Below are 70,996 nucleotides of genomic sequence, written 5' to 3' on the forward strand. Positions count from 1 at the left end.
TCAAGATTAAATTGTTGAGATTACAAAAATGACTCATGCTTTTGCAAAAACTTTAAAAAATTCCAAGGGATGTAAAAAATGTAAGTTCCTTCCCCACCTTCTCCTACTCCCTAGTAATAATCATTGCTAATGCTTTGGTGTACACTTATTTTTTTTTAAATGCTTATTGTTCGACAGGGTTTATGCTCACTGTTGATAGGGTTTCCAAAGTTTGAGGATTTTTTTTTTTTTTTTTGCCTATGGAGAGAACCCTCCTATATGTGTATTTTACTTAATCTCAACTTTATTCAACATAATCTATAAACAAAACACTGAAATATAAATGCTAAATCTGAATGTTGGTTACAAACCTAAATTTCCTTAAGCAATGTAAACTGCAGTGACAGATTTAACAATGAAAAGAAGTGATTGAAGACTTATTGTCATTACCTTTACCTCTGTTTTAAATACACCAACATCACAGATTTACTTCATTACTTCATTGCCTCCTACTCATTCTTGTTTTTCTCTGGGAATAAGATACATTCTTAAAGTTGATAAAATACTTCTTTTGATGTTTTCTTGATGATTCTGTATTACTGGAATCTTGTTAGATACTACCCCCACCCCAGTCCTGCCCCCTCACCCCCTACAAAAGGATATTGTCTCAGACCCTCATGTGCACTGAGGGTCTCAGCAGATTGAGCTGGGGCTCTGAGGCTTATCTTCCCCGTAAATGTTAGCTTATTTGATCTATCTTTCCTCCCTGAAATGATGTATGCCTTTAGTTTCATTTGGCCAGACTTACAGAACCCTTGTTCTACCATTACGATGATCCACTGACTTGCTTTGTTAGTATGATTTATAAAAATACGCATGCACTATCAATGTCTTGCAGTGGTTGAGGGGGTACCTAGTGGATTCACCTTCTAGGAGAGGGGAGGGTTGTGTTTGCACATTAAGGCTCCTCTTTGGGACTTTAGCTAATTCAGCATCTCAGGACTCCGTTTCTTCCTGGCCGTGGAGCATGAGCGTCAGAGCTGGTTGAATAGTTGGACCTCCTTCTGCGGGGTTGTCATGGGTAGTCACACGTGCCGATCAGTCCTTTCTGTTCTTGGAATGGCTCCTATTTTTTCCCAAGACTATTTGGCTCACGCACAGTTGTCTGTTTTTATCCTCTTCAATGTACCAGTGGGATGAACATATATCTCTATTCACTATAAACAGAAGTATATGTAGGAGAAGCACATTCATATATAGTGACATTCCCTTTCTTATTAAAACCTATAAAAATGTCAAAAAATCCCAATGTAAGCCCTCTCCTCTGTATTATACTGTTTGGCAACAGTTCATGGTGACTTTTCTCTTTTTAATGTCATTATGCATTTAGGTGTTTCCCAAACTAATTGCAGCAGACCCCCTTGGGTCCCTACTCCCTAATCCATTATCTCTGTTTATTTGCTGGTGGGGCCTACATATATTTGTGTGTCCACCCATCCCTGTGTGGCACAGGGAAATCCTGATAAGGCTGAGGGGATCACGTGGTTCCATCTCCCCTGCCAGCTTGAAGGATTTGGGTTTGGTGCCCAGTTTTGGCCAAAATAGATAAGGAGAGGCTGATGGATGGTTTCTGGGAAAGCCTCTCCCCTACTTTGCTTTTTTTTTTTTTAACTTGGCATTTTAATTATGTGTATAAATAACAACATGAGAACGAGGAGGTCTAAGGGTGGACATTATCTCTAGGGGAAAGGGTTTCTCATCAGTCCACTTGTAGTATAGCATCACCCGGGATTACAAAGCAGTCTAATACAGTTTTTCCTGAAGAAAAAAGCCAATTTACTACATTCAGTACGGACTTCTCTAAATGGATAAATGTGGTGTCTCTAGATTGGATGGGGGCTCCCAAATGTGGAGTGGAAGCCAGTATGTGGGGGAGGGAATGAATTCATCGGAGGCAGAAGAAAGGAGATAGGAGTTTACTGAATACACCTCGAGGGAGCAGGTGCAGGACAGCAGATGAGAGGCTGCCTGCCAGGAGGTGGCGGGAGGGGGCTGGTTTGAAGGGGAGAAGGTGAAGAGGTCTGAGGACGGGTGGAATTCTCCCCCTTTTTGGTAACTGTGCCTGGTTGTAAGGAGCTCACTGGTCAGTTAGGGCTTATGGCTCTTTTGAGGTGGGTCCCCTGATGGAGGTGACTGTGTTCAGCCAGGGGGTTGCTCGGGCCCCTGTTTGTGTCCATCATGCAAGCCTGTTTGCATAAAAGTGGCCTTGACACTCTGCCATTTTTCTGTAGAATTACTGGTTTACTGCATGGAGTTTCCAATATTTACCTGTAACTGATTCAAATGAGCAGAGCATGGAGCATTTTATTTATTTCCAGGTGATTTCCTCACATTTCCTGGCTCCTGAAAGTTCTCCTTCCACAAATCTTCTATGACTGTGGATCCTCGTAAACCCCATTCAAACAATTTCTCCCCCACTGACCTGGACCAATACAACGGCTTATTGAGGATGATGAAAAGAGACAGCTCATCCCATGACCCCAGCTGGATACACCAGCTTCTTCATTTCTGAACCTCTAGCCAAAAGAAGTCCAACAATTTCTCTTGGTGTTACCAAGTCTCAGAGAAAAATCCAGGAGGTACATTTTGGAGATATTCATAGTGGTCTACCCCACACTGAATCAAGCTCTTGGGCTTAGTTTGTGAGTATATTCTCTGACGCCAACCTGTAGATGGCTCACAATAATGTCGGAGATGTGAGATGCTCTCTTCAAACTGGGTCCTTGGCTCCTCTACACATTTAGATTGACCCCTGGGGATAGAGGAGAGTGAAAGCTCATTAACCTTCACAGAAGTTTTGTGAGGTGAGTCCTTTTCAGGTGATGCACAGTAGGGAATGAGCCCCAGAGTTTGGCACAGGGAAGGCTGGCAAGTGTTCCAAGCGATTGACTTAATTCAGTGGCCTTGATGTACCTCACTCACAAGCTCCTGAGGAGCAGCTCTCCTTTACCTCTTCACCCTCCCCTGCAACCCTAAGCATGACCCTTGCAGGGGTGAGCCACTTGGTGTGGCCAGGGCACCAGCGCTTGTGTTTGGTTGGAGAGGCCTTCCCAGCCGCCTGCTGACATCCATCTGCTCCAGTCCTGCAGGTGGAGACCTGTTCTGCAGGTTTTCTGCCCCAACCCTCATCTGCTTCCCCTTTCCTCCTTCTCCATCCGCCGGGACACGGGGCGCATCCCCGGTCCCCGCCAGGCCCGCCTTCTTGGGCTTGGGCTGAGCTCTGGGGTGCGCGGGGGTTGGTCGGAGACCCGGGAACCACCACACCCTGGACCGCTAGGCTTCAGAGGGGCGGGGTCCTGGGCTCTTTATTGGCGTGTCCAGTCCTCTTCCTCCGCAGACGGCGCGTTCGTCTTCAGGCAGGATGGGTCTCTACCGCATCCGCGTGTCCACCGGCTCCTCGCTGTGCGCGGGCTCCCAAAACCAGGTGCAGCTGTGGCTCGTGGGCCAGCACGGGGAAGCGGAGATCCGGAAGCGCCTGCGGCCGGCGCGGGGCCAGGTGAGCCGCGCGCGGGGCCAGGGGAGCCTCCAGCCGGGACGCAGCGCACAGGGCGCGCTCAGGACGTGTTCCCGCGCCCGGCCTTTCCTTGGACCTGCCGTCCGTCCTCCGGTGCCTTCTATTCTCAAAAGCTGCCGTTTCAAGCCTCCTCCGCTGTTGCTGGGGGTCCGACCTGCGGGCTTTCTCGGCCGCATGGGGTGGAGATGGGGGCGCCGGCGGAGATGAGAACACCGAATGTCCGACCCGCGTCCCCGGTCCCATCACATCCACCTGAGACTCGCCTCGGCCCCGACACCCCAATTCTCATCGCCTGTCCCGCTCTCTCCAAGCCCCCAGATCCGGCTGCCCCATGGACGCTTCTCGGCCCTCCGCCCGCCCCTAGCGCCCCCCACCCCCGGCGGTAGCTCGCGCCTCCCCCTCTCCGCCTCTAACCCGGAATCCGGCGCGGTCTGCTGGGTCTCCTGGCCCCTCGGGTCTCCGCAGCCCGAGCTCCGCCTCTCACCCCCACGCCCGCCAGGGCGCCCTTGAACGCGGTCACCTCCACCCACCCTCTCCACCGCCTCGCCGCTTCTGCGCCGCCCTTCCCAGCCCTTCTGCAGCCGAGCGCTTTGTCGCAAACATTCCACCTTGCAACGGGCCCCGGCGTGGAACCTGTGAGCGGCTTCCGCGTGTTCCCAGGACCCATCCAAGACCCTGGACACGCCAATAAAGAGCCTAGCCTGGGGATCCCTGGGTGGCGCAGCGGTTTGGCGCCTGCCTTTGGCCCAGGGCGCGATCCTGGAGACCCGGGATCGAGTCGGGCTCCCGGTGCATGGAGCCTGCTTCTCCCTCTGCCTGTGTCTCTGCCCTCCCCCCGCCCCCACCATGTGACTATCATTAAAAAAAAAAAAAAAAGAGCCCAGCCTGGGGGACGCGGGGGAGCAGCCGCCTCAGCCCAGCGTCTCACGCGCACAGGTGCGCTCCTTCCGGGCTCGGGGCTTGGCGCAGGCGAAGTCCACAGGGAGGAAATAGAGAAGGAAGGAGTGCACCTCCCCACGTTCCCCCTGCGTCTCCCCGACCCACCTGCCCCGTGCGCGCCCCCTTCTCTTTCTGGCTCCCTCCGCGCGCCGTTCCCGAAGCTCACGGAAGGGCGTCCAGCCCGAGCCAGGCTCAGTCCAAGGGCCCCTTCCCGCGCGCCCCGCGGACGCTGAGCCCCTTCTGCCGTCGCAGGAGACGGAATTCAAGGTGGACGTGGAGGAGCACCTGGGGCCGTTGCTGTTCGTGAAACTGCAGAAATGGCACTTCCTTCAGGACGACGCCTGGTTCTGCAACTGGATCTCCGTGCAGGGCCCCGGGGACAGCGGGGAAGAGTTCACGTTCCCGTGCTACCGCTGGGTGGAAGGCAGTGGCATCTTGAGCCTCCCCGAGGGCACCGGTGAGCGTGGGGCTGGAGTGTGAGGAGGCCTGCGGGCGGGGGGTGGGTGTGGAGCAGGGCAGGGAGGCAGGACACGGGGAGCTGGGACCTGGGGCGCGGGGTTGGGGAGAGGGCTGCGCGCGCCCCCCACCCGCCTCCAGCGCCTGGAGGTTGGAGGAGGGAGTGATGCTGAAGGCCCAGGGCCAGCGGGAAGGGAGGGCTGACGAGGCGCCCTCGGCGGGACCCGGGACCAGGAGGGTCGCACGGCCCAAGCTCTCCTCCCCATGTCTAGGCCGGACGGTGGTGGACGACCCTCAAGACTTGTTCAAGGACTACAGGGAAAAGGAGCTGGAAAAGAAGAGGAACCTGTACCGGTCAGCGCTACTCCCGCGCCCCACACTCCTCCCGACCCCACCCCGCCCGCGGGGAGCTGTTGACCACCCCCCCCACTACCAACGTCTGCTTTCACTTCTCCATGGCAGGTGGGGTAACTGGAAGGATGGATTAATCCTGAATGTCGTTGGGGCCACGATCTCTGACCTCCCTGCAGATGAACGATTTCTGGAAGATAAGAGAATTGATTTTGAGGCTTCGCTGGCGAAGGGGTGAGAACAGGGGGGCTGGATGCCAGGGAGGCGGAAGGGCTGAGGACTGCACAGGGCTGGGCCAGCCTCAGGTGGGTGCCTGTCCTTATGTGTTTGATCCTGAGCATCACTCTCAAACTCTGCTTCTCTTTCCCTGAAGGCTGGCAGACCTAGCCATCAAAGACTCTTTAAATCTCTTCACTTGCTGGAATGATCTGGATGACTTCAACCGAATTTTCTGGTGTGACCAGAGCAAGTTGGCTAGTTAGTACCTCACCCCAGGGCTTCTCCCAGGGCCCTTATCTCGGACCCAACCCAACCCAGGCACCCAGGGCTGGGAGACCAGAGGCGGGGGCCCCTGTGGTAGGCTGGGGTCAACTGGGGATGGTTTGGTGGGGGCGCTCAGATCCCTATGACTGTCACCCCCAGAGAAGGTGCGGGACTCCTGGAAAGAAGACGCCTTGTTTGGGTACCAGTTTCTCAACGGTGCTAACCCCATGATACTGAGGCGCTCCAGGCAGCTGCCTGCACGCCTGAAGTTCCCTCCGGGGATGGAGGAGCTGCAGATCCAGCTGGAGCAGGAGCTCCAGGTACGCACAGAAGAGCCCTAAAGAGGTCATGCACTGAAATGGCAATGTGGTTAGTGTTTGTGTTTTGGGGTCCACTGTGGGGGCAGCTTCCTACTGGATGGCAAGAAGGGATTTGGCAGGAGAAATCGGGAGTGACCCCTGAGACATGTGACTCTGTGCCTCCTCCCTGAGTGAGAACAGTGATGGAGGGAGGAAGAGTGGTTGGCAGAGACAGTCACAAGGACAGCAGCCCTCGCCCGCTACCCCCACACAGGGAGGCAGGCTGTTCGAGGCGGACTTCGTGCTGCTGGACGGGATCAAGGCCAATGTCATCTTGTGCAGCCAGCAGTACCTGGCCGCCCCTCTGGTCATGCTGAAACTGCAGCCTGATGGGAAACTGTTGCCCATGGTCATCCAGGTGAGAGGACCCAGCAGTGTTGCTCTCCAGTAGTGCTTGTCCTCCCGCTCAGACCCTCATGCAAATTCAGAGTCCCCACTCCCCCCTGCAAAGGCCTAAGGCACAGGAAAGGGCCAGGCTGCCGGAGAGACTGGCTGGGTGAGTCTGAAGAGGCTTCAGGGCTGAGGAAGTCACTGAGGACAGAGCAGTCTGGGGCTGCCCTTTGGAGGTGATGTGAGCCTTGGAGGAGGCTCAGGACTTAGACCCTCAGGCAGGACCCCACCGAGGTGAGGGTCAGGTGACTCCCCAGGGACTCTCAGGGGCCAGCTGGCCTGGGGTGTTGGGGAGCAGTGTGAGGCAGAGGGGCCACACCCTGCGGGCTGTGGGGGCCCAGCTGGGGTGCAGGAGGACAGGAAGCCGAGGCAGGCTGCTGCGGCGGGCGCCTGTGTTCAGGCTGGGGCCCAGGAGGGGGATGCCAGACCCTAGGATTTGGGCAATGGGTTCAGCGACTGTCCAAGGCAGAGGGGTTGGGCTCAGATGTGGGGATCAGCTGTGTGATGCTGAGGATGATCAAACTGGCCTGGGTTCAGGGAGAGAGGAGGAGGAGAAGGAGTTGGGCAAGGTTCCTGCAGAAGTCAAGAGGAAAGGACAAGTCAAGAGGAAAATCAAGAGCCCAACTTTGAGGTAACAGGGGGACATCCAGATTGTAAAGTGTGGCCAGTGACAGTTCAGGACTGCGGGCAGAGCCAGCTGTGTGCAGGCGGTATCCACTCCTACTGCAAGCCGAAGGGGAAGTGAGGTCAGAGGAAGCCAGTGGGAGAGCGGAGAGAGAACCATTTCTGCAGAAGGCAGCCAGCTGGGGGCTGCAGGGCAGGAAGCACAGGCAAGTGTGGGCAGAGCTAAGTGTGGGAGGGAGCCTCAGGGGAGAGGCACGCAGTGTGTGTGTGTGGGGTATCTTACTCCCTGTCCCTGCTCCAGCTCCAGCTGCCACGTGTGGGATGCCCTCCACCACCGCTTTTCCTGCCCACGGATCCCCCGATGGTCTGGCTCCTGGCCAAGTGCTGGGTCCGTAGCTCTGACTTTCAGATCCACGAGCTGCAGTCTCACCTTCTGCGGGGACACTTGATGGCAGAGGTCATCACCGTGGCCACCATGAGGTGCCTTCCGTCCATACACCCCATCTTCAAGGTAGCACCTTACTCGCCTCGCTCTGGCCTGCCCCTTTCTCCAGGCCCCATGGCACCCTCCCTGGGGGGGGCTCTCAGGGTGGGGAGAGCCAACCAAGAAAGACAAGTGAGCCAGGAGCAGGAGCACGGCCTGCTGTGCCTTCTGAATGGGGTGGTACGTCCTCCCGGGGAGGCAAAAAGGAGCCATGGTCGGGGGCGGGGGGCAGAGTGAGCAGTCCTACCCGTTTCATGTATAAACCACAGATATCCATTCACTATTATAGGAAGGGTACACACAAACGACTGAGGAGTCCAACAAGAGAGGATCATACAAATAGCAAAAAGTATTTTTTCAGCCAGTTTTAAAGAATCCTAAAGTAGTAACACATAGGCTATCAAGAGGGACTCAGGACAACACTGGCAGCCAGTTCATTGTGGACAATTAGCACAGACTGTCCACCCATTCACTTGTTTTCTTGGGGGTGCATCTCACGGGGCATGAGCGATTCTGGATGCCAGTGAGAAGCAAGACAGGCAAGGTCCTGAAAATGGGGATTTTCATTTCCATTAAGGGCTAGCAGACAATACAGACTGTATGGGACCCTATGAGCTGTGATAAGTACAATGTGGAGAACCAGAGCAGGGTGGGTAGGCCCGGTGGTCAGGAAAGATTCATTTGATCAAAGGTCTTGTGGCAGGAACAAGGCTGGGATGTTTGAGGGACAGAAAGAAGGTGAGTAGAATGGACAAAGGGAAAAAAGAATAAAATCTTGGGGAAAAAAAGGCAATAAAAAACCCAGTAGATTCAGAATGGACAAAGGGGAGAGGGTAGGAGATGATGTTCCGGAGGCAGGCAGGTTAGGCCATGCATTCTCAAGTGGGGGGCTGTTATGCCCCCCAGATGGGTGAAAGTGCTTCTGGGGAGGCAAAAAACTTACTATTTTTATGTATAAAACACATATATGCATATAGTACATAACAGATACAGTATATCTAGCATTAAAATTTCTTTTTTTAAAAAAGGATTTTATTTATTTATTAATGAGAGACACAGACAGAGAGGCAGAGACACAGGCAGAGGGAGAAGCAGGCTCCCTGCGGGGAGCCCGACGCGGCACTCGATCCCAGGACCCCAGGGTCATGCCCTGAGCTGAAGGCAGGTGCTAAACTGCTGAGCCACCCAGGGATCCCTAGCATGAAAATTTCATAGGGGGAGAAATTTTATGTAATTTTGTCTATGTATGTATCATGTATCCATATAGAAATATTATCTCCATATCATGTATCAATATATAAATATTATATATATATATACACACACACAGCTTCTCATCCCCCATCTGCGCTACACCTTGGAAATTAACGTTCGGGCCAGGACGGGGCTCATCTCTGACAACGGTGTTTTCGACCAGGTAGGAGGAAGGCAGGGGCATTCTGGAGCCCACTCTCCCCTTGGCTCTGGGTTCCACAACCCCCCCCCCCCCCAGGGCTGGCTGATTTGCCTGACGCCACCTGGCCCTTGCTCCTCAGGTGGTGAGCACAGGTGGCGGAGGCCACGTGGAGCTGCTCCAGCGAGCTAGAGCCTTCCTAACCTACCGCTCCTTCTGTCCTCCCACTGACCTGGCCAACCGGGGGCTCCTGGGAGTCGAGTCTTCCTTCTATGCGCAGGATGCTCTGCGGCTTTGGGAAATCCTCTACCGGTGAGGAGGGGTGAGGCAGGGCTGGGTGGGGAGGACTCAGGACAGCCTGTGTCTCGGCTGGGGGGCTGGGGCCCCTGACCCAGGCAGGTGAGGGGGTAGGAGCCCAGGGCCGGAGGCTCCTGGCAAGCTGCAGCCCTCCTGACCCCCACGCTGGGGCGCAGCTATGTGCAGGGCATCGTGTATCTCCACTACAAGACGAACGAGGCTGTGAGAGATGATCTGGAGCTGCAGACTTGGTGTCGAGAGATCACTGAGGTCGGGTTGCGGGGGGCTCAGGACCAAGGTAAGGCTAGCCCCTGCCTGGGACCTCCAATACCACATAGTTCCCTTGGGAATCTCCCTAGAATCCTATTTCTGTGGAATCTTCCAGAAGCATTTCCAGCCCAGTGAAAATGCCCAAAGGCCCTCCCAGATTCCTTTTGTACCAGCTAGAGACAGGTCCCATCGTATGCCCTGGGAATCCCTCTAGGTCCCAGCTGCCTCAAGACCCATGGCTGTTTGTAAATGTTTAACAGCCAGCATCCTGGGTGGGGGGGGGGGGGGGAGGCGCATAGGGGGGCGGTGGGAGAGGGGAGTCCTGATTTGTAGCATTTGCCCATTTTCGTCCTGTGAATATTTCCACTGTGGTTACCAACGTGATGGTAGCCAGCTTGCTAAACACCTGACCGGTAATGGGCCAGCAGGAGCCACACCAGGACCCCACTGGGTGGGACCCTCCCAGCAGATCCCCCCACCCCCATTCCAACCCAGCTTGCCATCAGAGCCCAGGGACCCTGAGAGGACCGAGTGCCCTTCCTCACCCCTGTGGTCTCCCCTCACTGCCCTGTGTCTGAGCTGTGCTTCTGTTCCTCCCCTGAACCCCCTGCAGGGTTCCCCAACTCCTTACAGTCCCGCGACCAGATGTGTCACTTTCTCACCATGTGTATATTCACCTGTACTGGCCAGCACTCGTCCACCCACCTGGGCCAGGTACGGACCATGGTGGGCAGCTGGGAGTTTGCACCTGGAGTGGTGCAGGGGGCTGTGTGCAGGTGGGCTGAGGGCCTTCTGTGCTTAGCAGGCACTGACTCTAGACATCTGCCCCTCCCTCCCTAGCTGGACTGGTACACTTGGGTCCCTAACGCGCCCTGCACCATGCGGCTGCCGCCTCCTACCACCAAGGACGTGACACTGGAGACAGTTATGGCAACACTGCCCAACTGCCATCAGGCCTCGCTGCAGATGTCCATCACCTGGCAGCTGGGCCGCCGCCAGCCTGTGATGGTGCTGGCAGTGGGGCGCCCCTGGGGGCCGGGAGGGGCAGGCAGGTGAGGGAGGCAGCGCACCCTCCACGCTGCGTGTGGGTCCCAGGCTCTCAGCTGCCTTCCTCTCTCCACCAGGTGGCTCTGGGCCAGCACCAGGAGGAGTATTTTTCAGGCCCTGGACCCAAGGACGTGCTGAAGAAGTTCAGGGAGGAGCTGGCTGTTTTGGAGAAGGAAATCGAGACCCGGAATGCAAAGCTGGACATGCCCTACCAGTACCTGCAGCCCAGCCTGGTGGAAAACAGTGTGGCCATCTGAGTGCTGCCTTCTGCGGAGCCGCACCCACCCCCCAGCGCTTCCAATCCCACCCCCGCAGCCCCAGCCCCCCCACCAAGGGTCACCTTTCCATGGTCTGTGCCCTTGGCAGACACTTTTATTCTAGACGGGCCCCCTAAGGGCCTCTTCCCGCTGCCTCCCTCATCCTTTGGGTCTCCCCTGGGGCAGGGAAGAGCCAGGTTCCAAGAGCAGGAGAGGGTGTCCCTACCTATTGCTCCACACCTTTTATGAGCCACATACGATTTTGAACCTAATGTGATTTAATGGCAATCAACAGAGATTTTAGACAACAAAAGGAAAGAAGTTAGAGCAAACTGTTCTAAAGCAAATATTGGCCAGGGGCACCCGGGTGGGTCAGTCTGTTGAGTGTCTGCCTTGGGTTGGGGTCATGATCCCAGGGTCCTAGGATCTATCGAGTCCCACGTTGGGCTTGCTGCTCAGAGGGGGCATCTGCTTCCCCCTCTGCCTCTGCCTGTTGCTCCCCCTGCTTGTGCTCTCTGCGATCTTTCAAATAAAAAAATTTTGAAAATATGTATGAACACCTTTCTAACTGGACAGACTTTATTACAGATCCTGAAGCCAGACACAGTAAAAAGCAAACCATTCACAGCAATTCTCAAGATTTTTGTCTCATGGCTCACTTAGAAGATGATAAATGGGGCAGCCCCAGTGGTGCAGCGGTTTAGTGCCGCCTTCAGCCCAGGGCGTGATCCTGGAGACCCGGGATCTAGTCCCGCGTCGGGCTCCCTGCATGGAGCCTGCTTCTCCCTCTGCTTGTGTCTCTGCCTCTTTCTCTGTGTGTGTTTCTTGTGAATAAATAAATAAAATCTAAAAAAAAAAAAAAAGATGATAAATGGAAGAAAACTGGGGGGGTGGTGTCCATGTCTATAACCATTTGCAGTTCCCCTGTCGGAAAGCTCCAAAGTAAAATAAGAAACTAGAAAAATACTTTAAAAACCCTCATTATCGGGCTGCCCGGGTGGCTCAGTGGTTTGGCACTGCCTTCGGCCCGGGGCCTGATCCTGAAGACCCCGGATCAAGTCCCACGTCGGGCTCCCTGCATGGAGCCTGCTTCTCCCTCTGCCTGTGTCTATGCCTCTCTCTCTCTCTCTGTGTCTCTCATGAATTAATAAATAAAATCTTTAGAAAAACCCCTCATTATTGTAACGAGTGACAACAAAAGAATCAATAAGATCCAGCTTCTGTATCTGATGAAAACTTTGGAAAAATAAGCTTAGACATTTGTTTGTTAATATGACCATCTGTGGGTATTTATTTTTTGTAGATATTTTATTTTTAAAGATTTTTATTTATTCATGAGAGACACGCAGAGAGAGGCACAGAGAGGAGTTCAATGCTGGGATCTGGGGGGAGAGCGTGGCCTGGTCTGGGCATCAGACAAGAACATTGCAGCTGGGGAGGCTGTGCAGTGGGGCAGTGGGAGCAACTGGGGCTAGAAGACAGGTGAAGGTGGTGCCAGGAAATTAGTCTTGACCTTTAGGAAACAGTTATTGAAGGATTTTAGGTAATGATGTGACAGGGTCCTGGTCCTGGGGTCAAACCCAGAGGCACCCCTTCTCTTTGGAGACCATCCCCCCTTTTCTTGGGCATCACCCCCTTTCACTATCATCATTGGTTCCTTGTCAGATACTTTCATTCTGACAGGTTTCCCCCTTACTCCCTTACAGAGAACACTTCAAATCCCATTGCTTTCTGGAAATAACTCTTTTTTTAAAAGTAAGCTAGAGGCCCAATATAGGGCTTGAAATCAGAACCCCAAGATCAAGAATTGCATGGTCTGCCAACCGCACTAGGCAGGAGTCCCTGCCACTGTTTTGTTTTTGTTTTTGTTTTTTTCAAACAGGCTGGTGGAGAGAAAAGCAAGACAGATGGTTTGAATGTTCTCTAAGACACAAAATCATACCCTTTCAGGTCCAGTGAAGTCACAGAATAAAAAGTAAGGTCATAGTGACTTTTAGGTAGATGTCAAATATCCAGTTCATATGGTAATTCCATGTTTAGTGTTCCCCAGAGCTGCCACCTTACTCTCAAAAAGAGGCAGTACTGATGCCAGGGACTTACTCAGTATGGATATAAATAAGATGTCAGAACTAGAGTTCAGAATAATGGTTAAATGATACTAGCAGGGGGGACACCTGGGTGGCTCGGTGGTTGAGCATCTGCCTTTGGCTCAGGTCGTGATCCTGGGGTCCTGGCTTTGAATCCCACATTGGGCTCCCTGCAGGGAGTCTGCTTCTCCCTCTGCCTGTGTCTCTGCCTCTCTCTGTGCCTCTCATGAATAAATAAACACAATCTTTTAAAAAGAGATACTAGCAGGCCTTGAAAAAAGCATAGAAGACACTAGAGAATCCCTTTCTGGAGAAATAAAAGAACTGAAATCTAATCAAGTGGAAATAAAAAGGCTATTAATGAGATGCAAAAATAAATGGAGGCTCTAACTGCTAGTATAAATGAGGCAGAAGAGAGAATTAGTGATCTGGAAGACAATATGATGGAGAATAAAGGAGCTGAGAAAAAGAGAGATAGATAGTGGATCATGAGGGGAGAATTTGAGAGATAAGTCATCCACAAAGCAACACAATATTACCATAGTTGTGATTTCAGAAGAAGAAAAAAGAGAGAAGGGGGCAGAATTGAAGCAAATTATAGCCAAGAACTTCCCTAATCTGGGGAAGGAAATAGGCTTCCAAATCCAGGAGGCATAGAGAACCCTCCTCAAAATTAATTAAAATAGGTCAATACCCCAACAAACAATAGTGAAGCTTACAAATCTCAGAGACAGAGAAAATTCTGAAAGCAGGTTGGGACAAGAGATCCATAACCTATAAGGGTAGACACATCAGCCTGTCAGGAGACCTGTCCACAGAGACCTGGCAGGCCAGAAAAGACTGGCATGATATATTCAGAGTGCTAAGTGAGAAAAATACATAGCCAAGAATACTTTATCCAGCTAGGAGGTCATTCAAAATAGAAAGATAGACAAAAAGCTTCCAGAAGAAACAGAAACTTAAAGAATTTGTGATCACCAAGCCAGCCCTAAAAGAAATATTAAAAGAGACGCTTTAAGTGAAGAGAGAGTCCAAAAAGTAACATAGACCAGAAAGGAACAGAGACAATATACAGAAACAGTGACTTTACTGGTAATACAATGGCACTAAATTCATATCTTTTGATAGTTATTCTTAATGTAGATGGCTAAATGCTCTAATCAAAAGACAAGGGGTATCAGATTGGATGAAAAAGCAAGACCCATTAATATGCTGTCTGCAAGAGGCTCATTTTAGACCCAAAGACACCGCCAGATTGAAGAAGTCAGATGGAAAACCATTTACCATGCTAATGATATCAAGAGAAAGCTGGGGCGGCGATCCTTGTATCAAATTAGATTTTAACCCAAAAACTGTAATAAGAGATGAGGAAGGACACTATATCATAAATAAAAGGGTCTTTCCAACAAGAAGATCTAACAATTGTAAATATCTATGCCTCTAACATGGGAGCAGCCAGTTATATAAGCCAATGAATAATAAAATTAAAGAAACACATCGATAATAATACAACAATGGAAGGGGACTTTAACACCCCACTCACTGCAATGGATAGATTATTTAAGCAGAAGATCAATAAGGAAACAAGGGCTTTGAATGACACACTGCACCAGATGGACTTCATAGATATATTCAGAACATTCCATCCTAAAGTAACAGAATACACATTCCTTTCACGTGGACGTGGAACATTCTCCAGAATAAGATCACATACTGGGTCACAAATCAGGTCTCAGCCAGTACTAAAAGACTGAGGTAATTCCCTGCATAGTTTCAGACCACAATGCTTTGAAACTGGAACTCAATCACAAGAGGAAATTTGGAAAGAACTCAAGTACATGGAGGCTAAAGAGAATCTACTAAAGAATGAACAAGACAACCAGGAAATTAGGGGATCCCTGGGTGGCTCAGTGGTTTAGTGCCTGCCTTCGGCCCAGGGCGTGATCCTGGAATCCCGGGATCGAGTCCCACATCAGGCTCCCTGCATGGAGCCTGCTTCTCCCTCTGCCTGTGTCTCTTCCTCTCTCTCTCTCTCTCAATCTGTGTCTCTCATGAATAAATAACAAAACCTCCAGGAAATTAAAGAAGAATTTAAAAAATTCATGGAAACAAAGAAAATGAAAGCACAACTGGTCTATCTTTCTCTTATCTACATTTCTTACATATAATGGTTTTATCCTATATTTTGATATATTTTTTCAAAGTTTTCTTGGATAATCTTAAATGTCTTGTCTTTCATGTAATCTTTATAATCAGTTTATAGGTAGTCCTTTCAAATCCCCGGACTCCTGGGTGCCTCAGTGGTGGAGCATCTGCCTTTCTCTCAGGTAGTGATCCTGGGGTCCTGGGATCGAGTTCTGCAGTGGGCTTCCCGCAGGGAGCCTGCTTCTCCCTCTGCCCGTGTCTCTGCCTGTGTGTGTGTGTGTGTCTGTGTGTGTGTGTGTGTGTGTGAGATGAATAAATAAATAAAATATTTAAAAAATCCTTCCAAATCTCCTTTACTGTAGCAACTTCATGCCAATTATTGATATGTAGATGTAAAATATTACATGCTTTGTATTTTATTTGCTAATGACCCTATTCTATCTTCTTTTCCTCCCTATTGTAAATTCTGGGCATCTCAGGGCAGATTTCCTAATGGAATTTCACTGCTTGGCCTTGAAACTCTAGGCTCTTTTAACTACCAGTGCAAGAACTCTGCAAGATAAGAGAAAATGTTGCATCTTCCCCTACAACTGCAGAGAAAAGTAGGTGGCATTCTGTCTGGTGAAGCTATTCTTATAGACTCTCCTCAGTTAGTCTTGTAAATCACCAGAACTTAGATATTTTTGCTACCTGTGAAAGTATTCCACAACTTCTAAGAAGGCTGTCATTCTGATTGGCCCATTTTGATTAATAATGTATTGTTCTACAAACATTTTTAATGGACATTTATGTTTTTAAAAAAGTATAAATACTTGTGAACTTCCTTTGTTTATGCAGAAAGGATCTTTGGCACTTCCTCCTCCTCCATGCATAAAACATAAAACACCAATTCTTCTAGATTTTTTTTCAATTCTTCTAGATTAAAAAAAAAGATTTATTTATTTATTTGAGATAGAGAGAGAGAGAGAGCTCACAGAGGGAGAGGGAGAAGCAGACTCCCCGCTGAGCAGGGAGCCCAATTCGGGGCTGGATCCCAGGACCCTGGGATCATGACCTGAGCCTAAGGCAGAGACTTAACCAACTGAGCCATAGAGGTGCCCTTATAATTCTTTTAGGTTTTTTATTTCAGCAAAGATTTAAAAATTTTCATCTTATCTAAATAAACCAATGGTGCTGTGATGCGATTTTGATGAACTGAACACAAAGTGGTGCCCTGGGGACAACGTGAGCCGATACACTAGCCAAGGAAAGCAAGTGAAGTTTAACTGTTGGTAGTCTACTATGGAGTCCCTTGGCTTCTATCCACCGTCTCCAATCAGTGGAAACAATGCTGAAGTGCTATTTTGCTTAGAAAATCAATGGGGACATTGCATATTAGGGTAGATTATAGTTATGATGAAGAGACCCCAAATATGCAGTGGCTAAGATAGGATCGCATTTCTCCTCATTGTACCAATCAGGCTGTCATTCTGAGTGAGTTAGGGAGTCTACTACTCAATTCAAGAGTCCAGTTTTCTTCTTCTTGTTTTTCTTCCATTCCATAGGATATGATACTCCATGTGATTGAGGTTGGGTTGTAACCAGTAGGAATGAGGGAGAGAATATGATAGCATATTCTCTGCCGACGACAGTTAATAAAGCTGTATTACATACTTGAAATTTATTAAGATTTGATCTTAATGGTTCTCCTTTTAAAAGAAGGTAACTGCCTGACTTTGACCGCATCAACATTTTTTCCAGATAAGTCTCCTGAGGCAAGGGAAATAATAGCAAAAATAAATTATTGGGACCACATCAAAATTAAAAGCTTCTGCACAGCAAAGGAAACAATCAACAAAGCTAAAAGGCAACCCATAGAATAGGAGAAGATATTTGCAAATGACATAGCTGATAAAGGGCTAGTCTCTAAAATCTATAAAGAACTGATACAACTCAACATCTCCCAACACAAATAATCCAATTAAAAATGGGCAGAAGACATGAACAGACATTTCTCCAGAGAAGACGTCCACTCGGCCAATGGACACATGAAACGATGCTCAACATCACTCATCATCAGGGAAATGCAAATCAAAGCCACAATGGGATATCACCTCACACTTGTCAGAATGGCTAAAACCAAAACCAGAAGAAACAGCAAGTGTTGGTGAGGATGTGGAGAGAAAGGAACCCTCTTGCACTGTTAGAAGGAATGCAAACTGGTGCAGCCACTGTGGAAAACGTATGGAGGTTCCTCAAAAAGTTAAAAATAGAACTACCCTACTACCTAGCAATTATACTTCTGGGTATCAACCCAAGAAATACAAAAACAGTAATTCAAAGGGATACATGCACCCTATGTTTGCTGCAGCATTATCTACAATAGGTAAATTATGGGAGTAGCCCAAATGTTCATCAATAGATGAATGGATAAAAAAAGAAGTGGTATATAAATATAATGGAATATTATTCAGCCATAAAGAAGTGTAAAATCTTGCCATTTGTAAGACATGGATGGATCTAGAGAGTGTAATACCAAGTGAAATAAGTCGGTCAGGGAAAGACAAACACTATATGAGCAAAGGGGAAAAAAGAGAGAGGGAGGCAAACCAAGAACCAGACTCTTAACGATTGAGAAGAAACTGATGGTCATTAGAATGGGTTAAACAGGGATCCCTGGGTGGCTCAGTGGTTGAGCATCTGCCCTCGGCTCAGGTCATGATTCTGGGGTCCTGGAACGGAGTCCCACATCGGCCTGCGAGGAACCTTCCTCTCTCTGTGTCTATGTCTCTGCCTCTCTCTCTGTGTCTCTCATGAATAAATAAATAAAAGCTTTTAAAAAATAGAATGGATTAAACAGGTGTCGGGGAATAAGGAGGGCACTTGTGATGAGCACCAGGTGTTGTATGGATGTGTTGAATCACCATATTGTATGCCTAAGACTAACATTACACTGCATGTCAACTACCCTGGAATTAATCCATTTCTGGGGATCTCTGGGTGGCTCAGTGGTAGCACCTGCCTTTGGCCCAGGGCATGATCCTGGAGTCCCGGGAATCTAGTCCCACGTCAGGCTCCCTGCATGGAGCCTGCTTCTCCCTCTGCCTGTGTCTCTGCATCTCTCTCTCTCTCTCTCTCTCTCTGAGTCTCTCATGAATAAATAAATAACATCTTTAAAAAAATTAAAAAACCCATTTCTAACGAGAAAAAAATAAAACACAAACAGGTAACTGGGAGACAATGGATATGTTCATTAGCTGGATTGTGGAATCACTTTTACCATGTGTACCTGTATCAAAACACTGCATTGTGCACTTTAAACATATACAATGTTTGTCAGTTATGCCTCAGTAAAGTGGGGAGAAGAAAAAGAAAGAGAATATTGAGGAGATGGGGTCTAATCTTGAGATGTTCCCCCAGGATTAGCTGACATCGCACCTGCTTGCCTTTGGTGAGAGAGAACTAAGTCACATGACCGTACCAAACTGCAGAGGAGGCTGGAAACTTCAGGTAGTTGGCTAGCCAGGAGGTAGGCTGCACTGCGAGTTGGATTGAATAAGGATAGACAGGACACTGCGGACAGGTGGCGACCGACATCGCACCTTGGAAAGGGCAAGAATTAGGTCTGCTGTCTTGCTGTTTTCTGTTGTCGGGGATCATTGTTTCTAATGTTTTTCTTTTGACAGATGGCATTGGGTGTGTGTCCGTGGAATACAGGTGACGTTTGATCCGTGAATCAGTAGCAGAGCTCAGAGGAAGAATTGCCTTTCTTGGAAAGAGTGTTTCTAGATCCAAAAGTTGGGTTTCCTTTGGGAACATTAAGACTCAACTGAGTGAGTTTTCTTGAGATGCTACTGGACCAGGCATAGAGTATGTAGTCTCCAAGACGGAAAGCGGGAACCTGAAAAAATGGCCTTTTCTCAAAATAGCTGCCTTCTAGGAGTATAGATAGAGGTGAAGTTTTGGGTCAGAGCTGTGCTTTCTATTCTGAATGCATGTATTTTCCCCTTTTCTTTCTGTAAAGACATTCCACACAGTCTGCACTTGTTGTTCTCACATTGTTTGAATATGAGATATTATGACTCAAGATATAGCCTCGAGTCAAAATCCATGTGAATTGAGGATTAAGAAGTGAAAATTGCAGGAAAATTCAACGACTCTAGTGGACACTAGATTTTCTGGTGTTAAAACAGTATGTTTGCCAAAGTTGTCAATTCCCCAAGGATTGGTACTATATAGACTCCATGAATAAGAAAAAGATAACTTCCTTCAGGAAGTTATTTCCTTTAAATAGAAGCATTAGAAAATAAATATAATAAAATTCTTAAAATTAAAGAGCTTCTGTTTTGTTTAATTATAAGAAATTAATAAGTGCCTATAAAAACCTAAAATAAGAAATCCCAGAGTGGCCAGGCTGTGAGAAAATAGAAATAAAGCCAAAATTGACAACGTTTTAAATATGACAGTCTTCTAAGAAAGATTCTCTTTAGGCTAGAAGTAAGAGACATACTGTCAGAAAAAAATGACATCTTAAAACTTCTCAGTCCTTGGAAAGAGAGCCAAGTCATTAATCACATTTATTACTTTCCACAAATACATTGACCCTGTTGTTTACGTTAGTCTCAGAGGGATAAAATCTTATGGCTTTTGTGTTGTAAAAGCATATTTTAAGTGAAAAATATTACTCAATCAAATGATAAAATATTTAGTGAAAAGAATAATGTTTCACACTGATGAGAAAAAATAAAATCCACGTTAACTGCGCAGAACAACTGTAATCAATAAAATTTTAATCAGTATTCTTATTTAAACACATTTTTTCTATCTCTCAAGTTTCTGGATGAGTAGAAGGAACACTTTTACTCATCCCTGCTGAGCGGTAAGCCAAAGGAAAAAAAAATGTGTGAGTTTCTATCACACGAACTATTAGCAGTCATAAAAAGCTTTAAAGAACGCTTTATTTTTTTTAAAAAAAGATTGTATTTATTTATTCATGAGAGACACAGAGAGAGGCAGAGACACAGGCAGAGGGAGAAGCAGGGTCTCTGTGGGGACCCCGATGCGAGACTTGATCCCAGGACCCTGGGGTCATGACTTGAGCCGAAGGCAGACGCTCAACCCCTTAGCCCCTCAGGTGTCTTAAGAACACTCTATATTGGAGATTTTTATTTATGTATTTATTTACTCATTAAAAATTTGTAAAAATGTAAGTATAGTTGACACAATGTTACATTACCTGCAGGTGTATATAGCACAGCGATTTGACATCTCTATGTGTTATGCTGTGCTCACTGCAGGGGTAGCTACTGCCTGTCACCACACTGCGCTATGTATGTGGACTAGATTCCATAAGGAATCTTTTTATTCTTATAACTGACTCCGTAACTGGAAGCCTGGACCTCCTGTTCCCCTTCACCCATCTTACCCACTCTTCACCCCACTTTCCTTTTCCTCAGGCCATCATAGATTTGTTCTCTGTATTTATAGGTCTGATTCTACTTTTTGTTTATTCCTTTGTTTTCTTAGATTCCATATATGAGTGGAAGCATATGGTATTTGAGCTTCTCAGTCTGACTCACTTCACTAAGCATTATACTCTTTAGATCCATTCATGTTGTCCCAATGGCAGGAGCTCATCCTTTTTTTTATGCTGAGCAATGTTGATATATGTACGTGTATATATTTATATACACACACATATATCACATCTTCTTTTTTTTAAAAAGATTTTATTTATTTATTTATTCGTGAGAGACCCAGAGAGAGAGGCAGGGACACAGGCAGAGGGAGAAGCAGGCTCCCTGTGCCCAATGCGGAACTCCATCCCAGGACCCCAAGGTCACGCCCTGAGCCAAAGATAGAGGTTCAACCACTGAGCCCCCCAGGCAGTTTAATATGCAAACTTTCTCTTTTGGAACCGGATTTCATGTTTAGACGTCTTGTACACCTAATTGTTTGCTGTATCTGAGCATGCACACCACTGCATGCTGGGATCCCCATTCTCACTCCTGGCTCAGAGGAGGAGTGGGGCTCAAGGGGGGCATTGTTTGCTTTTCTTGCGGGAGGATCTTCCTCCAGTGATGGTGATGTCACCATCACCCAGGTCTAAGCTCGGGGGGTGGGGAGGATGGGGGGGGTAGTTTCTCCAGGATGGTGACTCCCTTTCCTGGATGAACTTTGGAATTTCCCCTGATGGGATAGTCAGAAAATAAAATTCTATGAACCACCACCTCACCCCCCGCTGCCTGTCTCTGCCTCTCTCTCTATGTCTTTCATGAATAAATAAATAAAATATTTTTTAAAAATGAAAGAACTGGGGAGCTGCACTACGCATCCCTTTTTCAGACTTTCCCTCGGTCACCCCGCTGCCTGTGGGGCGAAAGCTCTGCACTTACCCCCTGCTCAGTGTTCACCTGACTGAACCAGTGCCTTGGCTTTGGAGCTGTGGAGCAGTTTGCAGCCTGCACAGAGCCCGCACGGCGTCCGCTCCAGGGAGGGCCAGCGGGAGATGCTTCAGAGGAAGTTTGGGGGGGGTTTCCAAGTTTTATATAATTTTCCCAGATAACCCATCCCAATGCTCGTTTCTTCGTCAATACCCTCAGTCCTCTGTGATGGGACTTGATAATATGCATCCAACTAACTCTGATTCTGCACCCCACAGACTCTCTAGCCTTTTTTTTGAAGGCAACTCAGGAGTTAGAAAAGAAGACAAATTCTTTTAGAAGTGGTCATGAAATGTGTTTTACTCTGTGTTGAAAACCGGGATATAGACCCAGTGAGGTCTTTTTGCCTTCAAAGCCCTGGGAGTAGATTGCAGAGCTGAGGTTTACAACATGACAGAATGTGAAAGCTCAGGGAACACCTTTTTTTTTTTTTAATTTTATTTTCTCTTCTCTGTTTTCCTTTCCTTTTCTCTTCTTTTATTAATTTAATTTTAACTCCAATGAGTTAATGCACAGTGTAACATTAGTTTCAAGTGTACAATACAGTGATCCAAACATTCTATACATCACTCAGTGATCCTCACAAGTGCCCTTCTTCATCCATCACTCCATCCCCTCCCCTTCAGTTTGTTCTCTAGAGTTAAGAGTTGGCTTCTTGATTTGCTTCTCTTCTTTATCCATTGCTTGTTTGTTTTGTTTCTTAAATTCCACATGAGTGAAATCATGTGGTGTTTGTCTTTCTCTGACTGACTTATTTCACTTAGCACTGTGCCCTCTAGCTCCACCCAGATTGTTGCAAATGGCAAGATTTCATTCTTTTTGATGGCTGAGTCATATTCCATTGTATATATACAGCACATCTTCTTTATCCATTCATCAGTCGATGGACACTTGGGCTGTTTCCCTATTTTGGCTGTTGTTGATAATGCTGCAGAAACACCCATATTTTAAAGGATAGGTCAGAAGGGGAAATGAGCAAAGGTGACAAGGGACAGAACAGAAAGAAGACTAAGGAAGGGAGGTGTCTGAAAGCCATGGGTGGGTGTCAGAGTGCAGTAAACCTTGTGCATTATTAAATATTCTATGCAAAAAACATCTACTCAATAGGCAAGAATTAAGCAAAGAAAACCTTTCTGATTTAACTAGTTTGCTGTGCGCGCTTTGAATTGTTTTAACTTAAAAACATCAGATGAGCTCAGAGGGGCTCAGAGGACATGAGCAGAGCTCACACAGTGTTGGCTGCAAGTCACAGACATACCTCCACCCACCCACAGGGCCCCCTCACCGACCCTCCCCTCCCTCGGGGGAGCAGGAGACCCGAGGCTCACTCTCTAGAGAAGGTGGGCTCTGGGCTCACCGACACCTGTGCGTAGCTGAGGATGGGAGGAGATGTAGTCCTAAAAACAAGGGATTGCATGAAAATCTAAAGGATGACTTCTGAGGTCCCCCCATTTCTTTCTCACACCAAATGCTGGTGGCCAACAGCCTCTTCCCCGGAAATTCCTATCAGATGAGTCTGATCGTCTTGAGGCAAGTACGGACAGCTGGGTTCTCCTAAGGACAGAGGAGGCTGGCAGCGGCAGCTGGCAGCGGCAGGGAGGTCTGCCCTAGGGCGGGCCTCCCCCAGGCCCCAGGAGCTTCCCACCCTCTCCTCAGCGGCCCACTTTCTGGAAGGACCTCCCGCAGGAAACCAGTCTCTGCTCTTCTTCCCTCCCTGACCGCTCCGCCTGGGCCTTCTTTGCTAACACCCACTTGTGTCTAACTCGGGCCGGAGTACTGGCGGAGGTCGGTCCGGGAAGCCGGCACAGCAGGGGGCGGCAGGCTGTTGACACCAGCCCCCCAGGGGCGGTGAGGGACCAGGATGGACACACAAGAAGACCCGCGGTGATGCTGATGGCGCAGGGAGGCTGGGGGGGGAGGGCGGGGGGGCTGGTCCTTCAAGCTTCTCTGAATGCGTGCAAAGTTTGCCCTCCCACACTGACCCTGGTCTGATGTGGGTTAGGTCTGCTCCACGTGGGGAGGGTTTCTGGGCAGCGTGTCAGCCCTGCGGGGGCAGGTGGGGGACGCACGGCAGCTCCTCTCCGAGCACCGCAGCTCGAGCGCTGGGTCTCCTGCTCTCACCCCCTCGCGACCTCGTGCACGCAGGTGTGAAATATCACCTGTCTACTGAGACTCCCAGAGTGCGCCTTCAGCGTGGCCCCACCCCTGGGCTCCAAGTCAGAAGCTGTGACTTCCCCTAAAACGTCGCCTGTGACGTCACAGCGTCTCACACCTCCGCTCCCCCGCCCCCGCCTCTGGGGGGAGGGCACCCCGGCCCTGGAGGCTCCCAGGAACGCCCCTCCGCGTCTCCTCCTGTCAGCCAGGCCTGTCTGCTCCCCCTGCGGCCCGGAGCCTCTGGGCCCCTGCTCACGACCGCCTCGCGCAAGCCTGGAGCTCCGCCTGCGCTGTCGGCAGCATCTCAGGAGCCCCGACTTCTGCTCCCATCTCGCTCCCCTCTCCGCAGGCTGTCAACCACCGCCCCCCCGCCCCCCCACTCTGCTCCTGGGGCGCCTCTCCGTCAGCGTCAGCGCCCTGCGCCTTCCACCTGATTCCGAGTGAAAAGTGAGGACCCCGTGGTTCTCCCCACAGCCCGACCCATCCGGCGCCCCATTTCCTCTCTGAACTCATGCTCTGCCTCGCTTTCCCCTGCTCACTCGGCTCTAGCTAGCTACAGGGCTTTTCTCTTCCTCAAACATGCCAGGCACCCTCTCACTTTAGGATTTTTTTTAACCCTTTACTTGCTGTTCTCTCAACAGCAAATGCTTTCCTTCTAGAAGTATCCATGGCTCACACTCCCTTAAGGATTTTCCTTAGAGGTCGCCTTCTTAGCCGGGGCTTCCCTGGACACCTGTAACCCTCCTCCGCCACTGCCAACCTGCTCTTCTATTCCTCCATGGCACTCAGCAGTTTTGGGGGGCATATTATGTGCTTTACTTATTTATTTACCTATTGTTTGTCTTCTTGTACTAAAATCTCTGGGCTCTGTGAGGCTGAAATTTTTCCTTCTTTATGTTTTGTTGACAGATTTATCCTCAGTAGTGGGGTGCCAAGGATGCTGTTCAAAATTGGGGCTCCTGTTGGCGTTTGAAATGTATACATCTAGGGATCCCTGGGTGGTGCAGCGGTTTGGCGCCTGCCTTTGGCCCAGGGCGCGATCCTGGAGATCCGGGATCGAATCCCACATCGGGCTCCCGGTGCATGGAGCCTGCTTCTCCCTCTGCCTGTGTCTCTGCCTCTTCTCTCTCTCTCTCTCTCTGTGACTATCGTAAATAAATTTAAAAAAAATTAAAATGTATACATCTAAAGCACTGTAAGAATGGTGAAATGTGGGTGCCCAGGGGGCTTGGTGGGGGAGCGTCTGCCTTCGGCTAAGGGCGTGACCCTGGGGTCCTAGGATGAGTCCCACATCGGGCTCCCCACAAGGAGCCTGCTTCTCCCTCTGCCTGTGTCTCTGCCTCTCTATGTGTCTCTCGTGAATAAATAAATAAAATCTCTAAAAAACAAAAAAGAATGGTGAAATGCATACCTACATTTTTGGCAAGAAAAAATTTACTACATGTGTGATATATTTGACAGACTTTGAAAACCATCTTTTGTTACGTGCCTTAAAATTTAAACCGCCATAAAAACAATGACTGCCGTTTATGAGTGCATGGCTTTACTGGAAACTTCATCTCATAGAGGAGGGCAGCTGTGAGAAAATAACCCATTCCATGTGTCAGCTTTGCTGAGTATGTCACTTTGCTGAGTTCTCAGAGCTTGGAACAGTGCTTGGCACAGACAGCATGCCCAGTATTTGTTGGGTGGAAGGATGAGTTGGGGAGCAGGAGATCTTTCAGAGGAGAGAGGAAGTGGATTTCCCAGATAGTGAAGAATTCACAAATGATAAGTGTGCAGCTGGTCCAGCGGGATGAGAGCCCGGTGGCAGGAGGAGCACGGAGGGCTCCTATAGAAATGATTCCAATCAGAAAATGAACTGCCAGCTTAACTTGTGTGTCTAGAAGAGTTTGGAGATGAATTAATGATAAGCATATAGGAAACTAAGTCAATGAAAAAAATTGGGCTATTATTAATTCCTAGAAAACATTTTTTTTTTTTTTGTAAGAAAAAAATACAAGAGCACCTGGCTCGGTCGGCTAAGCATCCAGCTCTTGATTTTGGCTCAGGTCATGATTTCAGGGTCGTGAGAGTCCTGTGGAAAATATTCCACACTGTCTCCTGTGAAAATAACCCCAAGCCTCTAAAAAAAATTTTTTTTTCAATGAGGATGATAATAGCGATAATGTTTTTCTCTGACAGGAGTATTCATATTACCACACTTGTTTTCATCCAACTAGAAACATCTACACATTTTATATCTTCATCCAGAAAAGGATCAGTCTGGCTTTCCTTTCTCCCCCATTCATGAAGAAAAATATAACAGGGGTGCCTCAATGGCTCAGTTGGTGAAGCGTCTGCTTTCCGCTCAGGTCATGATCTCAGGATCCTGGGATCGAGTCCCGCATTGGGCTCCCTGCTCAGCAGGGAGTCTACTTCTCCCTCTCCCTCTGCAGCTCCCCTTGCTCATGCTCCCTCTCTCTCAAATAAAAAGTAAAATCTTTGAAAAAGAAAAAAGAATAGGAAAATAATGACTCTTCTTGATTTCTTATTTAAGCAAAGAGCATGGAAGTCTTGCTTCATTAAAATTAAGAAAGAAATGGTGCCATTATGTGGTTTGGCTGAACTGAGCAGAAAGTGGTGGATTGAAGGCTGTACCCACACCACTGCCAACCTGAGACCTCGAAAGAAAAGTAAGATTAGCCTCTGTTCTGCACTGAAAGTTTGTGTCTCCCCCAAATTGGTATGTTGACACCCTCATCGCCAGTGTGATAGTGTTTAGCATGGGGTGTTTTGGAGGTCATTAGGTCATGGGGCTGGAGGCACCATGAATGGGGTTAGTGTCCTTGTAAGAAGAAGCAAGGGAGAGCCTGCTTCCTCTCCTCTGCCCTCTGCCACGTGTAGGAACAATGGCATGATGACCAAGTGACGACCTGGAATAGGGCTCCCACCGGGCACCGGACCTTGGAGGAACGGCCCCTGTTGGGTCCTGGTGAGGCCTGCCCGCTCCACCATCTGTCTAACCAACGGTTAACGATGCTGCTGAAAAGCTACCATGTGAAAACATCTACAGCTATGAGTATTGATCAGGGTGGGTTGAGATCAATAGCTCCAGGAAATAGAACTTTATTTCTCTCTAAAGGAACAGCCCAGGGCAGGTGCTCCAGGTAACCTGGAAGCTCTACTCCATAGGTCAAGGGCCTGGGTTTTTGCAGCCAGGGGGTTTTTATTTCCTGATCAAAGCTGAGTTGTGGTCAGCAGGCAGTGGAACACCATCTGGTCTTAGGGTGTGCCACTGGAGGCATGAGAATGGCCAGGCCACCTGCAGGGTCCAGCTCCCCTATAATTTCATCATTCCTCAGTCTTGAGGGATTGGGTGACCTCCGCTCTCCTACTTCCTTCTGAAAAAGGGTACTGTGTTGGGGATTTGGGGAATGAAACAACCCTGGCACTTGGCTTGACATGTGTAGTCTGTATGACTCAAAACTTAGCTGCCTCTTTGGTTCTTCTGGGGAAGCATGGAAAAGCACATTCTTAAAAAATTACATGTCCAACTAATGAGATGCAGAGTACAAATAACCCAAACCTTAGCATTCCTTGTGACATTGATCTAATCCCTTGAAGAATGCTGGAAAAGAGTCCAGTAAACCAATCAGTTCCTGCAGGCGTCTCTGGGGAAATCTGCCACAGCCAACTGGCTTGCTTTCTGATTTTAACTAAATGAATTTTCACTTCTGCAGAACTGTTGATATAAACATAGTAAATTGTGTTAGCAAGGACAATGCACTCCACCCTGTTCTGCAAGAAAATAGTCCCAAGCAATTAAATCATCAAGCACTACTTCGGCTAATGAACTTCTTTCCTTTTGTGGCACAACAAGGCCAAGAGTAGTTTCTGTGGGCCACAGCTTCATGAGTGGTTTCTGCCACTCCTTGGAAAGGGAGAAAATTATTTTTGCTTTCTGCTAGGTTTTTCTTCTCTTCTGTTTGTTATCTTATATATTTTTGCTGGATGACACAGGATATGTATTCATGAAATACAGATGACATTTATCTATGAGCTGAGGCAAGTGGATTTTTTCTCTTTGAGAAAATTGCAGCCCCTATGAATGAGTTTTATACTCTGCTGCTGGACTGTTGTGGGGTCCTGAATCTCAAAGAAGGAGAATCAGTGACCTAAGAAGTCTTCTTGTTCTCGATGACAGGAGCCTATCATCTTCTGAGTCCAGCTGAAGCTCAGGGCTGAGTTGTGTTTTCTGATTGCATACATTTTCCCCCTTCTTATCCTTGGAAGAAAAGAGATTGTATAAATACCCAAAGTTGCTCATCTCAATTCAGTTGTTTTTTTCCCATTATTCATATAAGGAATGTTTTTCCCTGTATGAAAACCTATATTAATTGAGAGATGAATGGTGGAGTATTGTTGATAATTCTGGGATTCTAATGGACTCTGGTTTTTCTGATGATGAAGAAATACATTTGAGGAAGCTGTATGTTCTTTAGTTTTTAAAAATATTTATTTATTTATTTGAGAGAGAGAGAGAGAGCATGTGCAAGCAAGTGCATGTGAGTCGGGGAAGGACAAAGAGAGAGAGAATCTTAAGCAAACTCTCCACTGAATGTGGAGCCTGACTGGATTGGATGATCCGTCCCAAGACCCTGAGATCATGACCTGAGCTGAACCAAGACTGGGACGATCACCAGACTGAGCAACCCTGGTGTCCCTAAGCTGTATGTTCTTTAAAAAGTATTGGCATAAAAAAAAAAAAGTATTGGCATAGGGACATCTGGGTGGCTCAGTGGTTGGGTGTCTGCCTTCAGTTTGGAGCATGATGCTGCATGCTCTGCTGCAAACACAGAGATTGAGGCCCACATCGGGCTCCCTATGGAGAGCCTACTTCTCCCTCTGCCTATATCTTGGCTCTCTCTCTGTGTCTCTCATTAATAATAATAATAATAATAATAATAATAAAGAACTGGCACAATATTAGCAAACCAAATCTAACAATACATTAAAAAAAATAATTCACTACAGTCAATTGGGATTTATTCCTGGGATGCAGGAGTGGTTCAGTCTTCACAAATCAACCAATGTGATGCATCATATCAACGAGAGAAAAAAATGGGAACTGTAAGAACATTTCAATAGATACAGAAAAAGCATTCAACAAAATATATCACCCCTTCATGATAAAAATGCTCAATAACTGGGCGTTGTATGTAAATGATGAATCACTAGAGTCTACTCCTGAAACTAATATTACACTATATGTTAACTAATTAGAATTTTTTTAACTAATTAGAATTTAAATAAAAATTTGGAGAGAAAAATCCAAATTAAGCAGACTGCAAAGCAAGACGAATGTGAATATCAGCAGAAAGAGCTGGAGAAAGTCTGTAATTCCATCATTACCAATATGTAACAGAGTGCAGGAGGTGTGCCAGGAGGAATGTCTGAGGGCTTCCCTCATGGTGGAGCTCTTCCATCTGGTAGTGCTTCCTCTGGGTCCACCATTGAAGATGTTCATTAAGCCAGCTTGAGCATAGATTGTTCCACAAAACATCAGATGACTCAAATTTGTAGTAAATTCCATGGCATTTTAAAAGTTGAGCTTCTATAGTAAATAACTGGGCATTCTTAATACTTGAATGTGGAATATATGTACAGAGAAAGGAAATAACATTACACTTTATAAGTACTGTAGGTGGAAAATGCAATGTCTTAAATAAAAGTATATTTAAAATTGGCACCAAAACAAACAAAAAAATCCCCCAAAAAACCACAAAAAATGCTCAACCAAGTACACTTAGAAGGAATATACCTTAATGTAATAAAGGCAACATATGAAAACCCCACAGCTAACATCATACTCAATTGTGAAAAACTAAGAGCTTTTCCCCTAAGATCTGGAACAAGACAAGGATGTCCACTCTCATCACTTTTATTCAACATGGTACTAGCAGTCCTATCCACAGCAATCAGACAAGAAAAAAGGAATAAAAGACATCCAAATTGATAAGGAAGAAATAAAACTTTCACTATTTGCAGATAATATGATGCTATACATAGAAAACCCTAAAGACTCCCCCCAAAAGCTACCAGAACTGATAACTGAATTCAGTAAGGCCCCAGGATACAAAATGAATATACAGAAATTTGTGGCATTTCTACACACTAACAATGAAGTATCAGAAAGAGAAATTGAGAAAACAATCCCATTTACAATTTCACCAAAAAAGAATAAGATACCTAGGAATAACCTTGACCAAGGAGGTAAAAGATTGGTACTCTGAAAACTATAAAAACATTGATGAATGAAATTGAAAATGACACAAACAAATGGAAAGACATTTCATGCTCATGGATTGGAAGAACAAATATTGTTAAAATGTCCATACTACAGATTTATTGGAACCTACAGAATTAATGCAATACTTACCAAAATACCAACAGCTTTTTTTCACAAACTATCCTAAATTGTATATGGAACCACAAAAGACCCTAAATAGCCAAAGCAACCTTGAAAATGAAAAACAAAACTGGAGGAGTCACCATCCTAGAGATCAAGTTATACTACAAAGCTGTAGTAATCAAAACACTATGGTACTGGCATAAAAACAGACACATAGATCAACAAAACAGAATAGAAAGCCCAGAACTAAACCCAAACCTATATGGTCAATTAACCTTCAACAAAGGAGGCAAAAATATACAATGGGAAAAAGATGTTCTCTTCAATAAATGGTACTCGAAAACTGGACAGCTACAGGCAAAAGAATGAAAACAGGCCACTTTCTTACACCATACACAAAAATAAAATGGGTTAAAGACCTAAATATGAGGACTGAAACCATAAAAATCCTAGAAAAGAGCACAGGCAGTAAGGTCTCTGACATCAGCCATAACAACTTCTTTCTAGATATGTCTCCTGAGTCATGGAAAAAAATTGGCTATTGGGACCACATCAAAATAAAACGCTTCTGCACAGCAAAGGAAACAATCAACAAAACTACAAGGCAACCTACAGAATAGAAGATACTTGCAAATGACAGATCGAAAAAAGGATGAGTATCCAAAATCTATAAAGAACTTATACAACTCAATACCACCCCTCCAAACATACAATTGAAAAATGGGCAGAAGACATGAAGATATGTCTTCTCCAAAGAAGACATCCAGATGGCCATTATTCATCATCAGGGAAATGCAAATCAAAACCACAGTCTGTCAGAACAACTAATATCAAAAAGATGAGAAATAACAAGTGTTGGCAAGGATGTGGAGAAAAAGGAACCCTCGTGCACTGGGTCAGTGGGAGTGCAAACTGGTGCAGCCACTATGGAAATCAGTAGGGGAATTCCTCAAAATATTAAAAATAGAAATACCATATAATCTAGTAATTCTACTACTGGGTATTTACCCAAAGAACATGAAAACACAACTTTGAAAAGACATGCGGGGATCCCTGGGTGGCGCAGTGGTTTAGCGCCTGCCTTTGGCCCAGGGCGCGATCCTGGAGACCCGGGATCGAATCCCACGTCAGGCTCCCGGTGCATGGAGCCTGCTTCTCCCTCTGCCTGTGTCTCTGCCTCTCTCTCTCTCTCTCTGTGACTATCATAAATAAATAAAAATTAAAAAAAAAATTAAAAAAAAAAAAAAAGAAAAGACATGCGCACCCCTATGTTTATCATGGCATTATTTACAATAGCAAAATTATGGAAGCAGCCCACATGTTCACTGATGGAGTAAAGGACAAAGAAGATGTGGTATGTACACACACACACACACACACACACACACAGGAATATGACTCAGCCATATAAAAGAATGGAATCTTGCCACTTGCAACAATGTGGATGGATTCAGAGGATATCATGCTGAGCCCAAATAAGCCGGTCAGAGAAAGACAAATACCATATGATCTCACTCATGTGTGGAATCTAAGAAACAAAGCAAACAAAGAAAAAAAGAGACAAATCAAGAAACAGACTCTTAACTCTAGAGAAGAAACTGATGGCCACCAGAAGGGAGGTGGGTGGGAGGATGAGGGAGACAGGTGATGGGGACTAAGGAAGGCACTTGTCCTGATGAGTGCCAGGTGATGAGTGGAAGAGTTGAATCACCATAATGTACACCTGAAATGCATACGATGCAGTATGTTAACTATCCTGGAAAGTTTTAAAAAGTACTGACATAAATACTACAGATATGAGGAAGGAAAGTAATTTCCTTTAGAGAGCACTTCATTAATGATATGGGATGACTCATTTCTGAAGGTCGCTTGAAAATAAAGAGTGCAAAGTCAAATTCAGCAGAGCTTCTATTTTATTAGTTATGAGACATCTCCAAGGGTTGATCACCACCTCGGGAACCTCAGACTCCAGTGCTCTGAGAAAGTCTTGGACAAGCCGAGGAGCCACAGGACAGAAATTCCCCAGTGAAGGAGTCTTGCTGCAGACAGAAATGGCCCAGCGGCTCTCCGGGGCTGGGGGGCATCCTGGGGAAAGCCCAGCCCGGGTGGGAGTGCCGCAGTGATTGCTGGGGACGGGTGACAGCTGGAGGCTGTGTCCCCCCCCCCCACACACACACATTCCCTGCAGCAGACTCTCTTGAAGGGATCTCTGAGAGTCTCACCTCCATGGCCACTCTGGGGAGAGAATCTTATCCTTCCTCTTCTAGTTGTGAAAGGGAGTTTTTGAGTGAAAAAATTCACTCGCGTTATGAAATATTTGGTTAGAAGATAAATTTGATATGCTTGTGGGGATATAAGGAAATCCATGGAAGTAATCATGCACAAATATTACTAATAAAAATTAAACTAATGTCTACTGAGTTAGCAGGTAAAGAGGAAATGTGTCAACTCTACTTCAATTTTAAAAATCCTTCTTACACACAAATATCAAAAGAATGAACAGTTGACCATCAAAAAAATACTAGTAGATGTAATCTTAGAATAAAGAGCAGCTGTTTATATTAAATAAATCTAGTCTTATCAAGACTTTTTTTTAAAAAAAAGAAGAACAAATATATAAATTTGTATCAGGCTAACTATTAATTAAAAGACTTTTAAGAAACTTAAAAAAATGATTTTATTTTTAAGTAGTCTCTACACCCAATATGGGGCTCGAACCTACAACTTCTAGATGAAGAGTCCCATACTCCACTAACTGAGCCTAAGAAACTCTTCTATTAATTTTTAAAAAATATTTAATTAATTTATTTATTTGAGGGAGAGAGCGAGAGAGCGAGAGAGCACAGGAGCAGTGAGGAGGGACAGAGGGAGACGAGGAAGCAGGCTCACCGCTGAGCAGGGACCCTGACCTGGGACTCGATCCCAGGACCCTGAGATCATGACTTGAACCCTAGGCAGACGCTTAACCCACTGAACCACCCAGGTGCCCCAGAAACTCATTTCTATTGGGACTTTTAATCATAATATAGATGGTTTTAGTATTACTTAGCAAAAGCAAAATGAGGGAATTATATACATATAATGGAGCCCTATGTGGGCCCCACCTCAGGACCCTGAGGTCATAACCAAGAGTCCGTTGCATAACTGATTGAGCCACTCAGGCATCCCTAGGGAATTACATTTTAATTCAGATTCATCTAATTGTTCTCATCAAGGCAATCCTTTTGCAAAATTAAATGACTGTGTAAATTTTGGAGTTAAGGAATGGCTGTACATCATCTTGTGATTTTTTCCATAGTGGGAAATAAAAATGCCAACTTGCTACTTAAGTTTGCTCAAGACTTTAGATCTTTTTAGAAGATTGTTGTGGCCTTTCCTAAAATCTTTACACTTACTATATAGGTCAGATAAATCCCTATATACACATTAGTACTTAAAAGTATGTGAATAGGTACATGACTTTAATAAAAATTTTTACAATTCAATAATTAATAACTTTATAAACTGCTTCTTATAAATGTCAGATAATATTGCAGTATATGTGGATTGACAGACTCCATTCATTTGGATAGGAATTTTTTTTAAAGACTTATCTATTTATTCATGAGACACACACAGGGAGGCAGAGACACAGGCAGAGGGAGAAACAGGCTTCCTGCGGGGAGCTGGATGTGGGACTCCATCTCAGGACTCCAGGGTCATGCCCTGAGCCGAAGGGAGATGCTCAACTGCTGAGCCTCCCAGGTGCCCTGGATTGGGAATTTTTAAGATGCATCTATCTCTCTGACAAATACTTAAAATCATGAATTGTTGTGTGGTGTTATGATGTCACTTAAATGTACTTTATCGAATCCCTAGTTGGGATGGCTCCCTGGGCTAATGCAAAATTCAGGTAATTACTGAGTGATTTTAATTTATCTAGAAATTTGTCTTGAATTAAAATTCACAGGCACAAACAATCCCCAGTTTGTATGTGTGTGTGTATGTGTGTGAGTGTAAATATACTAGTTGTTTTTATTGAACACTCAGTAAATCTCACTTAGAGGATATTGCCTCTTCAATTCTGGTAAAGAACAATCTTTTAGGTCCTCCCAGGGGATGTAGTGTGAGTTCGGGCGGGTGGGACATTTGTGATGGAACTAACCCAGCATTTTTCTGTCCCAGATCTTTGAAGCCCTTCTGCAACATGTCAAGAGTTTTATAGCATCTGAACTTCCTTTGCGTCATTGGACGGATCTGATGACGTGTCATCCAACAGAACCAAGTGTGAGAATCTCACCCACACGTGCAAATGCAGAATCTCTGTTAAGTCCACACACTGCGGGGGTGCCTGGGGGGCTCAGGGGTTGAGCATCTGCTTTCGGCTCAGGACGTGACCCCGGGGTTCCTGGGATGGAGTCCCGTATCGGAGTCCCCACAGGGAGCCTGCTTCTCCCTCTGCCTGTGTCTCTGCCTCTCTCTGTGTCTCTCAGGAATAAATAAATAAAATCTTAATAAAAAAAAAAAGTCCACATATGCAGATAGATTCAGCCTGACGTCATGTTTCTCTTCCATTGATTGATCATCCTCAAAAATTTCCATAAGCAGTCTGTAGATTATTGCTTATATAAATACACAAATTCTGAATCCCATCAGCAGGTAAGGTTCTCTTTCAGAGTCTGATTTTACACCTTACACCTGGGCCCCTGGGATCCCACCCTAATTCCCAGCTTGTGGTGGATAGGGATTGGATCTGAGGGAAATTGCTATTATTATTATTTTTTGCATGGAGCCTTCCTCTGGCGAGGCAGTGACAGCACCTCTAAGCCAGGGAGGAGCAGCTCCTCAGCATCTCTAACGGATGGATGCCAGGAGCATGACTGTGTTTCTTGGGAATCTGCTTAACTCCGGAATTTCACCTAATGGGGCTAGTCAGAAGATAGTGTTCTATGAACTTTCTTTTTCAGGAAACAGCCCAACTGTCTAAATAAGACATATGCCATGATACTTAACAGTTCTGTGTGGGACCCAGGAAATTTAACAAAAATCCCCTACCCCTGGACAAGCAGAGCAGGACTAACTCCATTTTGTGCTACACCCGCCACCTCCCATATGACCCCCACATGACCTGCTTATTGCTTAAGGCGCTGCCCCCCTCCAGTCAAGCCGCTGGGCACACCCTAATCGGAAATCGGCTCATAACAATGTAACCCTGCCTTGTGCCCGCCAAAACTGCGCGCCAATTCTGACCAAAGTAATAGGCCAGCTCAAGTGGATACTATAGGGTAAGGTGTAATTCAATCGGCCACCTGCGTGCGGACCGATGACTGTGCAACTTTCTGCGTATCCCATGGGCCTCTGGCCCCTATAAAGCTGCTACGCCTCTTAGTTTCGGGGTCCAAGTCCCTGCTCCGCTGTGTCGGGTGCACTTGGACCCAAGCTCGAGCTTGTAAATAAACCCTCGTGTGTTTGCATCGGTGTCAGCTCCTTGGTGGTTTCTCGGATTCGCAATCTTGGGCACAACATTCTGGTACAAATAAAACAATTTATTATGTAAGAGCTTTTAATAACAGAGGGCTGACCAAGAGAAGTCAAGCATTTGGAGCCAGACTAGTGGCTTCTTAAATGCAATACGAGGCTCCGGGCAGCTCCAAAACAGCAGGACGGAGACAGTGCTGGTTCCCTGCACTTGGGGGGACCCCACTTTGTAAGGTCTACTGAGTAAGTTACTGCCAAATGTCTTTGCAAACGTTCCATTGGTGGCTTCCCGACCAACACAGTAGATCTCCAGGTTTCTAACCCTTGAGTAAATGTTGGTTTGACTGAACATCTTTGTCTCTGTGTTTTTGTTTTCAAGCAGGATACACAGCCGTGGTTGGGTCTGGCATAGGGAGGCTAAGTCCGGAGCATGTCAGGGGGGTTTGGGTCTACCTGCAGCCTGCAAATGCTCCCTGATATCCTATTTGAATGAGTTGAGTCCCAGTTGCTCCCAACCTGTGGCTTTCTTCAGTTCACAAAATCACATGGAACCTTCCTTTTTGTGTCCAAGTGGATGCTTTACGAAAGGTAAGGGACTCTGACCCGGCCACAGAAAGTCTCTGAGTTGGGATACCTGAGTGGCTCAGCGGTTGAGCGCCTGCCTTCAGCCCAGGTCGTGATCCCGGAGTCCTGGGATCCAGTCCCACGTCGGGCCCCTGCATGGAGCCTGCTTCTCCCTCTGCCTGTGTCTCTGCCTCTCTCTCTCCATGTCTCTCATGAATAAATAAATAAATTCTTAAAAAAAAAAAGAAAGTCTCTGAGTTGCAGTCACCTTGAAGCAATACATTAAGGATCTGAACTTGACGTCCTTGTTCAGTTTTCCATGGGCATCAGCAACAGTCCTTGTGCTGTCCCCACAGTTCTGGAATTCCTAGTACTTTCCATGTCGCTATGTAGAAGAGGCGACCCTGATGCACACAGTCCTGGCCTTTCTGACATGCCAGCTGCCAGGTGACTGCAGCAAGAACTTCGTCATTCCATCACCAGATCCCAAGAACTCCTAGGGTCCCAGGCATTAGAATATTAACAAGAACTTCATCATCTGCTTCGTCACCACCAGGTCCCTGAATCCAAACACCCCGTATTTCCCTGAGGTTCTGGGGTTTGCCATGTACTCTTTCTTCCCTCTTAATTTCTATCCTAGTCAACATTTTTTTAAATTTGTTTTCAAGCAAAGATATCAGTTCCTGTCAACTCAAGCAAGTCTACAGTATATTCTTGATGCAATACCCAGAGAGGTGCCATTTAACATTTAAACATTAGCCTGGTGGTGTCACTTCTCTGCCCAAGACTTCAACGTCTCCTGCCTCATTCAGTGTAAAGCCAAAGTTCCCACTGGAGCTTCATTAGGTCCTGTACCATGTGGTTCTTATTCCTTCTTCGGCTTCACCCATTGACCCGTTTTCCTCTTCTTCACTCATTGTTACCCAAAACTAGGCCACACGTGCTCCCACCTTGGGACGTTTTTACTTATTTCTTCCTCTACTTTTTTTCCCCTACTCCCCAAGCTATAGGTACGTCTCATGCCTTCCTCCTTCAAGGCCTTGCTGAAATGTCACCTTCTCTCTGAGGTCTCCTCTGAAGACTTTATTTAAAATTATAGGGGCACTTGGGTGGCTCAGTCTGTTAGGTGTCTGCCCTTGGCTCAGGTTATGATCTCAGGGTCCTGGGATTGAGCCCCGAGTTGGGCTCCCTGCTCAACGTGGAGCCTGCTTCTCCCTCTGCCCTTCGCCTGTGCTCATGCTCTGTCTCACTCTCTTGCTCTCAAATAAATAAAATATTTTAAAAATCATAACCCTCCTATGAGTCTTCTTCTCCCCCTCTTTGTCCTTTCTCCATCTCTCTAGCCTGTATCACCATCTGACATATTATATATTTTACTTCATTAGCTCTCGGCTCTATAAGGACGATCTCCCTGCTCCTGTTTTGCTCACTGATGTAACCTTAGCTCCCGGAACAGGGCTGCTGTGCTCAGCATACTAATGCCCTTTGTTTAATGTTTTTGATTCTTTCTCTACTTCTATGTGGCTGTCATCTGTAGAACTGTCTCAGGTTTATTAACCCAGTTTTCTGCTGTATTTTTCTGCTGTCTATCCACTGACTGAAATCATATCTCAGCTACTGCAATGCACAGTGCTACTGTTTCAATTAGACTTATTTCTTTAATCAGATTATGGGTCTGTGGTGAACTTTTTAAACCCTTTTGCTTATTTTCCTAAACTTTCTCTCCACTCCTGCAATAATTTGTTATCTTACAGATTCTGTTTTGTTAACTTTAATCTGTATCATTTGTGATTTTTTTTCCCCTTTGGCTTTTTTTCCTTTGCACTTCTGTCTATAGTCCTGTCTCTTGGCTTGACTAGTGCTTTTTGATCGAATGCTGGAAAAAGTATGTAAAAATTGCAGAAACTCCAGCTGTCTTCCTCTAAAGAATTCTTGCCTTTCCTTCTGCTCGTTAGATCGCTCCAAACTGTATTCTAAACTATGTGATAATCATGTAGTTTGAATTCAGTCAAGTGGCCCTTATCACTACTCTTTCAAGAGTAGCTGTAAGAATCCGTAATGTTGCAGATGCAATTTCTGTAAAAGTCTCTTCATTAGTGTTCATGGCCATTTTAGCTTTTGGGAGGCTTGGATCCTGCCTCGCATGACACCTATCCAGAAATAAATCCTTACATCATGAGAATTTTGACCTGTTTGAAAAGCACTAGATCACCTACTTCATCTTGAGTGGACCGCTTGTCAGTCCTTGAGGAGGAGAGAAATTTGAAAGTTATTATAGTGTGTGTGGTGGGGGAGGAGCCTTTGCCTGTGAGGATGCCTCCCATCTTTAAGCATTTTGTCAACCCTGGTGTTGAATAGCCACCTGCTGGTTATGACTTAGATACTTCCTTTTTTTTTTTTTTTTTTTTTTATAGACTAGCTCCTTTTCTTCTTTTTTTTTTCCAATGACATTGACTTTTTTTTTAATTTTTATTTATTTATGATAGTCACACACAGAGAGAGAGAGAGAGAGGCAGAGACACAGGCAGAGGGAGAAGCAGGCTCCATGCACCGGGAGCCTGATGTGGGTTCGATCCCGGGTCTCCAGGATCGCGCCCTGGGCCAAAGGCAGGCGCTAAACCGCTGTGCCACCCAGGGATCCCCGACTTAGATACTTCTTAGTGGTTTATAGTTTATGTGTGTGTTTGTATTAGTAAGATGATACTTTGTTTAAAAAAAATATCCCAACTTGGGGCTCTTGGGTGGCTCAGCAGTTGAGTGTCTGCCTTTGGCTCAGGTCACGACCCCGTGGTCCTGGGATCGAGTTCTGCATCGGGCTCCCCACAGGGAGCCTGCTTCTCCCTCTGGCTACGTCTCTGCCTCTCTCTGTGTCTCTCATGAATCAATAAATAAAATCTTAAAAAAAAGAAAAAAAGGGAAAAAGAAAAACAGGATCCTCGGTTTCTCAGTCAGTTAAGTGCCTGCCTTTGGTTCAGGTCATGATCTTCAGATCTTGGGATTGAGCTCCTTGTCAGGTTTCCTGCTCAACGAGGAGTCTGCTTCTTCCTCTGCCCCTAACCCCACTTATGCTCTCTCTCTCTCTCCCTCAAATAAATAAATACAATCTTAAAAAAAAGAATGTTGAAAAACTTGTATCTGTCTTCCTAGTAAGATTTTAGATTAAAGGAAAAAATAAATTTCAAAGCTAATATTATTTCTCAGTTCCTCTGTACAAGAAACAGCTGGGCTTTTTTTTTCTTTTAGAAAGAGAGGACTCCCCCCCCCCCCCATATCAAAATAATACCAGTAGAAGTAATATTTTACTCTCCTTTTCATGGACATTAAGGAGCCTCTGGTAGTTATTTCAGATTCACGATGCCTAAAGATGTGTATCAGTAAATATAAAACACCCAACAGTAGGCTTATTCAGCTGTTCTTAAAGGAGCTCTGTTTGTATTCAAATCTTGTAACAGCCCAGTTTGTCTTGAAGATTTAAGATGAACAACTCAAAATTCATCCTCCTCCTTCAGTAGAAATAAAAGTGACTCTGATGGTGCTGAAAGCATAAACACAGTGCATAAGCTTGTTTGCTTAATTAATGACTGTGCCAGAGACACCCTCCACCCCTCCTAACCTTTGCCTTCCCCAATTGGTGCGTCCTTGAGGCTCTTTCTCTCAGTAGATCTCCTTGGGCAGTGCTCAGCAGACCCTCAAAGCTCCCCTGGGGTGGGTGGGCTTCACCTAACTTTAGCATTGCTAAAGAGGCAATACCTGCTGGGGGGTTAGCGCACCTGGATCAGCACACCTAAGGTCCCTGGCTACATGGGGTAGGAGCTTCAATCTGTCCTCCACTGGCAATTAATATGAGGAAACAGAAGGTGACTGGGAGTTCACAGTGCTCCTGTGTGCAGTAGGGTGCTCTGAGATAAAGCTGGACCATTCTGGAGTCCAGCTGGTGCTTCCCTGAGGGCGAGCAGTTGTCAAGGTGTGTGGAGGGAGCTTCAGATATTCCTTCTCCCACCCAGGATCTGGCCGCTTGACCTAAACTGGTTAGAGCCCACGTTGAAGACGCAGGCAAAAATCCACCGGTTATCGTGGTCCAGTTCTACTGGTGGCCCAGGAAGGGTGCTGGCACTCTGGGGACCCACCTGCCTAAGGGTTCCTTAGGAAGGACCTCTTGGTAACTAACAGTGGCAGAGATGCAGCTATCCGGGGACCAAGCTGAGAAGGAAGGTCAGAAGCAGAGGCTAGGAGCCCAAAATGTGTTGCTGCCCCAAGGTGAGGGAGAGAGAGGGAGAGAGAGGGAGAGAGAGGGAGAGAGAGAGAGAGAGAGAGAGGAAGCCACTGGCCTCGTCCAGAGACATACCCGCAAAGTGCACAATGTCAGTCTCTATCCAGGCACTTCCATCCTTAACCAGGGAGCTGAAGAGACGCATATGTGACCTGGAGGGAATAATAAGGTAAGGAAAGGGGGGAAGTCCCCTCTGCCCAATAGATCCTGCTCACCCTGGCCTTGGGCCACAGACACACTCCTGAGGCTTGAGCTTCCATGGTTGCCTGGACCTGCATCTCTTCTCGTGAAGAAGAGGACCCCTGGGGAGCCAGGTCCTCAGGCAGCACCTCTGGACTGTGAGCCTCTTGGGTCGTTCACCTGGCCACTCTTGCATCACCTGTCCTCTCCCACCCTCCCCCTCCAGCAAACAGTTTCCAGGATTCTTGCCTTTGTACCTCTGTTCTCTCTGGGAACAAAAACAGGCTGGGGCTCTTCTGCATGTGCAACATCCCCTGGACTCCACTAAAGGCAGAAGTGACCCAAACCTCCTCCTCTTCCTCTTCCTCCTCTTCCTCTTCTATACCTGGGCCTGGCTTTTGTGAGTGTTTGAAGTGAGTGTTTGAAGCTGCCTTTCTCCCATCCTTGTCAGCACCCCTCCTACTGTGAACTCCATGAGGTCAGAGGTCATATCTTACTCACTTTTTTCTTTGGATATCTCCTCCCCCATTCCTCCACCCCAAACAGGCTTAGCAAAGCCCCCCCCCCCCCCCATACAGTAGGTACTCAGTTAATACTTAGTGAGCCGAAGCAGGAAGGCAAGGACGTTCTTCTCCGAGAGTTTGGATGATGTCCAGCGGCCTCTTTACCCTTGCTCCCCAGGTCTCCAGGTGCAGGTGGCTGTGTGCAGGGCAAGGCCCCTCTGCGTCCCCAAGGAGAAAGCCCCCCTCCCCCAAGGTGAGAGAAGGGGGTGGGATGCAAGGCATGCTCTCAGCTGGGCTGTGGCCGCTGCCCTAGCAGGCTTTGCTCCTAGCCCAGCTGGAGAACTGCCGGTCCGCCTGAACCCGGAGCACCCATAGGGGTGGGGGTGGGGGGAGCACTCTGCTGGCCCCCCGTTGTGGCATTCAGCGGCTGCACCCCAGCATCCTCTCCAGTCGGATCTCAGCCTTGGATTCTGGAGGCTGCCCTGCAGCTCCGTCCACGTTGGCCTCCAGCCTCAGAAGGGGCTCGGGGCGCCCCTGACACCGGGGCAGGCTTCACCCGCTTAAAAATAGCAGAACTTTCTTCAGCCGAAGAGGGTTTGCACTCCAGGATTCCGCCTCCAAGACCTGACCCTCCGGACCTAGTAGTGATGGAGGGGAGGGAGGGAGCTGGAAGCGGGCAGGAGTGGAAAGGACCCCTTTTGTTTTGCCGGGGAGCTCTCAACGCTCCCCCCGCCCCCCCAGCCCCGAAGCCCATTCTGAGCTTTGGGCGCCACCTGCTGGCCGCCGGGCAGGACTGGACGGAGAGGACCTGCCTGTGCCCAGAGAGCGCGGAGAAGAAGGCCCCCGAACCCCCCACCACCCCCGCTGGCCTAGGAGCTGCGGCCACTTCCGCCCAGGGGACCCTGGTGCTGGATGCGCCTTGGGCGCCATCGGGTCCACGTCCTTAGCGGACAGGACAGACAGTCGCTAAGTCCAGCTCATCTTGTGTTTCTCATTTGCAGACCGTCTTCTGTCCCTGTCTAGACCCTCTGCACAGCCATCCTCCGCCTTCAGCAAAGACCTCATGCAGCATCTCCATGAGCTAAGTACTCTCCAGTACGTGATGTCGCTAACATCCTCAAGACACAGTGGCGAGGAAGGTGGTGGGGTTTGTTTCGCAAGTAGGGGCGGGCGGGGAAGGAGGCTGCCCCTTACCTCAAGGCAGGTTTACTCTTTACAAAGCCTGGAGGTCTGCCATCCTCCTTCCTGCAAGGCAAAGTCACAGATCCAGCCCATAAACCGTTAAACGAAATACTTTCTTCTATCTTGACAAATATTTCTTCGCATGGCCGGAATGAAAACCCGAGAAAACCAATGGGAAAGGAGATGGTCTGCAACATACGAGAGGCGCTTGGATTTAACTATGATTGAGACCACAGGACGAGATCCTGACCCTTGGGCTGGCAATGTTTGCATCGGTAATAAAATTAAGACACCCTTAAGAACTAAATTATTAGGGGGGTGGGGCAAGATGGTGGAGGAGTAAGGTCCCCAAGTCACCTGTCCCCACCAACTACCTAGATAACTTTCAGATCATCCTGAAAACCTACGAATTCGACTTGAGTTTTTTTTTTCTTTTTTTTCGACTTGAGATTTAAAGAGAGAACAGCTGGAACGCAACAGAGAGAAGAGTTTGCGCTTCTCACAAGTACAACTCGTTTCTGGCCACTCTGCACTGAGCAAAATGACTAGAAAGAAGAACTCACCACAAAAGAAAGAATCAGAAACAGTACCCTCCGGCACAGAGTTACAGAATTTGGATAACAATTCGATGTGAGAAAACCAATTCAGAAGCACAATTATAAAGCTACTGGTGGCTCTGGAAAAAAGCATAAAGGATTCAAGGGACTTAATAACTGCAGAATTTAGATCTAATCAGGCCAAAATTAAAAATCAATTAAATGAGATGCAATCCAAACTGGAGGTCCTAACGATGAGGGTTAACGAGGTAGAAGAAAGAGTGAGTGACATAGAAGACAAGTTGGTGGCAAGGAAGGAAGCTCAGGAAAAAAGAGAAAAACAATTAAAAGACCATGAAGGAAAGGTTAAGGAAAATAAATGACAGCCTCAGAAGGAAAAACCTGCATTTAATTGGGGTTTTAGAGGGCGCTGAAAGGGACAGAGAACCAGAAGGCATATTTGAACAAATCATAGCTGAGAACTTCCCTAATTTGGGGAGGGAAACAGGTATTCAGATCCAGGAGATAGAGAGATCCTCCCTAAAATCAATAAAAACCATTCAACACCTTGACATTTAGTAGTGAAACTTGCAAATTCCAAAGATTAAGAGAAAATCCTTAAAGCAGCAAGAGACAAGAGATCCCTAACTTATATGGGGAGAACTATTAGATTAACAGCAGACCTGTCCACAGAGACCTGGCCGGCCAGAAAGGGCTGGCAGGATATATTCAGGGTCCTAAATGAGAAGAACATGCAGCCAACAATATTCTATCCAGCAAGGCTCTCGTTCAGAATAGAAGGAGACATAAAGAGCTTCCAAGATAGGCAGAAACTGAAAGAATATGTGACCACCAAACCAGCTCTGCAAGAAATATTAACAGGGACCCTGTAAAAGAAAGAGGAAGCCCAAAGAAATAAGACACAAAAACAGGGACTGTATTATGATACTAAATTCATATCTTTCAATAGTAACTTTGAACATGAATGGGCTTAATGATCCCATCAAAAGACGCAGGGTTTCAGACTGGATAAAAAAGCAAGACCCATCTATTTATTGTCTACAATAGACTCATTTTATTTATTTATTTATTTTAGATCTTATTTATTTATTCATGAGACACACACACACACACACACACAGAGGCAGAGACACAGGCAGAGGGAGAAGCAGACTCCATGCAGGAAGCCTGATGCGGGACCTGATCCCGAGACTCCAGGATCACGCCTGAGCCAAAGATGCCCAACCACTGAGCCACCCAGGCATCCTAAGAGACTCATTTTAGACCTAAGGACACCTGCAGCCTGAAAATGAAAGGTTGGAGAACCATTTACCATTCAAATGGTCCTCAAAAGAAAGCAGGGGTAGCCATCCTCATATCAGATAAATTAAAGTTTATCCCAAAGACTAGTAAGAGATGAAGAGGGACACTATATCATACTTAAAGGGCCTATCCAACAAGAGGACCTAACAATCATGAATATTTATGTCCGTAATGTGGGAGCTGCCAAGTATATCAATCAATTAATAACCAAAATAAACACAAAGTTAGATAATAATACACTAATACTGGGATACGTCAACATGGTGCTTTCTACAAATGACAGATCTTCTAAGCACAACATCTCCAAAGAAACAAGAGCTTTAAATGATACACTGGACCAGATGGATTTCACAGATATTTACAGAACTTTACATCCAAATGCAACTGAATACATGTTCTTCTCAAGTGCATATGGAACTTTCTCCTGAGTAGACCACATACTGGGTCACAAATCAGGTTTTAACCGATACCAAAAGATTGGGATCATCCCCTGCAAGTTTTCAGACCATAATGCTTTGAAACTAGAACTAAATCACAAGAAGAAATTTGGAAGAAATTCAAACACGTGGATGTTAAAGATCATCCTGCTAAAAGATGAAAGGGTCAACCAGGTAATTAGAGAAGAATTAAAAAGATTCTTGGAAACTAATGAAAATGAAGATACAACTGTTCAAAATCTTTGGGATACAGCAAAAGCAGTTCTGAGAGGGAAATACATCGCAATACAAGCATCCCTCAAAAAACTGGAAAAAGCTCAAATACACAAGCTAACCTTGCACCTAAAGGAACTGGAGAAAGAACAGCAAATAAAACCTACACCCAGCAGAAGAAGAGTATAATATAGATTCGAGCAGAACTCAATGAAGTAGAGTCCAGAAGAACTGTGGAACGGATCAACAAAGCCAGGAGTTGGTTCTTTGAAAGAATAAATATGATAGATAAACCATTAGCCAGCCTTATTAAAAACAAAAGAGAAAAGACTCAAATTAATAAAATCACGAATGAAAAAGGAGAGATCACAAGCAATACCAAGGAAATACAAATGATTTTAAAAACATATTATGAGCAGCTATACACCAATAAATTAGGCAATCTAGAAGAAATGGACGCGTTTCTGGAAAATCACGAACTACCAAAACTGGAGCAGGAAGAAATAGAAAACCTGAATAGACCAATAACCAGGGAGGAAATTGAAGCAGTCATCAGAAACCTCCCAAGACACAAAAGTCCAGGGCCAGATGGCTTCCCTGGGGAATTCTATCAAACGTTTAAAGAAGATACCATACCTATTCTACTAAAGCTGTTTGGAAAGATAGAAAGAGATGGAGTACTTCCAAATTCAATCCAAATTCGTTCTATGAGGCCAGCATCACCTTAATTCCAAAACCAGACAAGACCCCACCAAAAAGGAGAATTATAGACCAATATCCCTGATAAACATGGATGCAAAAATTCTCAACAAGATACTAGCTAATAGGATCCAACAGTACATTAAGAAGATTATTCACCATGACAAAGTGGAATTTATCCCTGGGATGCAAGTCTGGTTCAACACTCGTAAAGCAATCAATGTGATAGATCATATCAACAAGAGAAAAAACAAGAATGATATGATCCTCTCAATAGATGCAGAGAAAGCATTTGACAAAATCCAGCATCCATTCCTGATCAAAACTCTTCAGAGTGTAGGGATAGAGGGAACATTCCTCAGCATCTTAAAAGCCATCTCCGAAAAGCCCACACCAAATATCATTCTCAATGGGGAAGCACTGGGAGCCTTTCCCCTAAGATCAGGAACAAGACAGGGATGTCCACTCTCACCACTGCTATTCAACATAGTACTGGAAGTCCTAGCCTCAGCAGTCAGACAACAGAAAGAAATAAAAGGCATTCAAATTGGCAAAGAAGAAGTCAAACTTTCCCTCTTTGCAGATGACATGCTACTGTACATAGAAAACCCAAAAGACACCACCCCAAGATTGCTAGAACTCATACAGCAATTTGGCAGCGTGGCAGGATACAAAATCAATGCCCAGAAGTCAGTGGCATTTCTATACACTAACAATGAGACTGAAGAAAGAGAAATTAAGGAGTCAATCCCATTTATAATTGCACCCCAAAGCATAAGACACCTAGGGAATAAACCTAACCAAACTGGTAAAGGACCTATACCCTAAAAACTACAGAACACTTCTGAAAGAAATTGAGGAAGACACAAAGAGATGGAAAAGTATTCCGTGCTCATGGATTGGGAGAATTAATATTGTGAAATTGTCAATGTTACCCAGGGCAATTTACACATGTAATGCAATCCCTATCAAAATCCATGGACTTTTTTCAGAGAGTTGGATCAAATCATCTTCAGACTTGTGTGGAATCCGAAAAGAACCCCAAATAGCCAGTGGAATATTGAAAAAGAAAACCAGAGCCGGGGTCATCACAATGCCAGATTTCAGGTTGTAGTACTAAGCTGTGGTCATCAAGACAGTGTGGTACTGGCACAAAAACAGACACATAGATCAATGGAACAGAATAGAGAACCCAGAAGTGGACCCTCAACTCTATGGTCAACTAATATTCGACAAAGCAAGAAAGACTATCCACTGGAAGAAAGACAGTCTCTTCAATAAATGGTGCTGGGAAAATTGGACATCCACATGCAGAAGAACGAAACTAGACCATTCTCTTACATCAGACACAAAGATAAACTCAAAATGGATGAAAGATCTAAATGTGAGACAAGATTCCATCAAAATCCTAGAGGAGAACACAGGCAACACCCTTTGTGAACTTGGCCACAGCAACTTCTTGCAAGATACATCCACAAAGGCAAGGGAAACAAAAGCAAAAAGGAATTATTGGGACTTCATCAAAATCAAAAGCACAGCAAAAGAAGCAGTCAACAAAACTGAAAGACAACCTACAGAATGGGGGAAGATATTTGCAAATGACGTATCAGATAAAGGGCTAGTTTCCAAGATCTAAAACGAACTTATTAAACTCAACAGCAAAGAAACAAACAATCCAGTCATGAACTGAGCAAAAGACATGAACAGAAATCTCACAGAGGAAGACACAGACATGGCAACAAACACATGAGAAAATGCTCCACATCACGTGCCATCAGGGAACTACAAATCCAAACCACAATGAGATCCCACCTCACACCAGTGAGAATGGGGAAAATTAACAAGGCAGGAAACCACAAATGTTGGAGAGGATGTGGAGAAAAGGGGAGCCCTCTTACACTGTTGGTGGGAATGTGAACTGGTGCAGCCACTCTGGAAACTGTGTGGAGGTTCTTCAAAGAGTTAAAAATAGACCTGCCCTACGACCCAGCAATTGCACTGCTGGGGATTTACCCCAAAGATTCAGATGCAATGAAACGCCGGGACACCTGCACCCCGATGTTTCTAGCAGCAATGTCCACAATAGCCAAACTGTGGAAGGAGCCTCGGTGTCCATCGAAAGATGAATGGATAAAGAAGCTGTGGTCTATGTATACGATGGAATATTCCTCAGCCATTAGAAATGACAAATACCCACCATTTGCTTCGACGTGGATGGAACTGGAGGGTATTATGCTGAGTGAAGTAAGTCAATCGGAGAAGGACAAACATTATATGGTCTCATTCATTTGGGGAATACAAAAAGTAGTGAAAGGGGCTAAAGGGGAAAGGAGAGAAAATGAGTGGGAAATATCAGAGAGGGAGACAGAACATGAGAGGCTCCTAACTCTGGGAAACGAACAAGAGGTGGTGGAAAGGGAGGTGGGCGGGGGGTTGGGGTGACTGGGTGACGGGAACTGAGGGGGTACTTGATGGGATGAGCACTCGGTGTTGTGCTGTATGTTGGCAAATTGAACTCCAATAAAAAATATACAAAAAAGAACTAAATTATTACAAATTTATGTCATGTAATTTGTTTTTCTTGTTTTCAGAAAAGTGGTCAAATATGGTTTTTATGATCAGGATTTCACGACATTCGTCACCTACTAAGTGGCAGCCCTGCCACATAGACAATCTTTGTTAGTCCAACTGAGTCATTGCAGTTCTTGGGATAATTTTGGAGAAACTTTACTTTGTTGATGCAGTTATAACTGGAAGGATCAATTCTTCAGGGAATAATGAGATTCATGAATAAGCCATGAATCTGACATCTTCACATAATTTCACATATAGCCACGTGAGCTCATCCAAGACCATACTGCTCAAGCCCAGACAGGGGTACAAACCCAGATGCTTCGCCTTCAGATGGAAGCCCTTCATTCCATTTTTCTGGCACCAACGCGTGCTGTCCACACCCCCACCAGAAAGATCGTCCTTAACCAATGTGTTCACCATCCCTGGTCTCTGCCTGGCTTCTCTCGGGAGTAGTTTAGGCTGGCTGTCCACTCCATCTGACCCATCTTGACATCTCAGCTGTGCTAACCTTCTCCCTCCCTCATCTTGAGCTTCCTATCCTTACATTTTCTTCTTCTCAATGTGTTCTTTTACTTTGTCATGGTCGACGAAACTTTCTCAGCAGGCCCGAGTCCTTTTTAGTGTGAGACATGGTGTGAACAAACAGTCTGGGTCTACTCTCAGCTCCATGTAGAAGGCTCTCCACCAACTCAAATCCCTCACCTCATTCATGGGGTTTTTTCATTGTTCTTGTTTGTTTGGACTTAGGTTTTGCCACCGACCTCCTACCTGAAATGCTGACTCTGCAGATCTTCAGACACCCCATGCGTTGCTGTGCTTGCAAAGCCAGGTCAAAAATCACCTTCTCCAGGGATGCCTGGGTGGCTCAGCAGTTGAGCTTTGGCTCAGGGCATGACCCCAGGGTCCTGGGATTGAGTCCCTCATCCGGCTCCCTGCAGGGAGCCTGCTTCTCCCTCTGCCTGTGTCTCTGCTTCTCTGTCTCTCATGAATAAATACATAAAATCTTTTTTTTTTTTTTTTTTAAGTCACCTTCTCCAGAAAGGCTTCTCTGGTTTCACTAAACTCCTTCTGGCTCTCTTCTGGCTCTTCCTGAACTCCACATCCCCTTAGCACCGCACACCATCTGGGACCAAGGTACACTGAGCTTGAGTGGACGTGTTCCTGGAGGAGCTCAATTGCTAGAATGAATTTCTGTGCATTAAGTCTCATTTTTCTTTTCTTTTTTAAAAAATTTTTATTTATTTATGATAGTCACAGAGAGAGAGAGAGAGAGAGAGAGAGAGAGGCAGAGAAGCAGGCTCCATGCACCGGGAGCCCGACGCGGAATTCGATCCCGTGTCTCCAGGATCGCGCCCCCGGCCAAAGGCAGGCGCTAAACCGCTGAGCCCCCCAGGGATCCCAAGTCTCATTTTTCAATTTCCTTTTATTACAAAACTGGAGAAGAATTCCTTTTGTCATAAATACTTTGGTGGGGGAGAGAGCACTTTCACCACCAGGAAGATGCTGGTGATGTTTAACCATCTCTTGCCACCTCTGCCCTCTCAAAAATCTCTCTCAGGATCCCTGGGTGGAGCAGCGGTTTGGCGCCTGCCTTTGGCCCAGGGCGCGATCCTGGAGACCCGGGATCGAATCCCACGTCGGGCTCCCGGTGCATGGAGCCTGCTTCTCCCTCTGCCTGCGTCTCTGCCTCTCTCTCTCTCTCTCACACACACACACACACATACACACTCGTACATCATCAAAATTCAGCCAATCACAGATTTCCATCTTGATGAAATGAGTAGATGGTAAATGTATGGGTTAAAGAAATGAGTAAGACTGGCTGTTTTCAGCAGTTAGTGTGGATCAGATTTTATCAGATTTTCTGATATTGGGTTGTAATAGTTCTTTATGTATTTTGGATATTAACCCCTTATCAAGTAGATAATTTGCAAATATCTTCTCCCATTCAGTAGGTTGGTTTTGTTTTGTTTTGTTGATGGTTTCCTTCATTGTGTGAAAGGTTTTTACTTGGTGTAGTCCCGACTATTTACTTATTTATTTATTTTGTTTCCCTCGCCATAGGAGACACATCTAGAAATATGTTGCTATGGCTGATGTCAGAGACTTTACTGCTTGTATTCTCTTCTAGGAATTTTATGGTTTCAGGGCTCACATGTTGGTTTTTAATCCATTTTGAGTTTATTTTTGTGCATGATATGACAAAGTGGTTTCATTGTATTGCATGTAGCAGTCCAGTTTTTCCAACACTATTTGTTGAAGAGACTATCTTTTCATCATTGTATATTCTTGCCTCCTTTGTTATAGATTAATTGACCATTTAAGTGTTGGTTTATTTCTGGACTCTCTATTATGTTCCATTGACCTGTGTGTCTATTTTTGTGCAAGTACCATATTATTTTGATTATTACCACTTTGTAGTAAATCTTGAAATCTGGAGTTGTGATACTTCCAGCTTTGTTTTTCTTTCTAAAGAAAAGATTGCTTTGACCATTTGGGGTCTTGTGTGGTTCCACACAAATTTAGTTTTATTTGTTCTATCTCTGTGAAGAATGCTGCTGGTATTCTAATAGGGATTGCATTGAATCTGTAGACTGCTTTGGATAGTATAGATGTTTTTACAATATTAATTCTTCCAATGCATAAGCATGAGATTTCTTTCCATTTGTTTGCATAATCTTCAATTTATTTCATCAGTATTTTATGGTTTTCCGAGTGTAGGTTTATAGTACAGGAGGTTTCACCTCCTCGATTAAATTTATTCCTAGGTATTTTATTATTTTTGGTGCTATTGTAAATTGGATTATTTTCTTAATTTCTCCTTCTGCTGCTTGGTTATTAGTGTATAAAAATGCTAAAGATTTCTAACTATTAACTTCGTATCCTGCAACATTATTGAAATTATTACTTTTAATAGCTTTTTGGTGGAGTCTTTAGGATTTCCTATACATAGTATCATGTCATCTGCAAATGGAAACAGTTTAACTTCTTTACCATTATAAATGCCCTTTATTTCATTTTCTTGAATTGCTATGGTCAGGGCTTGAAGTACAATGTTGAACAAAAGTGGTGAGAGTGGACTTCCTTTTCTTGTTCCTGATCTTAGAGGAAAAGGTCTCAGTTTTTCATGATTGAATATGATGTTAGCTGTGGGTTTTTCATGTATGGCTTTTATTATGCTGAGCTATGTTCCCTCTAAACCCTCTTTGTTGAGATTTTTTTTTTATCATAAATGGGTGTTGAATTTTCTCAAATGCGTTTTCTGTATCTATTGAGATGATGAAGACATCATCTTCATTTTTTGTTGATGTGATGTATCACATTGATTTGCAAATATTTAGCCATCCTTGAAACTTCTGTATAAATTCCACTTGATCGTGGTGAATGATCCTTTTAATGTATTGTTGAATACAGGTTTGCTAATATTTTGGTGAGGATTTTTGTGTCTATGTCTGTCAGGGATACTGGCCTGTAGTTTTCTTTTTCTGTGGTGTCTTTGTCTGGTTTTGGTGTCAGGGTAATGCTGGTCTCACAGAATGTATTTGGAAGCTTTCCTTCCTATTCTATTTTTTGGAATAGTTTGAGGAGTAATAGGTATTAACTCTTCTTTAAATGTTTGGGAGAATTCACCTGTGAATCCATCTGGCCCTGGACTTTAATTTTTGGGTAGTTTTTTTTCCTAATAGATTTGTTTTGTTACTAGTAGTCGGTTGTTTCAGATTTTCTATTTCTTTTTGGTTCAATTTTACAGGATTGTGTGTTTCTAGGAATTCATCCATTCTTTCTAGGTTGTCTCTTGTTATGGGCAGTTTCAAGATCTACTCTCTTAACAGCTTTCAAATATGCAATAAGGTTTTATTAACTACAGTCACCATGCTGCACATTAGATCCTCATTACTTATTTATTTTATAACTCGAAGTGTGTACATTTTGACTCTTTTCACCCATTTGGCCCACCTCCACCCCTGCCTCTGGAAACCACCAAACCATTCTCTTTATCTATGAGCTTGGTTTCTCTTTTCCTTTTCCTTTCCTTCCTCCTCCTCCTCTCCCTCTTTCTCCCCCTCTTCCACTTCTTTCTCCTCCTTTTCTTCCTCCTCCTCCTTCTTTTTAAGACTCCACATATAAGTGAGGTCATATAGTATTTGTCTTTCTCGGTCTGACTTCTTCCACTTAGCATAAGTCCATTCATGTTCTTGCAAGTGGCAAGATTTCCTACTTTTTATGGATGAATAATATTCCATTATGTATATACACCACATTTACTTTATCTGTTCATCCATCAATGGACACTTCGGCTGTTCCCATACCTTGGCTATTGTAAATAATGCTGCAATGAACAGGGTGGTGCAGATACCATTTTGGGGTTAGTGTTTTCATTTTCTTCAGATAAATAAATACCCAGAAATGGAATTACTGGATCATATGATATTGCCATTTAAAAAAAATTTCTTGAAGAAACTCCATACTATTTTCCACAGTGGCTGTACTGATTTGCATTCCCACCAACAGTGCACAAAGTTCCCTTTTCTCCACATCTTTGCCAACACTTGTTATTTTTTGTCTTTTTGAAATAGCATATCTAACAGGTGTGAGATGATATCTTGCTGTGGTTTTGACTTGCCATTTGGTCTGTTTTTATGTGAGTATCTGTCTGTTTTAATGTGAGGATTTTCTCTGTCCTGTTTCTGTGTGAGTGTTTAGGAAGATCCAAAAACTATGCCATCTCTACTGCTGCCATCTTTCTAGAATCTCTATATATTACTTCTTATAGTAAAAAACGCTGAGGTATGGGAAGATGACTCTGTGCATTGAATTTGGAAGATTGCTATGGCAGGAAGCCAATGTTGATTCTGAGTAATGGGAGTGTCATCAGACCGGCTCATGTGAAAGATTAACTTGGCAGAGGTTTAGCGATTAAAGATAGTAGAGAAGACCAATTATGACAGTACCTCAGTAATCCAAATAGGAGATGATACTGAGGGAGGGATGAGTGGGAATGGCAAGGAGCAGATGGATGTGAGAAATACAGTGGAGGCTAGATCAAGTGGTTTGGTGATGGGGGCACAGTGAAGAAGGACAGCTGGGGAGGTGTCAGAGTCAACTGGAAACTCCCAGGATGAATGTCTGGAAAATGACACTGTTCCCAAACATCAGTAGGGATGAGGGCGGTGATGGCGACAGTGAGAGTGGGGGGTTTAGGGAGAAGTGTGACTACGTTTTTGAAAACGAGTTTGGCGAGTTAGGGGTACCAGCATGGAGATATGTATGTATGTATGCATGTAGCTCAGGGAAAGACCTAGGCCGGACACACAGATTTGGGGGGGTGTCTGCGTTCTGCACCCCAGGGACAAATGGCACCAAAAAATATTCGCAAAAAACTGAGAAAAACTATTTGTGAGATGAAGGAAGATAGTGTTTGTTTGAAAAGGTTCACAGTGCTTCAAGGTAACAGTAATTAAAGGATCAAGACCAAGAACCATCTGTCTACATTAGCAGCGAAAAGGAAGAACTGAAGCTTTATCCATGGCTCTCTCTCTGGTGGTATTTATGGGGGAATTTCTAAATGTCAGTATTTGGAGATATGTTGTCTAGGGCCATTTGGGTTTTCCATGAAGAATTGTCCAATTCCTCGAATTTGGGGCACACACATGGCTCCTGGTGTTCTGGGAGCAGGGTGAGGGAAAAGGCATGGGTTCCCACCATTCATTGTGCAGACTTTCCCATTACACCCCCTTTTGAGCTTTGCTCCCCACCCCAGCTGATCTCTGTGTTTAGTGACTCGAGTTCAGATCCTCTTGATCTCAATTTTTCTGGAGAATAAAACCATGACAGAGGCAAGGTTTAGCTGTGCAAAGTGGGGAATGCCTTGTGGGAAGCGACACCTATGTGCCTCTATATGGAGAGACTCTGAGCTAAGCCTTGTGTTACTCAGTTACACGTATTAGAGGGTAAGTGGTACCCCCAAGGCTTGGATCTCTGAGTGGTTCTCAGGGGGCTCTTCAGTCCATTACTTACTGCTATTCCCCCCCTTTTTAAAAATTTTTATTTATTTATGATAGTCACACACACAGAGAGAGAGAGAGAGAGAGAGAGGCAGAGACATAGGCAGAGGGAGAAGCAGGCTCCATGCACCGGGAGCCCGATGTGGAATTCGATCCCGGATCTCCAGGATCGCGCCCTGGGCCAAAGGCAGACGCCAAACCGCTGCGCCACCCAGGGATCCCCTGCTATTCCCCCTTAATGCACTTTACAGCGTCTAGGATGTAAAGTTGGAGCCAATTTCTCTACCTGCACTCAATCTTTCACAAATAGGTTGGAATCTGTAATGTAGACAGTCTTCCCTCTCCTGCGCTTCTTGTCTCTGCTCACTTGGTTCTTGTACTTGTAAACTTGTAAAGTAAACTTGTAAAGTACTTGTACTTTAAAGTACAAGTACTTGTACTTGTAAAGTAAACTTCCTTTCTATCTGTTGGTGGGAGGGTCAGAACATAACATGTGGTCAGTTAGTTGGCCATGTTCACACAGTCTGCCACTCACCAGGCCCACTGAGGCATGGAGAGCTCCTACCTGTGCTGTGTCTCTTACTCAGGGTTTGAGGGAAGCATCTACAACAGTAGATGCATGTTCAGTTGCAAGTAATGACATTATCCCCGTGAACAAAAAACAAGCCTGTGTTAAACTGGCTTACATAATAAGGGGATTCACCAGTTTACACAATAAAATTCAACAGCCATGGCAGCTTTAGGATGAGTTTGATTCAGTGTTTTCAAAGTTGTAGTTTCTCTGGATCTTTCTTGGCCTGACCAGCCTGGAGTGGGGGTTCTATCTCCCTGGGAGGGAGAAAGGAGTGGGCAGATCTTGGTTTAAGGGCCACAGACCCATGGGGATCCCTGGGTGGTGCAGCGGTTTGGCGCCTGCCTTTGGCCCAGGGTGTGATCCTGGAGACCCGGGATCAAATCCCACGTCGGGCTCCCGGTGCATGGAGCCTGCTTCTCCCTCTGCCTGTGTCTCTGCCTCTCTCTCTCTCTCTCTCTGTGTGACTATCATAAATAAATAAAAATTAAAAAAAAAAAGGCCACAGACCCTCACTTATTAGGAAAAAAACAAGTTTTAGCATATATTCTTAAAAAGATTTTTATTAAAACCATGGGTTTTAGACTAATAAACATATTTCCCATTAGGTTTTAAAAAAATTGCTCATGAGAGACAGAGAGAGAAGCAGAGACACAGGAAGAGGGAGAAGCCGGCTCCCTGTGGGGAGCCTGATGCAGTACTGGATCCCAGGACCCCGGGGTCATGCCTCGAGCTGAAGGCAGACGCTCAACCACTGAACCACCCAGGTGCCCCTAGCAGATATTCTTGAATAAATGTTTCTTCATTTGCTGTATGCCCATAGGACCATATCTGGAGATTTGAAACAGTTCCTTTTTAATCATCCCCCCCTTTTTTTTGAAAGACAGAGGTAGAGAGAGAGAAAGAGAAAACATAAGCATGCTTGAGCATGGTGTTGATAGGGAAGGAGAGGGAGAGAGAATCTCAAACAGGCTCCACACTCAGCTCAAAGCTGATGGGGGCTCAATCTCATGACCCCGAGATCATGACCTGAGTTGAAATCAAGAGTGGGAGTCTCAACAGACTGAGCCACCCAGGTGCCCCCCAAAGGAAGAGTTCTGATCCGATATGGGGGATTGGCTTCTTTTCTCTGTTTCCTTCCAAGATGCCATAACCATGACTGTGAACAAAGGACCCACTGTGAGAGAGCTGGAACAGAGCTGAAGTGAATGGAAAATGTCGATAGATATTTAGAAGCTGACACGGGGAGCAGTGCCTGAGGAGGCCACGGGCCCAGAAAGGGGGAAGTGGTTTGCATTTGGGAAGGAGCGGACTTTCTTTCAGATCCTTAGATGGGGTCATGGATTTCAGACATAAGGTGAGATGAAAGAGAATTGGGAAGAGAGATTTAAAAAGATATGAAAGACTACGGACAGAAGACTTGAGTCCTCTTTCTCCCCCCACAGAAGACCCAGCAGCCAGATGTTCACTTGTTTGGCAAAAACCCCAAAGGGCTCTTCTCCACCGGAAGTGAACAGTTTGGAAAGTACCTGAGAAAGTGGAGGTGTTGTTGCCCCTGGCACAGCGCTCCCTGTATCAAGGTGTTTCTGTCCGCAGTGGAGGCTGCCCTCCTATACCCACTGTCCTCTTTGAGTGAGAACCCAGCTCTGCAGAGAAACTCCTAGGTGCTGTGGAGAGAAGACGCAAAGCAGAGTCCTCATGCACCCATGGCAGGAGCTGAAACTGGCATAGCCACCTTGGAAAACTTTTTGGCAATATTTGCAAAGAATGAGCATATGCATACCCCATGGTCCAATAACTCACTCCCAATTATCCACCCAACAGATGTGATAATATACTGGCTAAAAGAGATGAACTGGAAGGTTCATAGCCCTACTGTTCATAATATCCTCCAACTGGAGACTATAATTAGGAGTGGGATGAGCACATTAATTATGGCAAATTCAATGCACAAAAGGACTCCATGCAGTCACGACAAGGAAAGGACAACTAACAAGCAGCCATGCAGATGGATTCCACAGACATGTTGTTGAACAAAAGAAGCCAGACACCAAAGAGTACGTATGAAGCAACTTTCTTTATACAAAGTACAGAACTGGGCAAAAAGAATCCATGATGCCAGAGGTCAGGATGGTGGTTACTCTTTGGAGGAGGGAACTGACTGGAAGGGGTCATGAGAGAAGCTTCTGGGTGGTTGTTTTTTCCTCTTATCTAGGCATTGATTATATGAGTGTGTTCAGTTTGGGAAAGCCATCAAGCTGTACACTGGTAACAGTGCACTTCTCTGGAACTGGAAGTATGGTGGTGATTTGGTCAAAGCTTGGAGCAAAAAAACAAGCAAGCAACCAATGAAACTAAACCCTGGGAGCAGAAAGTATCTTTCCTTGAGGTTGGCTGGAAGGGGTATTCCTTGATACAGGAAAGTCTATTATTTTTCTGACCATGAGCCCTCTGCATTTAATGTGTGTGAGGGGGGGATGGGCTGTAGACCCCCTGGCGCATAACTGTCTAGATGCATAGTTTAATCTCCCCAGTGAAGGCAAACAGGTATCAGAAATCACTGAAGACCTCAAGGTGGAAGCACGAGTCAGTAGCGGTGAAGTAACTGGTATTGGGGGGTATTGAAGTGAGGATGGTATGAGGGCTTGAAACTAGAGGGAATGTAGGCTTCATTTATTTACTGCCCACGGGTTTTAGACTAATAAACATATTTCCCATTAGGTTTTTAAAAAATTAATAGACTTTGTTTTTCTTATTATTTTTTGTTTACATTTAATTTAGTTAAAATACAGGGTAGTTGTAGTTTCAGGAGCAGAATTTAGGGATTCATCAGTTGCATACAACATCCATTGCTCATTATGTCACCCAATTACCCCATTACCCTCCATCTCCCCTCCAGCAGCCCCGTTTGTTTCCTAGAGTTTAGAGTCTCTTATGGTTTCTCTCTCTCTCTTTTTATTTTATTTTTCCTTCCCTTCCACTATGTCCATCTGTCTTGCTCCTTAAATTCCACATATGAGTGAAATCATGTGGTATTTGGCTTGGAGGAAGGGGAACCTCCTTACGCAGCTGATGGGAATGCACACTGGTGCAGCCACTCTGGAAGACAGTGTGGAGTTTCTTTAAAAAGTCAAAAATAGAATCACCCTACAACCCAGCAATTACACTGCTAGGTATTTATCCAAAGTATACAAAAATAGTCATTTGAGGGGGCACATGTACCCCAATATTTATAGCAGCAATGTCCACAATAGCCAAAATATGGAAAGAGCCCAGATGTCCATTGACAGATGAATGGATAGACTTTATTTTTTAAAAACAGCATGAGACTTACAGAAAGCTCGAATTGATAGTACTGAGAGTTCCCACATATCCCTGTCCCCCATCTTGTGCATAGTTTTTTTCCTATTAATGTTATGTTTTAATAACAGTAACAATATATAATGCATCTTGCATTAATATTATACGTTTGTTACAATTTTGAACCTGTACTGAAAAAGAGGGACGCCTGGGGGGCTCAGTGATTGTGCCTCTGCCTCTGGCTCAGGGCGTGATCTGGGGTCCTGGGATCAAGTACCACATTGGGCTCCCCATAGGGAGCCTGCTTCTCCCTCTGCCTGTGTCTCTGCCTCTCTCTGTGTCTCTCATGAATAAATAAACACAATCTTTTTAAAAAAAATTGTATTCTTTTTTTAAATAATAAATTTATTTTTATTGGTGTTCAATTTGCCAACATACAGAATAACACCCAGTGCTCATCCCGTCAAGTGCCCCCCTCAGTGCCCGTCACCCATTCACCCCACCGCCCGCCCTCCTCCCCTTCCACCACCCCTAGTTCGTTTCCCAGAGTTAGGAGTCTCTCATGTTCCGTCACCCTCACTGATATTTTCACTCATTTTCTCTCCTTTCCTTTTATTCCCTTTCACTAATTTTTGTATTCCCCAAATGAATGAGACCATATAATGTTTGTCCTTCTCCGACTGACTTACTTCACTCAGCTAATACCCTCCAGTTCCATCCACGTTGAAGCAAATGGTGGGTATTTGTCGTTTCTAATGGCTGAGGAATATTCCATTGTATACATAGACCACATCTTCTTTATCCATTCATCTTTCGATGGACACCGAGGCTCCTTCCACAGTTTGGCTATTGTGGACATTGCTGCTAGAAACATCGGGGTGCAGGCGTCCCGGCGTTTCATTGCATCTGTATTATTCTTAATGGGGGTAAATACCATAACATAAAACATAACCATCTTAGCCATTTTTAAGTGCACTTAATGTGCTGAACTCTGTATCTGTGAAACAAATACCTCTTCCTCCAGGACGCCACGCCCACCCTAGCCTCTTGCGACCACCATTCTAGTCCCATCTCTCTAAATCTCACGACTCCAGGTACTCCGTAGAAGTGGAATCACACGTATTTGTCTATGTTTGCCCATTTGTAAGACTTTGTTTTCTGATTGTTGAGTTCTTTGTATGCTTTGGAAACAAGTCTCTTATCAGATACCTGTTTTGCAAATGCTTTCCCCTGGTCTCTCACTCTTCAGAGAATCCTTGAATACTAGATCTGAGACATCCAACTGCTTCATGTTTTAAAGGATACTAGGATGATCCAGGCAGGGATGTGTGGTGTCTGTTTCCACTTTTAAGGGCTCTGATTCCCAGATATGTCCCATGTCTGTTGATTTTATAGCCAGAAAGGACTTAGGAATGTGAGTGGGCACGTTTCGAATGAGAGACTGTCAAAGGACCTGGGAAGTGCTATAGGTAGATGTCCATTGACCCGAATTATTATTTCAACCAGTATGTTTAAGGGTATCTGGGGAAGATAGGAGCAGATTCCTCAGAGTGGAGTCACTGACACTCTGACATCTGTTTGATGATTCTTCTTTGTCTTTGTCTTCTTCTCTTTTCCCTCCCCCCTCCTCTTCTTCTTTTCTTTCCTCCTCCTTTTCTTCTTCTTCTTCTTCTGCTTCTGCTTCTGTTCCTTCTGCTTCTGTTTCTCCTCCTCCTCCTCCTCCATCTCCTCCTCCTCCTCTTCCTCCTTCTTTGGGCCACTTTCAACTACTGTCTCATTTCTGGCAATATTGACTGGTGTCCCAGCATATTCAAGGTTGCAGGGAAGTCAAGGGTTGCAAGGAAGTCAAGTCAATTTGTTCTCTGTTGCAGGGAAGTCAATCATTAATAATAATTACATAATTATGTATTGTGCATAATCGGTGTTGACAGAGACTGATGCTTTGTGGTCTGCACCCTTGAATCTTTGACAAATCAATTTTATTTTTTTTTAAGATTTATTTATTCATTCAGAGAGAGCGAAGAGAGAGGCAGAGACACAGGCAGAGGGAGAAGCAGGCTCCACGCAGGAAGCCCGATATGGGGCTCGATCCCGGGTCTCCAGGATCACACCCCCGGGCTGCAGGCCGCGCTAAACCGCTGCACCACCGGGGCTGCCCGACAAATCAATTTTAGATGGAAGTCCATGGGAGTAAACCTAAGGCTTTCCTCCCCACTGTCCAGGTCCATGACAGGTCCCAGTCTATCTTGGTTTAACTGTACATCTTTATTAATTTTGGTCTTCTCAAACCACAGGGAGACATCTCTGGGTCCTACAAGAAACTGCACTATCGATAAAGATCTGAAAGCCCTGGAGAATAGGACCCTAAAATTAACCTAAATAGTGCGGAAAATCCCTGCCTTCAAAATAGTTTAACTTTCAGGTATTCACACAGCCACAGCATGATTTGCAATTGCAAACCACTGCAATTAATGACTTCAGCTTGGTCCAATTGTGCCCAAGTATGAGTCTTCTTATGTTTCAGTCACATGCTCTGCTTCTTTTTAAATCTCGGGGTTTCCTTGTGCATAAAAATAATCTCTACCATTTGTTGAATGCTTATTAAATATTATATATTGTGTTAAGAGCAGAGTTCATTGTAACTTTTAATGTCTAAGCAGCTCTATGATGTAAGTGTTATTATTTTTGTTTTGTAGGTGAGGACGCAGGGACTCTGAGAAGCTCAGTAATGTATCACAGATACAAGTTAGAGGCAGGATTGGACTCAAATGTGGCTGGCTCAAAAGCTTGTGCCTTTAACCACTACTCCAGACTTCCTCCGTCATCTCACACTCTGAGATTCTTCCCTTGACATGGTCTCAAATCTTCAGGTCTCACTCACAGCAGATGACTTTGTTTGAATATGACTTAACCTTGTTTTGACTTGGGGGATTTTCCCATCACGTAAAGGTTGTGCAATAGTGAGGAAAGGGTAGAACTTCCCAAAGTCACCTCAGCGAGTTTAATATTAATTTTTTGATTCACATTTCCTAATTTGGGATAATGGATATAAATAATTTGTAGTTTTCCTCCTAAAGGGGATATTTGCTGAAGGCATAGTACCATGGCCATCTCTTGGCAGCCATACTCAGGTTCCTATGTTGTAGAGGAAAAAAAATTCTATATTCTCTCCCTCTCTGTATAGATATCTATAGATCTATATCTATAGAAGTAGATCTATATCCATCTAATTATATTTGACTATATCAATATATCTTTAACCATCTCCCCTATGATTCCTGTCTCTGAGAAAGAAATTCATGTAGAAATCTGCATAGAGGGCAGCCCAGGTGGCTCAGCGGTTTAGTGCCGCCTTCAGCCCAGGGCGTAATTCTGGAGACCTGGGATCGAGTCCCGCATCGGGCTCCCTACATGGAGCCTGCTTCTCCCTTTGCCTGTGTCTCTGCCTCTCTCTCTCTCTCTCTCATGAATAAATAAATAAAATCTTTTTTAAAAAAGAAATCTGCATAGAAGTTTATTTTTTTATTTTTTATTTTTTGCATAGAAGTTTAGCATAACTATTTGGTGCAAGGCTAATCGTTAGAAACTTAATGGCCACGTGGAGTTCAAGTGTCTTGGCAGTGAGCCTGAAACTTCCACGTATCTCTGCTGACCTCTTGCCTTGACTTGGGGGCACAGATGGGCAGTGCAGAGCAGCATGGAAATCCAGCTCTTAAACGTTACCATCCCCCTGCTCACATGCTGGATTCACATAATAATGGTGGAAATCACCTAACAGTGAAATATTCTAATACCTTTGATCAAAGTGGACCAATCCTTAATGGATTGGTGAGGCCTGTGGAGAGAGCTCCCTAAAGTCTCTTGTTCTACCTAGCTATCTCCTTCAGTTAGATTCTCTACTTTCACGGATATTAATACCAACTCTGCTGTTAGGAACCAGGTGCTGAGATGATTTGGAAGTCATTATTCATTAAGACTCACAATCAATTTCTTTTGGTACCCATTGTCTCAAATCCCTGACTATGATCAAAAAGTGTGCCCTCACAGAGTTATGTAAGTATTCTGCTTTTCCATCTGCCTTCAGAGGGGAAGGCATCAACTGAAATTTGTCTCTCCTGCTGCATCATAGAGTCACAGAGTGCTATTCTTAGATTTGGCTACGACGTCCCCCAAAGCCTTGCCCTTAGTAGTCATACAGTATGAGCCCCAGAAGACAACTGGCCATTGCTTAGCCAAGTGTTTTTCTGCTGCCTATTTCTCATCCCAGGATGGCAGACCCTCACTGGCCCCCCATTCCATCTCAATTTCTCCACCCCATGCAGAGCTTACTGAAGGCATCAGTTCAAAAATGATTCTGGTATCAACCACCTTATTCTGGTCAATATAAAAAGGGACAGAACAAGTCACCAGTGTTCATGGAGTTCAGTGCTTCGAAGGGAAATTTCCTGCCTTCCTACCATCATGAGAGAGGGGCAGGGTTGTTTTCTTTATTTGATTTTTAAAAAATACTTTTATTCATGAGAGGCACACAGAAAGAGAAAGAGAGACACAGGCGGAGAGGGAGAAGCAGGCTCCATGCAGGGAGACTAACGTGGGACTCAATCCCAGGTCCCCAGGATCACACCCTGGGCTGCAGGCAGCACTAAACCGCTGCGCCACCCGGGCTGCCCTGATTCTTTTCTCTTTAAAGCCAAGGGTGGAGGGAGGGTGCAAGAGAAGTTCTCATAAAGACTGAGGATGTCTGGGAATGTTCTGGATAAATTCCTTTGGGGTCTCTAAATCCATTTTGTACTCTTATGCACTGTTCTGTTTGACCTGGGAAAATGATCTTAGGGGATATATATTAAAATATATTTTAATATATTTTAAAAATATATTATTAAATTCAATATACTTTCAAATATATATTTTAAATTTAATATATTTTAAAATATTTTTAAATTTAAATAAATTATTTAATTTTTGTCAGTTAGCATTAGTGCAATATTGGCTTCTGGAGTAGAATTTAGTGATTCATCACTTACATACAACACCCAGTGCTCGTCACAACAAGTGCCCTCTTTAATACCCATCCCTCACACCCCTCCCTCCATCAACCCTTAATTTGTTCTCTGTTGTAAGAGTCTCTTTTATTTGTTTCCATCCCTCCTTCTTTTTCTTTCCCCCTCTTCCCCTGTGTTCATCTGTTTTCTTAAATTCTACATATGAGTGAAATCATGTGATATTTGTCTTTCTCTGACTAGCTTATTTCACTCAGCATAATACACTCTAGTTCTCTCCACGTTGTTACAAATGGCAAGATTTCATTCTTTTTGATGGCTGAAAACTGTTCTGTTGTATATACGTACCACATCTTTATCTATTCATCAGTTGATGGACATTTGGGCTTTGCCATGGTTTGTCTATTGTCGATAATGCTGTATAAACATCGGGGAGCATGTACCCCTTCAAATCAGTATTTTTGTAGCCTTTGGGTAAATACCTAGTAGTGCAATGGCTGGATTGTAGGGTAGTTCTATTTTTAACTTTTTGAGGACCCTTCATACTGTTCTCTAGAGTGGCTGTACCAGGTTGTATTCCCACCAACAGTGCAAGAGGGCTCCCCTTCTCCACATCCTCGCCTACACCTGTTGTTTCTTTTGTTAATTTTTGCCATTCTGACAGGTGTGAGGGGACATCTCATTGTGGTTCTGATTTGCATTTCCTTGATGATGAGTGATGTTGAGCATTTTTCATGTGTCTTTTGGCCATCTGGATGTTGTCTTTGGAAAAATGTCTATTCATGTCTTCTGCTCATTTCTCAACTGGATTATTTGTTTTGGGGGTGTTGAGTTTGGTAAGTTCTTTATCGATTTTTGGATACTTATCCTTTATCAGATATATGGTTTGCAAATATCTTCTCCCATTCCATAGACTGCCTTTTAGTTTTGTTGATTGTTTACTTTGCTGTGCATAAGCTTTTTATGGGTTGTATTAATGGGCTTTCATACCCCCTTGGTTTCTAGCTAGACTTGTCCAATGGAGAGCTTCCATAGGAGGTCAAAGGGAAGGAGGAGCATGAGGTCAGCATGTTTATTCCCCTGGGTCCCTCCCTAAAAGTTCATTTTAGGCTATGTGACTTGACAAAAGGACACTGCACCTTTCAAGGAAGCCTTCCCTAGAAAGCTTTCTCTTTCTAGGTTTTAGTAATCTTTTCCTCGGCCCATGGGTGGTGACAGCTTTAGGGCTGAAGGACTCAGGATCTTGTATTCCTTTGTGGTTCTCTCACGCCCTACCCCTTCTTTATCATTTGTCTCCTCCAATTATCCTATTTTAAATGTGTCATCTGTCTTCTATTGGGTCCTTGGCTGATGCAGGAAACCAGCAGAATATGAATCTCCCAGGGCCATCACTGGCATGTAGGACAGTGAAATAAAAGTTAGTCTAAGGGCTCTGATGCCCCAGGAGTATGGAGGATTGCCATTTCAGAAGCACAGGGAATGATTTGTCTTCTGAATTTGGAGACATACTTTAAAATAGAAACTTGTGTTTGCTACTGGTCTGGAGGCTTTGGAATGAAGGAATCTTATTGGGGAGTTTTGAATCAAGTAAAGAGTTCCAAGAAGGCCTGAAAGAATCTTAATATATTTTGCCCTGGGTCCATTGTCAACTCATCTTACTTCTCTGCAGTCTTTAAGGTGTACAGAGGAGGGTATCAGTGATTCCTGTGGCTCCATGTGAATGGGCAGAAGCCACGGGACTGCAGGTTTTGCCAGGCCAAACAACGGGACATCTAGCCTGAACGTGGCATTGGAATATTGTACTGAAGAAGCCTGGCTCCTGCTCTAGGAGTTGTTTCGATAGGAAGGATAAGCATGAAGCTAAATGTTGCCCCAAAGACCAAACATTACTTGTATAGACCATCATATCCACGCAAGCAACCAGTGGTGGATGGCAGACATACATCTGATGAGTGACGTCAGTGAGATTTCTCTATGGTCTCCTTCGAAGGATGTAAGAGAGCACAAAATTCAAAGACAGAGAAAGAAACCACAGTAAGAGCAACATACTGAAGGTGGGTTTTTAAAAAGATTTTATTTATTTATTCATGAGAGAACCGGGGAGAGAGAGAGACAGAGAGAGAGAGAGAGAGAGAGAGAGGCAGAGAGAGAAGCAGGCTCCATGCAGGGAGCCTGATGTGGGACTTGATCCCTGGTCTCCAGGATCCCGCCCTGGACTGAAGGCGGCGCTAAACCATTGAGCCACCTGGGCTGCCCTGCAGGTGGGTTTTAAGTGATAATAAATGGTGTGTAAATTGTAATCGGATTGGCAGGCAACTGAAATGTGAAATGTAGGATCTGGGGGCTGAGTCGGTGGAGAGAGTGTCAGAAGGTTCTTCCTTAAGTAGAATTTGAGGCTCTGGAGGACAATGGTAGGTTACAGAGTAGAGGTGATGTCTGTCAGGGGTTGGAGTCAATATGAAGAAGAGGAGAATGCCTCTAATTTGGGGGGAGGAAGAAAATAGGGTTTACTGGCAATGGTGTGAGCGGTGCAGAAGAGAGTCCCTGAGGGATGGCAGTAACACTGCTCTGTGGGTGTGTTGTGTGGTGAGCATTGAGGTTGCTCACGGTCCCTGATTCTTGAGTATTAGGAGAGGTGGCTTCAGTGGACAAGGTAGCATCTGAGAATGAGTCGATTTTACAACGAAGCTTCCAAATCACCTATATTGAACCATCTTATCAGGTAATAGACACTGAGCATCTCTCCAATGAACACTGACAGGCCCACAGTGTGCCAGAAGCACATGGCTAGTGGACTCATTCCTGCCATACCTGTCACCTGATGCCCACCCCTGGAGGCCTTCTGTTTATCACGAATAGTGTGTACACCCCCTAGACTGTCAATGTGTCTCATACTCGTTATTGTAACTATGCAATTTACAAACAAACTGACGGAAAGAGTAAACAGAAAGGCATTGTTTTTATTAAAACCAAGTTGACTGCTTTACAACTGTGAACAGGGATCGTTTAAAAAAAAATCACTGCCAATGCGTAGGAGTAGACAAGACAGCTGTAAATGGTTTGAGGAAAACTGGACAGATCTGAAAAGATATTGAATGTAGTCTTTCCTCCACAAGAATCTAGGTTTGAGCTCCTTTTTAAATAATGTCAACTCACCTGTTGTAGTTTACACAAGAAAGACCCAGGGAAGCTCTTATTGTGGATTCATGCTCAGAAAACATTTGAGCGTGACTGTTCATTTTTGGTTCTGTTTTATTTTTTTTAAGATTTTATTTATTTATCCATGACAGACACAGAGAGAGAGGGAGAGACACAGGCAGAGGGAGAAGCAGGCTCCCTGCGAGGAGCCCGATGCGGGACTCAGTCCTGTGACCCCAGGATCACTCCCTGAGCTGAAGGCAGACGTTCAACCACTGACCCCTTTGGTTCTGCTTTAAAGCAAAAATGTTTAAGATTTGTGTGTCTACTTTTTGAGTCCCTCTTGATCCAGCTATTTTGACTAACCAATTATAAGTCAATATGCAGAACTAGAAGCAACGTTCGAGCAGAAGGCTGCGGATTCAAGGCCTTCTGTTCACAACAGAACAGGAGGTCCAGGCAGGAGGCAAGCCCACGATGCGCAGGAGCGCTGGGGAGGGATGGATAGAAATGAGTATCTGAAGAAGGAATCTGGGAGGGATTTGTGCCTGGCACAGCAACTGTCCCTAAGGAGGATAGGGAGAACCAAAGATCAGGAGGTGGCAGGGGGAAGAACTGATCCTGATGGGACCCTTTACAGGTGCTCAGCTGAGGTGCTGGCTCCATAGAGCCTTTTTCAGGAAAGCCCCATGGAAGCTTCATGATTGTTTTGAAGAGGAATTCCCAACTCCCCCTCTTGACTCCACTCAGGACAACAAGCCCGACTCCTCCACCTGTCCAGCAGTATCTCATACTTGTCCTCAACAACAAGCCCTGGATCCTTGTCAAGATGGTTTACTCACTTTCCACTGAAAAAAACACCCCCGCACTTCAAACCTCCCACGGCTCCACTGTTGTCACCTCATTCATATATTCATTTATTCACTATTCGGGGGGTGGCTGGTGGGCCAGTCTGAAGGCCCCTGTGTGTAGTTGGCTACTGGGTGTGGATCTGACACCAGGGAACGTTTCCAAATGGATCCGGGTGGGTTGTCCCTTCAGGAGCTGCCGTGAGAACCCTCGGGTGTGGACGGTGGTAGGGACACAGGTGTCTGGGTAGAGCGGACCTGTGGGTGGGAGGCAGGGACCTTGGGAGTCGAGGCCGAAGGGACACTGATCTGGGGCGGCCTCCCGGGGAGGGGGTCAAGGGGGCTGGGCCTCGCACTGGTTAAATTGCTCACCTTCCCCAGCCCCGCTCCAAGTCCGAGCGGCTCCAAGCCTGAGCGCGATGGGCAAGTACACGATCCGCGTGGTCACCGGGGACTCGCTCCTGGCGGGTTCCTGCAACCAGGTGCAGCTGTGGCTGGTCGGCGAGCACTGGGAGGCCGACCTGGGGCAGAAGCTGAGGCCCATGCGCCGCGGGGTCAGTGCGCAGCGGGCGGGGTGCGGGGCTCCGGGTGGGGGACCGGCGGGGCCGCGGGGCCGCCTCACCTGCAGGCGGACTCGGGTCTCTCCAGGGACGACTCCGAGGGGAAGAGGGCTCTCTGAAGGGGCGTCCCCCCCACCCCGTCTGAGCTCGCTCCCCGCCCCACCGACAGACCGAGTTCAAAGTCCGCCCCCCTCCACCTGGGCCGCCTCCCGCTGGTGAAGCTTCGCAAGGACGAACACTTGGGGGACTTCGACTGGTTCTGCAAGTGGATCTCCGTGCGCGGCCCCGGGACCAACGGCGAGGCCCTATTCCCCTGCTACTGCTGGGTGCAGGGCTCTGGGATCGTCTGTCTGCCCGAGGGCACCGGTGAGGGCGGCGGGGCAACGCGGGGGGGCGGCGGGGCGGGGGGACGCCGGAGGAAGAGGGGTGGGGGGGATGCTGTGATGTAAGAGGGGAACACGTGAGGCAGGACAGGTTGTGCAGGGTGAAAGGGTGGGCCCCGTGTCCCCTTCCCCATCCCGGACCCGTGAGCGACGACCAGAGCCTGTTTAAGACGCACCGAGAGCAGGAAATCCAGAAAAGAAAGAGGATGTACCGGTGAGTCCAAGCAAGCCTCTGATCCCCCACCAGATCCCAAGAAACCCACCGCCCCACTCATCCCGGATTCTGTGTTCTCCCTCCAGGTGGGGCTCCTGGAAAGATGGGTTAATACTGCCTGTAGCAGGGAGAACACCGTGGGACCTCCCCAAGAATGAGAGATTCCAGGAGGATAAGGATTTTGACTTCTCTTTCTCGCTGGCAAAAGCGTATGTGCCAGGTAGTGGGTTGGCACCTGCACCCCAGCATGCAAAGTAGGGTCCTTTCTTGATCTCCTAGCATTGCCATTCTTTCCGCAGGTTGGAGGGCTTGGTCCTCAAGGGGACACAAATCCAGTTAAAAGACCGGAAGATTTCAAAAGAATATTCCCAAGTGCGAAGACTGCGCTGGCTGGTCAGTTACTACAATCTCCCCAAATCTATGTACATATTTCCAATGCAAGGCTTTGTGGGGGTTTTTTAATAAGATTTTATTTATTTGTTCATGAGAAACACACAAAGTGAGGCAGAGACTCAGGCAGAGGGAGAAAAGCAGGCTCCCTGAAGGGAGCACGATGGGGGATTTGATCCCAGGACCCTGGGATCACAACCTGAGCCGAAGGCAGACGCTCAACCTCTGAGCCACCCAGGCATCTCTCCAATGCAGGGCTTTGACAGAAGAGGGGGAGAGGGTAGGGAGAGCGATCTGTTAGTAGGATCAGAGGCACAGAACTTACAGCATGCTCCCCACCTGACGTCTTCAGAGAAGGTTTGAAATTCCTGGAAGGATGATGCCCTCTTCGGGTACCAGTTCCTCAGTGGTGCAAACCCCATGCTCCTGGCGCTCGAGCAGCCTCCCAGCCTGGCTGGTGCTGCCTCCAGGGATGGAAGACTTGAAGACCCAGTTGGAGAAAGAACTCCAGGTGCTGTGCTCTCTCTTGTTCATCCACAACCCCAGCCATGCTGCCTCCTTCTCCTACCCGACCCTCCTCATTTCCTCCATCAAATACTTAATCTACACCCTCCTCCATCTACACTTAGGGTTTCTCAACATTGACAGCCGAAATTTAGGGACAGATAACTGTCGTGGGGGCTGTGCTGTGCGTTGTAGGATGCTTAGTGGTACGAGATGCTAGCAACACCACCCTCATTGTGACAACCAGAAATGCCTCCAGACATTGCGAAATGTCCTCTGCAGAGGGCAAAGATCACCCCGGGTTGGTGGAGGACCACTGAATTAACCATCTGCTCCTTTTATCCCTCTTTTCTTCCCCCTCTTCCTCCTTTGTAAGAAACATTCCAGCCTTTGGGGAAAGCTCAGGCTTCTGGAAGGAAGGAAGAAGAGAGATTGAACAAAGCCCCAAAGAGCTGAAACTATGGGGTTTTTTTTGAGGAGAGGATACAGGAACTCCTGTGCGCTACGTTTAGCTAAAGCCTGAGGGGGGATGACTTTGGTTGTGGGGATTGAGGGCATGGTGGAGAACCAGGAAGTTTACCTCAAGAAGCTCCAAGTCTGATGGAAGATACTGGGCGTGGAAACCTCGCATTCGGGGCTTGGGTTAAGGGAAAACAGATTGATGTTGAAAGGAAAGACTTAAAAAAAAAGAGAGAGAGAGACTTGATGGGCAGAGGAAGGGACCAGCCTCCCAAATGAAATGGGAGGGTCCAGAATGACCTCATTATCTACCCCTGCTCCTCACCCTCCAGGCTGGATCTCTATTTGAAGCTGATTTCTCCTGCTAGATGGGGTCAAGCTTAATGTAATCATTTTAAAACAACAATATGTGGCCGCCCCTCTGGTTATGCTGAAGCTGCAGCCTGATGGGAAGCTCTTACCCATGGTCATCCAGGTAAGAGGCCCCAGGTTTCTTTTGCACAGACACGGATCCCCTTATAGACTGGGGCACACAGGTCCCAACCCCTCCCCTCTCTCCTGCTCCAGCTGCAGCCTCCTCATCACGGCTGCCCCACACCCATGCTGCCCTCCAACCCCCCTATGGCCTGGCTGCTGGCCAAGACCTGGGTCCGTAGCTCTGACTTCCAGATGCACCAGCTACAGTCACATCTCCTGCGGGGACACCTGATGGCTGAGGTTATTTCTGTGGCCACGATGAGGACCCTGCCCAGCCTGCATCCCATCTACAAGGTATGTCAGCGTCTCTTCTGTATTTGACTGCACTTTGTGTCACACACCCTTTGAAGCCTCGGGAAGCACCTCCACAGAGTCTGACCTTGTACTAGAGGAAGTCATCTGGGGTTTGTAGCTACAGCGGACGATTTGGCCTAGGACATAACAGTAGGTAGGATGTGCCTGGCCTTTATAAACTGTGAGCGAGGAGTGAAGGAACACACGGAGCAAGACAAGGGACATCCACTGAGGTGGGAGGGAAACAAAAGGCTTGGTGTCGTGGAGGCCAAGGAGAGAAAGCACTTGAAGAGGGAGGCATGGTTATCCGTGTGACATGCTGCCAAGAAGCCAGCGACATCACAGCCAGAGGAGCCACATTTGGACGTCAGTGTGGAGGCCATTGGTTAATCCACTGAGTGATGTCTGGGGGAGTGGAGGTGGCGGCAGGTGACGCAGGTGACGCAGGTGACGGGAGAGATGGGGCAGAGGGAGCCTTTTGAGAAGACTTGCTGTGGAAGGGAAGCAAGAAGTGAGGAGGCTGCTGGGAAGGCATGCATGCGGGGAGAAGCCAGGGTTTTCTGTGCGAAGGTATCCAGGATGAGGCGTGTGTGTGTGTGTGTGTGTGTGTGTGTGTGTGTGTGTGTGTGTGAGAGAGAGAGAGAGAGGGATGGGGGTGGGGTGGGGGGGGACAGGGGTGGAGAGAGGGGGAGGAGGAGCGAGGAGGAGAGGAAGGAGAGATTGCCAGGGGTGACATTCCAGGGAAAGCACAAGAGGACAGGAGACATTTGCCTTTGCAGGGAGCAGAGATACTTCTTCTTCTTCCTCTTT

At 46.0% G+C, this 70,996-nt stretch overlaps 2 protein-coding genes, 1 long non-coding RNA gene and 1 pseudogene across 3 annotated transcripts in view; 2 read left to right on the top strand and 2 right to left on the bottom strand.

Annotated features, from left to right (window-relative positions):
- Positions 1-691: 691 nt before the first annotated feature.
- On the bottom strand, positions 692-2,934 carry LOC100687392 (annotated as a pseudogene).
- A 466-nt stretch (positions 2,935-3,400) lies between these two features.
- On the top strand, positions 3,401-11,695 carry ALOX15 (arachidonate 15-lipoxygenase). The gene is made up of 14 exons (XM_038536592.1): positions 3,401-3,535; positions 4,745-4,949; positions 5,221-5,302; positions 5,411-5,533; positions 5,673-5,776; positions 5,942-6,102; positions 6,356-6,499; positions 7,457-7,666; positions 8,970-9,056; positions 9,175-9,344; positions 9,506-9,627; positions 10,213-10,313; positions 10,440-10,607; positions 10,724-11,695. The coding sequence occupies exons 1-14, from the start codon at positions 3,401-3,403 to the stop codon at positions 10,901-10,903; spliced, it is 1,992 nt and encodes a 663-aa protein (XP_038392520.1). The 3' UTR covers positions 10,904-11,695.
- Positions 11,696-39,180: 27,485 nt separating this feature from the next.
- LOC106558811 lies at positions 39,181-41,787 on the bottom strand. The gene is made up of 3 exons (XR_005358864.1): positions 41,173-41,787; positions 40,472-40,548; positions 39,181-39,661 (listed from the first exon to the last, which is right to left on the bottom strand). It is a non-coding gene; the product is annotated as an uncharacterized LOC106558811 (long non-coding RNA).
- Positions 41,788-67,324: 25,537 nt separating this feature from the next.
- LOC119871841 (polyunsaturated fatty acid (12S)/(13S)-lipoxygenase, epidermal-type-like) overlaps positions 67,325-70,996 on the top strand; it is a 6,316-nt gene continuing 2,644 nt past the window's right edge. Inside the window, 11 exon segments of the mRNA XM_038536593.1 lie at positions 67,325-67,474; positions 67,648-67,831; positions 67,984-68,062; positions 68,149-68,271; positions 68,362-68,387; positions 68,390-68,455; positions 68,805-68,880; positions 68,882-68,963; positions 69,748-69,772; positions 69,775-69,890; positions 69,983-70,186. Coding sequence (XP_038392521.1) covers positions 67,325-67,474; positions 67,648-67,831; positions 67,984-68,062; positions 68,149-68,271; positions 68,362-68,387; positions 68,390-68,455; positions 68,805-68,880; positions 68,882-68,963; positions 69,748-69,772; positions 69,775-69,890; positions 69,983-70,186 — 1,131 coding nt within the window.

Source organism: Canis lupus, chromosome 5 (genome assembly GCF_011100685.1).
Source record: "Canis lupus familiaris isolate Mischka breed German Shepherd chromosome 5, alternate assembly UU_Cfam_GSD_1.0, whole genome shotgun sequence".
NCBI classification, from domain to species: Eukaryota; Metazoa; Chordata; class Mammalia; order Carnivora; family Canidae; genus Canis; species Canis lupus.

What these genes read in the sequence shown, in the direction of transcription:
- ALOX15 (XM_038536592.1), top strand. Translation starts at nt 3,401, where the DNA reads ATGGGTCTCTACCGCATCCGCGTGTCCACCGGCTCCTCGCTGTGCGCG. An exon ending in TGCGGCCGGCGCGGGGCCAG is followed by an intron (nt 3,536 to 4,744) that starts GTGAGCCGCGCG and finishes CTGCCGTCGCAG; the next exon opens with GAGACGGAATTCAAGGTGGA. An exon ending in TGTTGCCCATGGTCATCCAG is followed by an intron (nt 6,500 to 7,456) that starts GTGAGAGGACCC and finishes TCCCTGCTCCAG; the next exon opens with CTCCAGCTGCCACGTGTGGG.